We start from the raw sequence: 72,089 nt of genomic DNA, 5'->3' as shown, positions 1-72,089 counted from the left end.
AAAATAAAAGTGCTGATATATACAAATATCAATGTACAAAGAGATATTTACAAAGTTGTGTTATGTTCAACCAAAGGGATCATGATAATGCTTCAGCATACGACCATTTACAGGGCCTTCTTTAGCAGTGCTGCCCTCTACAGATTTGAGGAAATATGTGTTATTTCCCTGAACAACAGAAATAACAAATGGCCCTCTCCAAAGGAAATCGAATTTTTCATGTTTTCCCTTGTCTTCTCTTCGTGAGTCCCACCTTAGAACTTTGTTGCCAACACAGAAATTCTCAACCTTAGTCCTCTTATCAAACATCCTTTTCAGCTTTTCTTGTAACATTTGAGCTCTGTCATACACATGTTCTCTGGTTTGCTGAAGGTGAATGGTCTGATTGATCCTGCGTTGAATATCATTTGGTTCAGCTTGAACCTCCTGCAACAGCCTCATAATGGAAATGCCCAAAGAAGATGGGAATCTGGCTTCCATACCGTAAACAAGCTCATAAGGGCTCATCCCAATTGATTTTTTTGTCTAAAGCCTGTCTGCCCAAAGGGCATTCGTGAGCTTTTTATGCCAGTTATTCTTGCTTTCTTCCAAGGTATTCTTAATGATACTGATCAGGCTCTTATTAGATGACTCGGCTAAGCCATTACCTTGAGGGTAATAGGTTGTGGCATGGATTAAAGTATGGAATTTATGGCAAAAATTGATCGTCTTTTTGGATTTGAAAGCAGCGGAATTGTCAGTGATGATCTTCTCAGGGCAGCCAAATCTAGACAGGATATTGCACTCAAGGAATTGGATAATGGTGGTGCCCCTGCCTACATGGAATGGCTTCAATCCACTTGGTGAAATAGTCGGTGGCAGTTAGAATCCACTTATGCTGGCCTGAGAAAGAGGGATGGATTTCTCCAATGAAGTGAAGACCCCATTGTTGAAAAGGCTTTTCGGTTGAGATGGGCTTAAGAGGCAAGGGCAACAGCTTTCTTTTTCCCTCAAAGATTTGGAATTTGTGACATGAGATAGCAAACTTCTTTACATCTACAAACAAAGAGGGCCAATAGAAACCAACCCTTAAAATTTTATCAGCAGTGGACTTCCAATATAGATGTCCTCCACAGTCCCCTGCATGGAATTCTTTCATGACATTATTAGTTTCATTCATGGTCAAACAATTAAGCAATATGCCTTCATGATTCTTCCAAAATAAAGAACCATCTAAGACACAAAATTTCAAATCCCTCATTCTTAAAAATCTCTTCTTGGTCTTGGACAATCCTGGGGGAGCAAACAGGTTTAACAATACAAAGCATATATCAGCATACCATGGGGATTGCAGAAAGGTGTCACTGATCTGTGGAGTCGCCAGCTCCTATTCATTGTCTAGTTGGTTGATGTCTAAGGCTTGAAAGTTTGTTTCGGACATCAGTTTGGCTAAACCTTGTCCCTTTATTAGCTTGGTCGGTTTTATCTCTATGTCATACTCAAGAATTTTAGCAATCCACTTGCCTCTTTTGCCTTCTAACCCCTCCTGGGTTAATATGTCTTTTACAACAACATTTGGGACATAAGCAATCACATGTGAATATAAAATGTAAATTCTGAAGTCTTTGATTGCTTTAACAAGGGCATAGGCCTGCTTCTCCATGATTCGGTACTTCAAGGGTGCATCTCTTAAGGCTCAGCTGAAAAAAAGCAATTGGCTTTTCATTTCCTTGGTCATCCTTTTGCAATAGGACAGTAGCTATGGTATTATCAGATGCAAATGAAAATATGATAAAGTCCCTATCAAATTGAGGACTTGTGAGGACTAGGGCTTGAGTTAAGGCAACTTTGATACTTTCAAATGCTTGCTTGGTTTCAAGAGACCGTTTTACCTTGGCATCCTTCTTTAACATGTTGCTCAACAGTCTTATCAGCTCGGCTAGATTTGGGATAAATCTCCTTAGGAAATTGATCTTTCCTAGGAATGCTTACAGCTCTTTTATGTTTCTTGGATATGGGACTTGGAGAATGGCTTGGATCCTTTGCAGATCAATTCTAATCCCGTATTTTGAAATGATATGTCCAAGTAATTTGCCTTCTTCAAGGCCAAATAAGGACTTCTTGGGGTTCAAGGAAATGCCATATTTCCTACATGTTAGGAACACTTGTCTCAAATATCTTAGGTGCTCTTGATCAGATTTGGAGAAAGGGGTAAGATCATCAAGATAGACAACCAAGAAATCATGGATTTCCTTGGAAAATGCAATGTCCATGGCCCTTTGAAAGGTGGCACCTATGTTCTTTAGGCCGAAAGGAATTTTCACATATTTAAATGTTCCCCACGGTGTTGTAAAGGCTGTCTTGTCTTGATCATCTGGGTGAACCAGTATCTGATTAAAACCTGAAAATCCATCTAGCAAACAGAGTCTAGATGACCCCACTACTCTTTGTAGGATGTGGTCCATTTTGGGCAATGGGTAGTGGTCTTTAAGGGAGACTTGGTTTAAGTTTCTCAAATCTACACAAAGCCTAATCTCACCTGTTTTCTTTCTTGTGGGAACAAGATTGGATACCCATTCAGAAAATCTAATGGGTGCTATGATACCTGCTTCAAACATTCTTTGCACTTCTGTCTCAATCAAAGGGATAAGCACAAGATTGATTCTCCTCAATTTCTGTTTGAAGGGCTTTTGATTTGGCTTTAAGAGAATGGTATGTTGAATAATTGAGGTGTCATAGGACTTCAAGTCCTCATAACTCCAAGCAAATACATCTTGGAATTCTTTGAACAAGTCAACATATTTGGGCTTTTGATCGGGCGGCAAAGATTGAGATAGTTTGATCATTTTGGGCTTCTCTGTTGTCCCAATGTTGTATTCTTCTATGGCAGTGTTTATAGGCTGCATTTTTGGCTTTTTGGGCACATCATTTGGATCAAACATGTCTTCTAGTGGATTGAGCCCAACTTGGAGAAAATTGTCCTTTAGATCAATGATTTCGGCCTCTGTTTTGGCCATTTCCTCCAAATGCATCTGTTTCAGCTCTTCTATGTTTTCTTCATCAAAGATGGTTGGTTGTAGCATTTTTCTAGCTGTTTCAGCTGTTACAGTTTTTTGGATTTGGTTTATTTCTTGCAGTGGATCATCCATAGCATCCATATCAATGTTTAGGCCTGAAAACTCATGCTGTAAGGTAAGAAAATTGTTGATTTGAGCATCATCCTCAAACACTTGCCAATCTTTAACATTGTTAGGGATAGCAGGCCTATGCTTTATCTCAGTAGTAAAGTGGTGATTGGGCTCAAAAGGAAGCTTGCAAGTGCTAGAAAAAGTAGCTAGGCTGTGAGCATGCATGTTATTGTTTCTAGAAATCTTAGCAAGTTTGGATTCAGTGAAGGTATCAAGTATTGCAGTGGCAGCAGTCCTATAAGCTCTTAGACTTTCATCATTGGTAACGAAGTTGCCCTTCATTTGTTGTATGATTAAATCAGAGTCACCTAGAATGGACACCTTTGCAGCTCCTAGAGCTTTGAGCAGTTTAAGGCCTAAAAGGAGAGCTTCATACGCTGCCATGTTGTTGGTACATCTGAAGTTAAGTCTGTAAGCATGACCCTCTGCATGGCTATTATGTGTATTGTGAATCCATATTCCTGCCCCTGCTCCTAGCTTATTAATAGAACCATCAAACTCTAAATACCATGTGATTTCTTGCTTGTGGTTGACATTAAGAGTTTCAGTCATTTTAGGATTGGGCAGACCTAGGTTTTTTGCTTCATGTGGTTCTTCTTGTATGCTAGTTGCGCTGATTGTTTTGACAGTTTCTTGGGTATGAGCAACCGATTCTTGATTGATGCATGTTTCTTGTTCTAAAGGCAAAGGCCTCCGATTAGTTGGAGGACTTGTTTCATCATTAAACAAAATAAAAGAATCCATATCAGAATGGATTGAATAGATAGGGAAATTCTGGGGCTTTTCCTCACTACTTACCACATACTTCATCAGTGCTTCTCTATACAGTCTCTTTGGTTTCCCAAAGACTAAAATAGTGGCATAGGAGAGGTCTAACTGGAGATATCCATGGAGTTTTTCCCCCCAAGATCTTGACAACAGCATGCCATACTTTGGTGAAATGTCAGCAACCACCATGTCCATTAGGATTGTTTTGTTGGGAAATTGGACTAAGGAGACACATAAGTCTTTGATTAAGCCTAAACACTTGACCTGACTTGAGTCAAAGGAGAATAGATCTTTGTATGGTCTTGTTACACCAAGGTTTAGCTTCTCCATTACAGCTTTGGGCATAAGTTTGTGTGAGGCACCTGAGCCAAACATTGCATTATTTAAAACTTTATCATGTATGTGCAGACTGACATAAAAGGGTAGAACAACTCCATGTGCTGATTTGCCATCAACTTCAGGACCGAACATCAGCTCAGGGGTATCATCTAAAACATTTACATCATCCTTGACCTCTGGCATTTGAAGTGATATTTGAATTTGTTGCTTATACACATCATGTTTGGCAAGTTCTGAGAGGGGGATGGATATTTTAAGTTTTCCAATCTATGCCTCTAAATTAAATGGCTTTTCCAATGGAGTCTTGGTGTTGATGATGACAGCTTTTTCTTTTTCATTTGGATTATCAACAATTTGCTCTTGTATATCAACGTTATGGGAATTGATTGCTTGCGGTTTTTCAGTTTTAAGAGGGATTTTTGGAACGCTGTTCAAGTTCTCTTTCGAGGAAGAAGGTGGCAGAGGCTGATCAACAAAAGGTTGTATGTCTGTTATGTCCTCTACAGTCACTTGGTGCGGGTTTGGGACAATTATATCAGTTGTTTCTGTTATAATAGCCTTGCCTCTAATCTGGTTGGGATGTTTGCCCTCCTTTGGTTTAACTTTTTCGGGCACATCTATGGTTCTTGTCCTCAGCTTATACTGTTTGTGGACTTCATAAATAGCTAAATCATAACCTTGTTTAAAGTCAAAAGACTCACTAGAGTTAGTCTGAAATTGATTTATCTCATGGTCATCCTGGTCTTCTTGGGTTAGAAAAATTTGTTGCTCACCCTTCAAATCCATTAAGTTCATGTGAGTGTCTTCTATGGGTTCATTAGAAGTGGATGCCTCTGCGTAGTTTTCTTGAAAAGGAGGTCTTATATCATGGTCTGGGCTAGATCTACCAGCGTTTGAGTTCTAAGTTTTCCTGAAATTTGGGTTCCTTATGGTATTGGGTTGTTGCCCTTCCCATGATGATTTCCTCTCAACACTCTCTACTCTGTCTCCCAGCCTGTGCATTCCATTGATAATAGCATCTAGCTTTTGATCTAAGGCTGAGGGCTCTTCCTTGAAGGTGGTTCTTCTCTCAGTTCTAGCTCTGTTTCTTTTGGCAATTAAATTTTCCTCCACAGTGACAACCACGTTTTGCATGTCCGCAAGGCTGTTAGGGGCTCTTTCTTTTAATTGCTAGGCCATATCTGGGTCGAATCCATCAGGGAATTTATATAAGGCAAGGTCAGGTGGGGGCCTTAAGTTTTGTGGGATAGCATTATAAACTCTATTGAACCTTGCACAATAGTCCAAGATTGTTTCTTGTGGACCTCTTTTGATTGTATCGTATTCAGCTAGTATGTGCAAGGGATCTTTCTTTTTCTCCCATCTGTTGATAAATGACTGGTATAAGGCTTCTGGGTCTGCTATGGAATTGGCTGGGAGTGCTCTACACCAAGTCCTGACATCGCCTGTCAAACTTTGGACAAAAATATTGATTGTCACACCATCATCGTCAATCTCATAGCTTTCAAAGTAATCTTGCATTTTCTTTGTATGTTGAAGGGCTGTGTAGGCACTTGTGCCATCAAAATATGTGATTTTAGTTTGGTAATCCTGAGGCATAGCCCCGGGATTTGCAGGCAGCTGTAAAGGTGCATATCTATTCGCCATATTCACAGAGATAAGAGGGACAATAGGAACAACTGGGATAATAGGAGTAGTAGTGGTAGTATGTGTAGCGAATGGAGGTGTGGAAGGAGTGCTTTGAGAGGTGGATGAAGAACAAGGGGAACTAGGGGTTGAACAAAATAAAACTTTGACATGGGTTGGAACACAGCTTGGGTGAACTGCTTTAGGACTATTATCAGCAAAATCCTCTCTTCGCTCTAGCTTCCTGAGGTTCCTTGGGATTATATTGGGATTTTTAAAAGCTGTTGGGGGATTTGGGTCTGGATTTGACCTTGTATAATGTGAATTCTTTTTGGGAGCCAGCTTCTAGCTTGTTTTTTGGGGATTTTTCTAAGAATATAAGGGTTAGAAAGAAACTTTTGAAGGTTTGGTTCCTTCCCAGTGGAGCTTTCCACCTTGATCAGTGAACTTATCTGAGGATGTTCCCAGCGGAGTCGCCACTACGTTATCACTCAGGTTGTCCTTAAAGCTCCTTAAAGGATACGGCCGAGGTAACCACAAAATAATCTTTGGACTGCAGGTCCTAGCCTACCTGCAATCAGAGAGGGCTCTCTCTATATAATTTAGCTTTGTTTTGGGTTGATTTTAGGCTAGTTATGATTTTCTTGGGTTTTGTTTTGATTTTGTTGGGATGGAGGATTCTTTCAAACAGAGTTGGGATGCATAGTGTGAGAAGTTCAAACCATTGGGCATGGAGTCGTGGATTAGGCTTTCTGTTGTGTTTTCTTGGTCACAAGAGGAATACAGAGCAGGATAGCTACACATAAAATAATATCGAGCTGGAATAAAGAGGGAACGAAGGTCAGTGAATGAAAGGCAACTAAGTAGCTCTCATTATGCTAACAGAGGGAAGGTGAATGAACATTTATATAGGCGAAATCAAGGATTCCTAAACAACATTCATATATGAAGGAACTAGTGTAAATATGAGCAAATCAGTATTCATATTTAGGACTAATTCAGAGGAAAACATAGATAAATCACAGAAATTGAGAACAGAATACAACTAAGTGAGCTCTGAACAATTCTTTCTTTCTGTTATTTAGATAGTGAAACAATGATGGCATAAAACATATAAACTGTAAACATAGATAAGAAACACTTATTGGGATATGTAGAAGCGTTAGAATTCCATAGTCACTCTTCAGTCATTAAAACACAACAGTCAGTTCATCTCCCAAACATTCCAGCGATCTTTGATTATAGAGAATCTCAGAAAATACAATGCAAGTCTAGAGGAAGTTATCGACCAACCAACCCTTAAAACAGTGCAGAGGGTGGTTTAAATAGAAAAAATATCTACAAACAACAGATCTGGGATAGATCTCCTCAAATAAATGCCTTTAACCTAATTTATACAGAAGTAAATGGCATAAATATCTATCTAAGTGTTGCGCTGGGGCAGGTGCCTCAAAAACGGATCAACATCTGTCCTTATGGCTCTGTGCTGGCTCTTTTAGCCATAAGTGTGCTTTAAATTCATTCATCTGTGCTTGCAAGTGGTTCTGCTGCCTTAAGTGGCCAAAAATGTGAGTTGGTGAGCCTTTATGACTCAGAGCTACTTTATTGACTTTGTTGGGAGGCTCTTTAATGATTTCCTGCTTCGGGTTCAAAGTTTCCAATGAACACCTTCACTGATACACTTTGTCGCATCCTGATACACTTTAAACTGTCCCATTGCCCCCTTCTGCCTTTTAATGCACAATAACTACTGCAAATGCTTCCGTGGCCATTGGAATGCTATCGGCACTGGCCGATCAAAAATGGTACTAAAAATGATGAACAACTACTAACTGGTGGAAGACTGGATGCTGGAGGCACGTCGAGGCCAAAATCCTACAATTTGGAGCTATTTCAGGCATGGAGCGATCAAATATGGCCTAAATAATGCCATGTTTCTTTTGGAGGCAGGGCGGGCACGGGCGCCGAACTGTTTTAAAAGAAAATGGCCCTTTTCCCTTTTATAAGGCAAAAAAGCTTTAAACGTGAAAATCCTTCAAAATTGGGGCGGGAGCAATTACTGTTCATAAGATTGAATGTTGGCCATTGGATCCAGCGCGAGCCGATCCAACGGCTGGAGCTAAATCGCATCGGGGCGGACCATTGGTCCCAACACATAAAACCTCTGAAAAGCGATGAACCTGGTGGAAAGGGACTGGCTGTAAGCGGTTTTATCAGACCGCTTTTGGTACGGGCCCGGTTTGTGTCGGAAGCCGCCCGATACAACGAGAAATTGACACGCGCCACAGGCCCTACGTCACCCTCTGACACTTTTCGGGCGCTAAAGGACGACGATCGGGGGCGGTCCGAAATCGCCGAGGACCGTCGGATGGGAGGGCCCGGATCCGACGGATGACGGGATGCGGAGATGGCAGAGTGATACGGCGGGGCCCGTCTAATAAACAATTGTTATTTCTGGAAAATTGTGCTAGGACAAAACTTTGGATAAATGAAATTGTGGGTTTTCTGAGGTTTTCGGGGATAAATGGTAAACGATATATCCATTTATAAGGTGCGCTTAGGGTTATTAAATCAACCGGGTGTTGATTCAATTCCCAAAAATAAAGTATGAACAGATATTCCATGGGACTCCGACTTTCTCATACTTCCAAACTTTGGGATATATGGCTAGATTACCCAAGGGGGAAAACATATATATTTCTGGGATTTTTTCCACAATAATGCTATAATAATAGGGAATGGGAGAACTTAGGGAGCTATATAGTAAGTTTAGAAGTTAATATGAATTTTGAGATGTGGGAGAGAAACAGAGAGCTAAGTTTAAGGAGTAAACTTAGATTTAGAAGCAGATGAGGGTGAGGAATGATTTTACACAAGAAATGTGGCTTCTTTTCAGAGAAGAAGGTCACAATTTGTCATGAATTTTTCAAAGGAGAAATGCAAGGAGGACTATTTAGGGAGATCCTAAAGTCCTCAAGGGGATGTTAGAAAGAGAATCTCTGGGGAAAACAGGGGAAGTTAGACATGCTTTCATATTTTATCATTAAACTGCTGCATGGATACCTCTGCCAGTGCTAATATGTGCCTTCTTGATCAAGGCCAAAACTGAATAGAATCAGGCTTCTGCAACTTTTGGCTACCTACCCAGCTTAGTACCTAGCATTTTTTGTTACTTCAGGGAGGGTGCACTTAGACTTGCAAACCCTTAATTGCTCTTTTTCTTTTTCTTTTCTTTTCCTTTTGAGTTTCTATCTACAACTACCCTTATCACTTCCAAGGCCCCAGATTAAGCAGTTGGGAACCTTTATTCTCTACCTAATCTACTAATCTGCCAAGATTAGACAGTTTGGACAGATGTTTATTCTCTATATTCTAAAACAGGAAATTGAAATCTAGGGAGACCAAGATTAAGCTGTTTGGACCTCCCTTAGCTGAAAACTCATCAAAAATGGAACAAAGCAATGGAATTTAGACTAGCACACTCTCATAGATACTTCTCTGGCCATTTGTAGCAAATATGGAGCATTGCAGCAAGCAAAGTATGACATATTTGGCATGTAAAAATGTCGATCATGAAAGATGATTAACCTACTGTAGCAGGAGGCTAACAGCAGGGAAGAGATTTCACACTGAAATGGTAAAATTGCTTCCAGGACATACGCCAGCGGAAAGGGCGTAAACCCAGTTGCATTTCTCACTAATGTTCGGTATGCCCACAAGGCTGAGTATAGGATTAGGTTCCAACTCCGTTTATGGAGTCCAATCATAATTTTCAGCATGCGCTTCAGGACTTTGTTGATCGCCTCAACTTGCCTATTAGCTTGTGGATAATACAGAGTAGAGATGTCATGGGATAGTCCTAATTTGCCGCCAACTCAACCATCATGTGATTGTAGAAATGTGATCCATGATCTATGACTATAGCTTGTGGAACCCTGAATCTGGAGACTACATGATTGAAAAAGAAAAGAGCAGCCGTTTCGCCACTATTATTTAATGTAGGCATCGCCTCAGACCATTTCGTAAAATAGTCAACTGTGACTATGACTATGATATACCCATGCCCCCCAGCCGAGGTGGGGTTACATGTCATGAAATCTATGCCCCATTTGGAGAATGGCCCAATAGCAACTACTGGCTGTAGAGGTTCGGGTGGTATTCTGGTTTTGCGATCAAAGATTTGACAAGCATGGCAACTTCTGACTGCGGTTATGTAATCCTTGAACATTGTTGGCTAGAAGTATCCTGCTCGTAAAATCTTTTGTGCTGTAGCGTTACTAGATTGATGCCCCCCACATGCGCCTGAATGACAATTATTCAGGACTTTTTCAGCCTCCTCATTGGTTAGGCACCTTTGCAGAACTATATCGATACCATGAAAGTAAAGTGTATCATCGACGATCATGTAGTCTTTTGATTGGTATCGAGTATGTTGTTGTTCTAAGTGAGAGGTATTAGACCTATATGTTTGGGTCTGGAGATAGATGATTATATCTCCATACCACAGGTCGCTTGAAGATATCAGAAACAAAGATTCATCCACAATTGTTTCTTTGGATGTTGAATTGTTGGACGACGATGGGAAGTCACATAGTAACTCCGTGAAAACCAGGGCTTTCTTTCATTTGGATTTTACGAATTTTATATCAAACTCTTGCAAAATTGCTATCCATTTGGAATATTTTCCCCGAGTAACTATCACGACAAGATGTAAGTCATGGGGTTGAAATTTGACAAGATGGTAGTTTTCCGAAAGAGGACATAGTGTCAAAATCACTGTATTGCTTGAACAGTTGCCAGAGTGAGCTTTTCAACATAGGAGTACTTGCTTTTTGTATCATTTAAGTTTCGACTTTAATAATAAACAGGATGTTCAATTCCATTGCCTTCTTGAACTAAAACCATGGCGATGGCCGTATCCGCTACAACTAGATATAGGTTAAAGTCTTTTTGATAATTAAGAGCATACACTAATGATGTTTCTATTAGGGATTCCTTTAGAGCATCAAAGGAATCTTGTGCAACTTGGTCCCAGTTGAAGGGTACTTCTTTTTTCAATAGACGCGTATAACCTTTAGCAAGTTCGGTGTAATTTGGAATGAACCTCCTTAGAAAGTTTGCTTTCCCCTGGATTTTCTGAATCTGAAGAAAATTTGAAGGAGGAGGCAGATCGATGATTGCTTAAACCTTACACGGGTCGAGGCGAATCCCGTCTTTTGAGAATACAAAGCAAAGTAAATGACCAGAACTAACACAAAACACACACTTGTGTGGATTGAGTCGTATCTTGTACTGTCGGCAATGTAGAAATATTGCTCTCAAATGCCATGGATGATCAGTCCACTTTCGCGAATGAGCCGGAAGATCGTCGAGGCATAGTTGAACGATGTTCTTGATGTCATGGAAGGCATAAGTCATTGCCCTCTGAAAGGTTGCCCCTATGTTCTTTAAACCAAAAGGTAGTTTGCGGTACGCGAATGTGCCCCATGGAAAAATAAATGCAGTCTTTGACTGGTCCTGTGGGCGGATATTTATTTGATTATACCCAGAAAATCCATCGATAAACAAAAATATTTCGCATCCTCACATTCATCAATTATCTAGTCGATGAATGGTGTAGGGTAGTTGTCCTTTGGATAAGCTTGATTTACATCCCTATAATCGACGCACACTCTAATCATTCCTTGCTTTTTCATCACAGGAGCAATGTTCGATACCTAATCGGTTAGAGGAACCGGGTAAATGAAACCAGCATGGAGAAGTTTTTCAACTTTTTCCTTAATGGTAGCGGCTTTCTTCGGGTGCACCTACCAAAGCTGTTGTCATACTGGTTTGACATATGGATACATCTTAATTTCGTGTTCAACTATGCTTGAGTCAATGCCTGGGATTTCTTCATATGACCATGCAAAGACATCTCTGAACTTGCGAAAGAGAGCGTAATATATTTCCAGTTCTGAAGAAGAACAAGATTTTCCGACATGAATATTCTCTAAAACATCTGGTTTGGTCGAGATATTTATGGCGATAGTCTCTTCAATATTGGACAGGTTTCACTCAGAATCCACCGTATTTACAGTATTCGATAGAAAATAAAAAAAAGAAGGATGATTAAGGTCAATGGACCAATCTTCTTTGTAATCTGGAAGATGGGAATGATGGTGGTAATCTTCCCATGGTTCCCACTCTATCATCATTGACTGAAAAATTCCTTCGTCTGTAGAATGTACATGCGACCAAGGATTCGAGGAGGTACCATATTCCTTAGACCTATCTATCCACACGCTGGATGAGTGTTGATTTGGGTTTTCCTCCCATGCCGAAAACATTGATTGCTACAATATTTCTATTGGGCTTGGAGGTAATACCTGTTGATGATCCATGCTAATATTGTGTTCGGACATCTTTTGAATAGAAGATACCATATTGCAGGTTCCCACCATGGCCACTTTTTCTAGATTGTTTGGAGGCGGTAGGGAAAAAGTACCCATCAATGTAGGGTCTTTTAGTAGGCCTACCCCTGATATTTTGAAGCAACTGAGAGCTTCCGTGGATCATCGGAATGCTTCCCCTAACTTGTGAACTGTTGGGGAGAAACGTTTGTTGTTCGACAATTATAATTCCTCCTTGGAAAGGAAATTCAATCTTTCTGAAGTATGTTGACACAATGGCAGCCATAGCATAAATCCAGGGCCTTCCTAGTAGGATGTTGTAATCGAGGTTTCCATCAATAACTTCAACATCAATTTCTACTATTTTCCCCCCTAGTTCGACTTGCAAGTTACTTAAAATCCCGTATGGAGTGTATGTTCGTCCATCAAATGCTTTTAACATCATTGACGATCGCGACAAGGGTGGTGAGCCTAAAGTTTTCCAGAAACTCATTGACATAATACAAGTAGATGCCCCCTCATCAATAATTGTTCGATGAACAATTTTGTTGAGGGATTTCACTTGAATAAGGAAAGTGAGTTGAGCTAGTAACTTAAGGTCATATCCTTTATGATTAAAAGCCACAAGATTGGAATTCGATGGGTCAATCCCACCTATTGATGATAATAGAGCCTGCTTCTGGGAGGGAAATTTTGCAGTACCTCAAGTGTCGACATAGCAAACGGTGATTGGGCCAAGTCCTCTACTATATTATAACTCTGTGCTGCTCTGGCACAAGGATTAAATGTTGATTTGTGTACTACTCCCTTTGGCGGCTTTATCGTTAGCTCAAGAATGATGGGTGGCACAACTTTGGTCGAAGTTGTTGTCGAACTACTAGGTTGATTAGTAGCCTTGTTGTTTGACAATTGCGGATTCCCATAATATTTATTCCTTGTCAATATCAAAGCATAATTTTTCTGTTTCAAAATGGACAACATAAGCACTTGGGATGGGGAAGCATTGTCACTAGAAACTAGATTGGTTCCTAGGTTTGGAAACGGATTAGTCAATACTGCTGAGGTTTTTGAATTCTTAAAGAACTTCTTGAGCTCAGCTTTATGTGGACAATCTTTTGTCCAATGATTCTCATCCCATATAAAGCATGGATGACTTGGTTTCCTTTCTCCAGAAGGGTTTGTAGAAGATTTTTCAGGAGACGACTCATCCTGTTTCTTCTTTTTCCCTTTCTTTTTCTTCTTGCCTCCTGGTTGCTTTGGTTCTTTGCCTTTGTTGGTCGACACGGCATTAACCTCTGAGGCAAGAAGTTCCTCATTTTAATTTTGACTAGAAACCGTGCAGGCTTTCTTTGATGTAGCCTTTATGGTTTTTGTGCTAGTCGTACCTATCACACCATCAATGGCATGAGATTCTTTGTTTGATTTAGGAGGAGGAGGAACAGAAAATGCCAGTCTAGGAGCATCAAGGATTTTGTCGTAGAGTATGCCAGACTGAGTATAGATCAAGTCTAGATATTGTGCACGAGCAATGACTTGCTCTTCAGTGACGACCCCTCCCTTTACCACATCTTTTGTAATAGAAGGCAACAATGACTTAATAAACCATTCAGCCAGTAGCTGATCAGGAACATACATTTTTACCATTCTACGATGATGTCACCACTCAAGAATATAATCAGATATGTGAGTGGCCGTCGTTTGCTTGAAATTGGTAAGAAGCTCTGTTCCTGTTTCGTACCATATTGGTAACTGAAAATAGGTTAAAAAGGTTGTGGCAAGGGCACTGAAGTTATCAAATGAAGCTCTAGGCAATTCAATGTACCATTTTGTTGTCAGACCAGTTAACGTTCACTGAAAAAGGCGAAGCCTAATCGAATCATCATTGAGAGTGTTGGACGAACACTACAGATGAAAGGTCATCACATGATTTGACAGGTCTTCAACTGGATTTCCATTAAATTTAGGAATATCTAACGGAAGTTTATGAGGAATCGTCGACCACCAAGGGACATAAGAAATTGGATCATTTGTTAGCCGATTTAGATTTGGTAACTCTAAAGTCGCCACAAAGGGCAACTGTTGATTCAGGTTCGGCGAAGCATATCCAGGATAAGATGGGATCACCTGAGTAGTGGGTCTTTGCATACCAGCATAATGTATTTGATACTGATAACTTTGGTAACGTTGATGGGCATAACCATCATGATATGATTGATGTTGACCGTTTTGAATATACGGTTGCCCATTACCCGCAAAGCTTTGTTGCTCAGGTCCTCGGTAATCTTGTTGGAATTGCAGTTGTTGATAATGTACCAGCCATGGTTGCGAAGCCATTTGCTGTTGTCCAATACTGGCTATCTGACCAAGATGAGGGGTAATAGTACCTATTTGAACCTGGGTTGCTCCGGTTAAGGAGCCACTAATCGGTGATTGTGGTGGTGTCGTGGAGACAAGAGGCTATTGTATTACGACCTGAGAAACCTGAGGTTGGCATACAACAGGCAATGCTTGTACTTGCGACACCATCACAATAGTCAGTGTAGTGGGGATATTCGACACAAGTAGACTTCGTTGAATTGAGTATACAACTCTTGGTTGTTGAGGCAGTATTGGCACCCAACCACTGGATGTAATTCTAGCATGACCCAAATTCTATTGTGAACTCTCATATGGTTTTTTTCCCAGAGGGAACAATGAGAGGGCATATTGTCCCCGATATGGTGGTAATCCAGTGCTCAAAGGTAAAATTGGCCTCTGGAGAGTGGACCACCCAAATTGATATTGTTGTGAAGGATCAATTTTTTGAGACCCAACATAAGAGATTCTAGATATTATTCCGGACGAACAAACGGGAATAGACCATACTGTCGAAACAGTCCCTGGGTGGACTCCATCTAGCAGCTGAGAGCTAGTTGGGAAAGATGGTACACCAGTGAACATTGTTGGAGTAGAAGTAGGACGTTCTGCTATTGCTGCATCAGATGACACAATCCTGGATGTCGACGGTTGTTCAGACATATCTAATCTATCCAAAATATTTCCTAGCGATTCTACAGGAACTTGTGTTGAAGGGAGATTAACTTCTGATGAAGAAGGATATAGGGTGATCCCAGCTCCAAAATGCAATGGAGTACTGGTTGGAAGATCCTCCTCAATCTCCTCTATAGCAATCAATCTAGGTGGGAGAGGTAGACCGTCAGGTCCGTAAAATATTTCTGGTGCTGAAGAAGGTATAGACTTTGCAACGACAGATGTTGGAGGGATAACACCTTCCGAATCAGTTGTAGATGGAGCTGGTTCAGGAATAGAAGTGTTTACCATTACACTAGGATCAGTTCTAATGTCCTCTTGTGTGCGGAACGTCTTCTGTAAAGGCAGGGATACTAGAAATGGTTGGAGTAACTAGAGTCCCTAAGGATGTTGGAACATAAGTTTCAAGCAAACCAGGGGACTTTGATCCGGTTAAATGAGTTCGCGTGGTCCGGAATAGTTTTGTTTCTGGAGTCAAAGATGGTTGACTCGTTAGTCTCCGTGAACAATGGGCTTTCGATTGACTTTCTTCCACGATTGCAGATTACTTGATGAACTCAAAATAAAGGGGAAAAAGTGATTCCAAGTTAAATGAATTTTAGACGCTTTGACACAATTTGATTTTTCAATTTTTAAGAGTCAAGAAAAAGCTAAAGATGACTCTAGTCGCCTTCAATTTTTAATGAGCCTGAAGTGACAAGTGCTCAGATTGACCTTTTCCTTTACGGAGTCTGAAAATGAACGAAAGAGACTACTCTGAAAATCTAGATAGAGGGATTACCAAACCAATCGCAAAACTGTAGAACATTTTTTACGGTACAACAGTCAATCTTCCCGAATGTTGTGTTCGGTGCATTGCGATCGATAGGGAAATAGACACAGCTTCCTAAGGATAAAGGATATATCCTATTGTGGTCTCCCAATATATACTTGATGGTACATGGGAGCACAAGTCCGTACTGGCACTTGTCATCTCAAAGAGGAGGAATCACCCAACCTACGATGAAAGCGATAGTGACCAAGCTTTATGATGCCATAATACGTCTCTAGCCTAGACTTCTAAATGTTGTGCGTTAGGTTCCAAAGCGTTTTTATGTTCATTGAATTTATTTTACAGTTGATCTTTCTTAAGAAGTTTTCCTTTAAGTTTCACCGCATGATGTAGAAATACAATTCCTAAAATGCAACCTAAGATGATAAACAGTCGTTTATTCTTCTTTTTGCAATGAAAATCCTAGCTACTAAGGAAAGAGAAGCGAGATTCTTTCAACATAGAGCAGAGAGCACACACTAGATGCACTGTCCTAAATCAAAATCAACAAGCAGTCTAAATGCAAATGCACATGCATGTATTTGTTTTCTGCTTTCTTAATGTGTGAATGAAAAAAAGAATGCTAAGTACAAATCTGAATTATCTTTTCAAAGCGACAGTACTAACAATTTTCTCTTCAAAAGATGAAAGGAAGACAATGACGACACTTTGCGATTTTGAATTGAAAACTACTTTCGACACTTGAAATACTATTAATTCAAATCAAATACAAGAGTAATAGTGTAATCGACCATCAAGAAGAGTAGGATTCTTTTCTTTGACTGAAAACGATAGTTGCGACACTTCCAACTCAAAAGACAACAGTTCGATTAAGCTACTTCTTTGTAAAGCAGAACTATAAATGGCGAACAGTACATAAAAAAATTCACAATTCTTTGTACAGTGGAGGCTGAATAATGCAAAGGAAGGGAGTTTCCACAGTGGTATACTGATCATAGATAGCAAAACTCCTAAATAAAGCTGAAGACAGCGAAGAAAAAACCAACATCTGGAGGTAGAAAGAGTCTTATCTGACCATCACACCTGTAACACAGGGAAACATGGATGCATCTCACCTACTGCACATGGGAGGTGTGATGCATCTAGATTGTAAAGAGGAGAAGGTTTGATGGTCTAGGGATGAGGCTTTAACTTGGTTTTTGGTCATAGTTTGCAGCTTAGTTTAGGGATTTAGGCCGAGCTAATGTTAGTCAGTAAATACAAATCATAGGGGCTGATCTAATGAGGTTATTTGAGGCACCACCAGGGAAATTAGGATATTTTAAAATAAATTGTTTAGTTTATAAACAAAACCCGGAGATGGACTCAATTAGCATTGATCTACTTTGCAGTTGCATAGAAAAAGCAGTTCGAAGGCTAGTTGGCTTGACTTCAGGCTCCATCTGTAGTTTATAAACCAAACAAATATATACAAGAAAACAAGCTATTTGATCCCTAGCAGATTCGCCATTTTGTTATCTGGAAATCTAGTGTCCATTCAGAGCTGCTAGTCCCACTAAGATGGGTAGCTATATTAGAAACAAGCAAACTAAAGTCACTTGTGTTCTCCTTTATGAGAAGTAGATGAGAGAGAAGTAGAGAGTACCAACCTCAGTCTTTCGCTTGGCTCCTTTCTTGTTTCCTCTCCCCTCTAATAGATCTTTGCTGCTCCTTCCTTGCTTGTCCCACTTCAAAGAGAACCTGTAAATTCAAAGCAGCATAATACCATCAAAGCACAGAGATCTACAATCATAAACAATATAGGACCAGATATATATTGACCACACGAATGCATATATCAACTCAAACATACAAGAATTTGGAGGAAAACTCAAATAGCTTTATTGATAGAAAGAGTAGAAGAGAGGATTACAACCCATTGATCTGACCCAGCATCATCCTCCCAGCATGAAATCCCTTCTTCACCTCATAAAAAGCTTAGATCACCCAACACTATGATGTTCCACAAAGAAACCAACAACACTTCCTTACAAAATACAAGATTCCAGCCTTTGGATCTCTAAAATGAGGGATCCATAAATAAATGTTTGCAGGGGGGTGAGTCAGCTTCTGGAATTTTTATTAGTGTATTCTCTCTGATAGTTCTTGGTTTCACTTGGAGATTCATGATCTCTTACTCATCCCTGGGCGAATTCAGAGAGGCAAGTATCATAGGAGAAGTTTCTGGAAGATTCCATGATCATCCACCTTGCAAACTGTCTTTGCCATTTGTCTACTCTCCCCCATCGCACCCTATAGAAGGGCTTTTCAGTATGCGTCACACTCCTTGCATGTGGTAGGTGAGATGCATCACGCCATTAGCACTGAGCAGTCTGTATCGTCCAGTTCTGAGCAGTTTTCCATGGAGAACTTCTGGGAGATGATGTAATCAGCTGACCTTGTTCCTTTAGGGTGTGAAACAAAACTTTTAGGGACTCAGAAGCCCTTGGTTTATGGACATATATGATTGGGGTTGCAGTGCCCAAATATGTCTATAACAATGGCTGACCAGTTTTCTTTTGCCCAAAAGGGTTTTCAGAAGATATTTTAGGAGACAAATCACCTTGTTTCTTCTTTTTTTCTTTCTTTTTCTTCTTTCCCCTTGGCTACTTCGGTTCTTTGCCTTTTTCAGTTGACACAACATTAACCTTTGAGGCAAGAAGTTCTTCATTTGCATTTTGACCAGAAACTGTACGAGCTTTCTTAGATGTAGCCTTTGCGGTTTTCGTGCTGGTCGTACCTATCACGCCATCAGCAGCATGAGAGTCTTTGTTTGATTTAGGAGGAGGAGGAATGGAAAACTCTAGTCTAGGAGCATCAGGGATTTTGTCATAGAGCGTGCTAGACTGAGTGTAGATCAAGTCTAGATATTGTGCACGAGCAATGACTTTCTCTTCAGTGACAACCCCCCCCTTAGCCACATCTTCTGTAATAGAAGGTAACAATGACTTAATAAAACATTCAGCTAGCAGCTGATCACGAACATATGTTTTCACCATTCGATGATGATGTCGCTACTCATGAATATGATCATATATGTGAGTCGTTGTCATCTGCTTAAAATTGGTAAGAAGCTCCGTTCCTATTTCGTACTTTATGGGTAACTGAAAATGGGTAAAAAAGGTGGTGGCAAGGGTGTTGAAGTTATCAAATGAAGCTCTAGGAAATTCAATGTACCATTTTGCTGCTGGACCAGTTAATGTTCGCTGGAAAAGGTTAAGCCTAATTGAATCATCATTGAGAGTGTTGGACGAACACCACAGATGAAAGTTCATCACATGATTCAATGAATCTTCACCCAGATTTCCATTGAATTTAGGAATATCGGACGGAAGTTTATGTGGAATCGCCGGCCACTAAGGGGCATAAGAAATTGGATCATTTGCTAGCTGATTTAGATTTGGTAATTCTAAAGTCGCAACGAAAGGCAACTGTTGATTCAGGTTTGGTGAAGCATACCAAGGGTAAGATAGGATCACCTGAGCAGTGGGTCTTTGCATACCAGCATAATGTATTTGATGTTGATAACCTTGATAAGGTTGATGGGCATAACCATTATGATATGATTGATGGTGACCGTTTTGAATATATGGCTACCCATTACCCACAAAGCTTTGTTGCTTAGGTCCTTGGTAAGCTTGCTGGAATTGCGGTTGTTTATATTGCACTAGCCATGGTTGTGAAGCCATTTGTTGTTGCCTAATATTGGATGTTTGACCAAGATGAGGGGTGATAGTACCCATTTGAGCCTGAGTCACTCCAGTTAAGGAGCCAATAATTGGCGATTGTGGTTGTGTCGTGGAGACAAGAGGCTGTTGTATTACGACCTGAGAGACTTGAGGTTGACATACAACAGAAAACGCTTGTACTTGTGACACTATCACAATAGCTGGTGTAGTGGGGATATTCGACACAAATAGATTTGGTTGCATTGAATATACAACTCTTGGCTGTTGAGGTAGTATTGGCACCCAACCACTGGATGTGATTCCAGTTTGACCTGAATTCTGTTGTGAACTCTCATATGGTTGTTCTCCCGGAGGGAACAATTAAAGGGCATACTGCCACCCATATGGCGGCAATCCAGCGTTCAAAGGAAAGATTGGCCTCTGGAGACTAGATTGCCCAAATTGATATTGCTGCAAAGGATCAATTTGCTAAGACTCAACATAAGAAATTCCAGATATTATTCTGTACGAACAAATGGGAACAGACCATACTATCGAAACAGTCCCTAGGTGGACTTCATCTAGCGGTTGAGAGCTAGTTGGGGAAGATGGTATACCAAGGAACATTGTTGGAGTGGTGGTAGGAGGTTCTACTACTGTTGTATCGAATGACACAGTTCTACATGTCGATGGTTGCTAAGACATATCGAGTCTATCCAAAAGATTTACTAGTGATTCTACAGGAACTTACGATGAAGGATGACTAACTTCTGTAGTAGAAGGATATAGGTGGATCCCAGTTCCAAAATGCAATGGAGCACTAGATGGAAGATCCTCCACAATCTCTTCTATAGCAATCAGTCCAGGTGGAATAGGTAGACCTTCAGGTCCGTAAAATATTTCTGGCACCAAACAAAGTAAAGACTCTGTAGCAATAGATGTTGGAGGGGCGACACCTTCCGAATCAGCCCTAGATGGAGTTGGTTCAGGAATAGAAGTGTTTGCCATTACACTAGGATCAGTTCTAGTGTCCTCTTGTAACTGTGGAACTTCTTCTGTAGAGGCAGGAATACCAGAAATAGTTGGAGTAACTGTAGTCTTTGAGGATGTTGAAACACAAGTTTCAAACAAATGAGGAGACTTTGACCCAGTTAAACGAGATCACTTGGCCCAGAATGGTTTCATTTCTAGAGTCAAAGATGGTTGACTCATTAGTCTCCATGAACGACGAGGCTTTGATTGACTTTCTTCCACGATTGCAGATTACTTGATAAACTTAAAATTAGAAGGGGAAAATGTTATTCCGAATTAAATTAATTTTATGATGTTTTGACACAACTTGCTTTTTCAATTTTTAAGAGTCGAGAAAAAGCTAAAGATGACTCTAGTCCCCCTTTTTTTTTTAATGAGCCTGAAGTGACAAGTGCTCAGATGGACCTTTTCTTTTAAGGAGTCTAAAAATGAATAAAAGTGACCACTCTGGAAATCTAGACAGAGGGATTACCAAACCAATCACAAAACTGCAGAATAATTTTTACGGTACGGTATTTAATCTTCCCAAATGTTGTGTTTAGTGCATTGCGATCGATAGGGCGGCAGACACGGCTTCCTAAGGATAAAGGATATAACCTATTGTGGTCTCCCAATATATACTCGATGGTACGTGGGAGCACAAGTCTGTACTGGCACTTGTCATCTCAAAGAGGACGAATCACCCAACCTATGATGAAAGCGATAGTTATCAGGCTTTACGATGCCAGAATACGTCTCTAGCCTAGATTTCTAAATGTTGTGCGTTAGGTTCCAAACCATTTTTATGTTCGATGAAATTTATTTTACAGTTGATATTTCTTAAGAAGTTTTCCTTTAAGGTTCACCGTGTGTTATAGACATTTTTGTGCCTTACAGCGTGAAGCATGAAATTTCAATAATCTAAGGGATCCAAAGTCCCTAAACATGTTGTTCCTACCCCTAGAGGAACAAGGTCAGCAAACCACAGCACTAAATATCAGTTCTCCACCTGAAAACACTCAAAAACAAGCAAATTCCGGATCATGTCAACTGCTCCACTGAGCATCTACGCTGAATGTCAACTGCTCCACTCTGTACCTGCGCTGAATGTCAACTCTGATGAAGGCTACCTGAATTGGGTGAGATTGGCCAAGTGGCACAGTCATTCCTCAATGTGTCAAATGCCCAGGAAGCTTCCAAAATGACACTTGGATCAAGGAATTCACCTTGTGATGAGTAAGAGGGTCTAGATATCCAAGTGGAAGCAAGAACCTCCAAGTGGACTCAAGAACTGAAGAATAACTGAAGTGGGAGAGGACACTAGTCAGCTTCATGCCAGCCTCAAGCTAACTCATCCTTTCTCCAAAACTCCTATATATAGAGCTCTCTCATGAGGTCTAATGGGGGCTGGAATCTTGTGTATGTAAGGAAGTGCTCTTGGTTTGAGTATAGAACTATTGGGTGATTTGCTTGAAGGAGGTGAAGAGGAGATTTCTTTCTGCTGGGAGGTGTTGCTGGATTGGGCCTCTTGTGGTTGTAACACTCTCAGAACTTTACTTCTTCCATTAATAAAGCATTTGAGGTTCTTCTATATGCATGTGTCTCAATGGCATATTGATGCTCGTATATTTGATTTATTCTAATCCTTGAATCAATTATGGATGTATGCTTCTTGTAGTTTCTCTTTCTTGTGCTTTTACAGGATCTTTGTGTAGATGGGCCAGTGAAAGAGCAAGGAGCTGGGAGCAAGCAGCAAAGAGGGAATATTGGATCAATCATTAGCGGAAGATAACGGTTAGTGGATCTCTTCCTCCTCTCTCTTACATCTCATAAAGAAGTAATCTTGAATAGCTTTGCATTCAGTTGTTGCTGAGGTACTATCACCCTTAGAGTGGGATAGGGTCATTCCGTATTGGATACTTTTCCCAACAACAAATTGGCGACTCCACTGGGCATCGTATCTTGTTGGTTGTTTGTGTTTTTTGCTATTCATTTCATAAACAAAGGGAGTACCGAATCGAACTGCCTTCAAATCTTTCAAATGCAAAGTAGAGGGCAGCTACTCTAGCTCAGTTTCTGGGCAAGTTTATGATTTGAAGAGCTGATCCACAAGGACTCTAAATAGCTCTTAGTGATAGCTTTTCATCCTCCTTTTCATCCCTTAGTGTGTACTTGACTGATAGCTTTTGATTTGGCCAAAAACTGTGAATTTTTGAGCAATCTGTTACCCGGAAACCAAGAGAAAGGAAAGTTTCATTCTTCAGTGCAGGCTGTGTGAAGGCGGTCTGCATTTCAGCGCAGTTCCCAAAGGGGCTACCTGCGCTGAAGGTCAAACTGCCTGTGTACTACCTACGCTGGACCAGTTTTGCCTAGTGCTACTAGGGTTTCCTGCTGTTTCTTGCCCTGTTTTCACTCTTGTTTTTGCAGCCTGTTACCAGTCAATGTACCTATCTGAAACCAACTTTCCTTGCCACTATTCCACCTCGGTTGTATAAATAAACTGTGTTTGTTCTTTGTGTATTTCTTGTATCATTTACAGTTTCCCATAACGAAAGTGAACTAGTCTTGCTGTGGCCTCTTAGATCTAGACCTGTGATAAAGTGCCGTTTTGATCTTAAGAGTTAGTTTATTTGTTGTTCATAGCTGATTGAGCTTTTGCTTTCATCATATGGTTTGAATTTATATATTTCTAGTGTCAAAACAAGTAAATCTTAAGGTGTCTTTTGATTTTGGACAAGCTTGTTTGCTTTCACTTGAAATTGAATTCGAAATTATACAACAGCTTTCTTTTTGTGTCGCACAAACATTAAGAAAGAGAAAAGAAATACTTGCATTGTGCATGTGCATTATGACAGTTTGCATGTTGATTTAGGGAAAAAATGCATTAGTGTGTGCTCTATGATCTGTGTGAAAAGATGTTATCTTTCTTTTCCCTCAGTAGTTAAGATTTTCAAAGTTGAAAGATTGAAAAGCTTGCTTATCATCTTAGACTGCATTTAGGAGTGTTACTATACATCTCGTGGTGATCCATAAAGGCAAACTGCTAAACAAGATCAACCTTAAAATAAATTGAATTTACATAACAACGCATTGAAACATAATGCAAACACATAGAGGTCTAAGCTAGAGACGTGTTCCGGCGTCGTTAAACGTGATAATTTAGCGTTGAGTGGTTGGGTCATTCCTCCACGGTGAAGCGATAAGTATCAATACGGACTTGTGCTCCCACGTACCGTCGCGTATATATTGGGAGACCCCTATAGGATCAAAGCCTTTATCCATAGGAAACCGTGTCGGCCGCCCTACTGATCTCAATGCAGTGAACACAACATTCACGAAGATCGACCACTCGTACCGTAAAACGTATTCTGTGGTTTTGCGAAAAGTTTGGCACACCCTCTGCCTAGAACTCCAGAGCAGTTTCTTTTGGCCTTTTTCAAACTCTATAACTGAAAAAGTCCATCTAAGCATTTGTCACTTCGGGCTCGTTAAAACATCGAAGGAGACTAGAGTCATCTTTAGCTTTTTCTCGATTCTTAAAAAGTGAAAAAGCAAGTTGTGTCTAAAGCGTCGTTATAAAATTTATTTTAAACAGAACATAATCACCTCCTATTCCTGTGTTGATCTGTAGGTTGAGAACATGGAACGCCCCAACCAAGGAATTCCACATGATGGAAATCCTAGTCCTTTCTCCTCTTGGGGAGAAGTTGATGCGCCCCACATGGCCACATTGTCGCTTCCAGGACTGACAATTGGCCTGCCTATTTGGCTTTTCTCAACCAATGTAGTTCAGAACACCATGGTTCCTGAATAGTCGAGTCAACAGTTAGATGAGTCTAGAGCTGCCGACCAGCCTTCTACTTCCTATAACTCTTCCTCCAATCCTTCATCTTCGAAAGGTAGAGCCGGCAAAAGCCAAGCTCCCGTGGAGAAGAAGGAGAAGAAGAAGAAAGAGAAGAAGAAGAAGGAGGCTAAGGCGACTGGGGGCAAGCAAAAGACATCTGACAAAAATCCACACACAGCATAGACCGGGCCTAAATCACCATGTGTCATATGTAAAGGAGACCACCTCCATAGAGATTGTCCCTGTATTCCCCGGATACTAAAGGACTGGTCCCCTCGGTTGCACAATTCGCGAGCATCAACCTATGATAGCCATGTTGAATGCTTACCGTCAACCAGCGAAAGTGAAGGTTCAAGACAAAGAGGGGGATCAAGATCCCCCTGCAAACTGTGTGAAGGCAATCACGCCATCCATCGTTGTCCCTTCCTAGACGAAGCGAAGAGAGTTTTGGAAGATCGCCCGGTTTCACCGTTGAGACTTCCTCCTGGATACAAAAAACTCGTGCCAAGTCCTTCGTTGGTTGAAAATACAGCTGGCCCGCTCAAGTGGTCAGCTGAAGCGTCAGTCATTGAAAATGAACCTACTGAATCCAGACCAGAAGAAAGTCTAAAGGTCGATACGGCAGTTGACCCGGTTCTTCCTTCAGAGGTTTCATCCTCAAATGACACCGTCACTGAAGATTCATCTTCAAATGACACCCTCACTGAAGAGAATAAGGATGACACCATCCAGTTTCTTTTCATCAACACAGATTCTGATGAGCATCAGGGAAATGCGCCCATTCCTTTATCGCAGGAAGGAACATCGTCAGGGTCATATCCGGCCGTGTATTCGGTCCCACCACCAAGCAACCTAGTTGTGTCCTTTGATTGGAACCAACTAGGCAGACCCCAGTTGCCAGCCAGTATACCATTCAGAATCATAGTCCAAATTTATATAATGGTGATGGCTGGAACTATCATTGATGAAGGGGCATCTGTGAGTATCCTTTCCTCTATTGCTTGGAAAGCACTGGGTTCCCCGATGCTTTTGCCTGAGATAAGAAATCTGTCGGGTTTTGATAAAGGAACCAGTCGACCATTAGGGATCCTCCCCAATGTACCTGTTACATTGAAAGGGAAGACCGTTCAAATGAACGTGATGGTCATTCAAGGACCCTTGGATTATAACCTACTCCTTGGACGAGACTATATATATTGCATGGGAGCTATAGTCTCCTCACTCTTTAGAGTAATGTGTTTTCCACACGAAGGAAGAATGGTCAAACTCGTATACCAACTTTCATTTCCGAGATCACCCATCGCAAATAGTCAGATACCAACCCTGAATGGTCTATTCACTCAAGAAATGTCTCCACCCCCAGTCCTCCTTCCCGATGAGTGTGAGTGATTCAGAAAGATGGGACTGGAACCCAGGGGGCATGCATCCTGGTCTGCTTCGGGCAGAGGAAACCTTGGGTATAAGGTAGAATTTCCGCGAAAGAATATGACTAGTCCGTACCCCGTCTGTGGATGGAAGAGGGGTTGTTCTAGAACAGGATTCTTTTGATAAGGTTACTTGTTTGACAAGGGTCATTCACCATTGTCTACTTCGGTAGACAGTGCCGAGGAAATGTTTTCGTTTGATGGTGTTAACAAAACAATCTTTGGGTAACCAGGAAGAGGCAAGCCTCACCCTTTAAAACAAATGTTTTATCGGATAAGTAGGGGCAGCCTTGAAATTGTACTTTATACCTGGGGGCATGCAAACCTTTTGGAGTGCAAGCTAGGAGCGGTTATTTATCTGTTTTTGGGATTAGCCGTTTCCGAACTTGCATAAAGAAAGGATGAGAGGGAGCATAGCTTATGTGAGGCGCAAGCTCTATAAAAATTGGAGTCTTACAGGAGACATTTCTTATCTTATGACTGGTATATCGAGCAGTTTTACCGTGGAATTTATGCTCGTTAAAAAATAGAAAAGCGAGATCCGAGCAGTTTTATACATAGTTCATTCTCGTTAAAAAAATAAACATAAGTTCGAGCAGTTTTACCGTGGAATTTATGCTCGTTAAAAAATAGAAAAGCGTGAGCAAGAGTTTCCTCCAGAGTTTAAGCTCATTAAAAAATGAACCTATTCCGGTAAATAACCATTGTGATCGTAAATTTATTAGCCATAAAAAGCCTTGGTCGTGTTTGCACCTGCCACCTCCATTCCATTTGGCCGATCGTTCACCCCCATATGATTGTTTACCCATTTTGAGGAACAGCTGCGAAGATTTCACCTAGCCATCCTTGTGACACTGCCGTGATTGGAAAATTCCAACCTCTACTTGGAATCTGCTGCTATCCCTGTTTATCACTCGTTCCTCAAAAGACGAGTCTTCTTTGAGCTCTTTTCATCTGACTCGTAAAATATGAAAAGTTTGCCGAGTTTTAGCCTTCCAGCTCGTTAAAGTGACCGGAATAGCTATCCCTCCTCTAGATTTTAATCCTTTTGGACCTGAGGGATTATTACACAAAAAGGTCGAGCGCTTGTTTTATTCGGCTCGTTAAAGTTATCGAAAACTCATCCCTTCTGTATTGTTTTATACTTTTTCGGACTTAAGGGATTAGATGACGAAAAAGGAATTTTGGAGTTAACTTTCTGTACCTTTTCAGACTCTCTAAAAATGAAAAGGACCAAGTTTTCTTTGTCGTTAGACTCGCTAAAATGATTAAATAGCGACAAACTTGTCTTTAGACGAGAACGAGTTTCCCTATCGCTAAGCTCATTAAAACATAGCGATGGGCTTGCCCGAAGGGCAGGTTATAGAACAAGCATATGTTATCCTCCTCAAGCTTGACAAAAATAAAGAGGTACTGGTCAGAAATGACTAGGGAAAAATTGGGAGAACCTCAAAGCTTTAATGGTAGCAAGTCGCTCTTGAACATGACACTTTGTCCTCCGTATCACATCGGGTTGGGTTGTTTCATTCACCGGTCTCATCACCATGGTCTTCGCCAAACCATCCACATTTGGGGTAATGCTACCGATCCATCACATCAGTGTCGTTATATGTTCAAGAGATGTTGTTCAGAAAGAGTCAACCGTGTCCCATCCACTGCCATACATTATCCTTCATCCACCCATGATCGCCACCCTGAATCATATCTCACAGATTGTTTTCACCTCCACTAAAATCATTAGCTCCATTCCGTGTCACTGATGTGGGATTCATTAAGGCCCTCCTTTGACGGATCGCTTCTTGTCGACTTCAGCTCATTATCCAAGAAGTTTATCTAGGAACACCCCCCTCAGTACTTTGAAGCTTGCATGCCTCAATGGCAAGTTTCTCACTTCCGGTGACAGGTATACATCAATGACCTTCGACCAGAAGATTTTGCGTGGTGTTCGACGCCAAGTCCTATATTCACACCATGTGAATTGTACTGTAGTACCTTGAGGGTCATTTTCATTATCGGTGATTCCTCTCGCGCTTGTTAACGGTTTACATTATTGACCAGTAATCAAGTGATGTCTTTCCATGTTCGACTTCAGCGCAATTCTCACATGGATCAACTTGTACTTAGAGTGAATATCGAACGAGTTTTGAAGACCCCGGATCTAGTTTCATCCATCCGGGCTGCGATATATATTCAGGAAAAATAAAGACATTTGATATGTACATTATTGCAGCAGATGATCATCCTAATCAAAGGATGATAATTTCAGTAGAGAATTATCTGTCTACCATCAGACGGTCGTCTGTTATATGTACCAAAATGAATTTATAAAGTTGAGCATGGGAATGCCCGCCTCAGCTAGATCATGAAAGCAGAATGAAAAATAATGTATTGTATTGTATTTTATTACAGGGCGCCTCTCAACGATTGAATGAACTTCAGATCCTCCTGGTAAAGCATTTCACCCGATAAACGACCTCATACTTTAGGGGGCAACTGTTATAGACATTTTTGTGCCTTACATCGTGAAGCATGAAATGTCAATAATCTAAGGGATCCAAAGTCCCTAAACATGTTGTTCCTACCCCTAGAGGAACAAGGTCAGCAAACAATAGCACTAAATATCAGTTCTCCACCTGAAAACACTCAAAAACAAGCAAATTCTGGATCATGTCAACTGCTCCACTGAGCATTTGCGCTGAATGTCAACTGCTCCACTCTATACCTGCGCTGAATGTCAACTCTGATGAAGGCTACCTACGCTGGGCGAGATTGGCCAAGTGGCACAGTCATTCCTCAATGTGTCAAATTCCCAGGAAGCTTCCAAAATGACACTTGGATCAAGGAATTCGCCTTGTGATGAGTAAGAGGGTCTAGATCTCCAAGTGGAAGCAAGAACCTCCAAGTGGACTCAAGAACTGAAGAATAACTGAAGTGGGAGAGGACACTAGTCAGCTTCATGCCAGCCTCAAGCTGACTCATCCTTTCTCCAAAACTCCTATATATAGAGCTCTCTCATGAGGTCTAATGGGGGCTGGAATCTTGTGTATGTAAGGAAGTGCTCTTGGTTTGAGTATAGAACTATTGGGTGATTTGCTTGAAGGAGGTGAAGAGGAGATTTCTTTCTGCTGGGAGGTGTTGCTGGATTGGGCCTCTTGTGGTTGTAACACTCTCGAAACTTTACTTCTTCCATTAATAAAGCATTTGAGGTTCTTCTATATGCATGTCTCTCAATGGCGTATTGATGCTTGTATATTTGATTTGTTCTAATCCTTGAATCAATTATGGATGTATGCTTCTTGTAGTTTCTCTTTCTTGTGCTTTTACAGGATCTTTGTGTAGCTGGGCCAGTGAAAGAGCAAGGAGCTGGGAGCAAGCAGCAAAGAGGGAAGATTGGATCAATCATTAGCGGAAGATAAGGGTTAGTGGATCTCTTCCTCCTCTCTCTTACATCTCATAAAGAAGTAATCTTGAATAGCTTTGCATTTAGTTGTTGTTGAGGTACTATCACCCTTAGAGTGGGATAGGGTCATTCCGTATTGGATACTTTTCCCAACAACACCGTGTGATGTAGATATACAATTCCTAAATATGCAATCTAAGATGATAAACAGTGGTTTACTTTATTTTTGCAATGAAAATCCTAGCTACTAAGGAAAGAGAAGTAAAATCCTTTCAACATAGAGCAAAGAGCACACACTAAGATGCATTGTCTTAAATCAATTTCCACAATAAGTCTAAATGCAAATGCACATGCATGTATTTGTTTTTCGCTTTCTCAATGTGTGAATGACAAAAATAATGCTAAGTATAGATCTAAACTATTCTTCTTTCAAAGCGACAATACTAACAATTTTCTTTTCAAAAAAATGAAAGGAAGACTAAGAAGACACTTTGCGACTTCGAATTCAAAAATTTCTTTCAACACTTGAAATACTATTAATTCAAATCAAATACAATGGAAAAAGTATAATCGACTACCAAAAATAGGAAAACTCTTTTCTTTGAATGAAAACGACACTTGCGACACTTTCAAATCAAAAGACGACAGTCCGATTAAGCTATTATTTGCAAAGGAGAACTGTAAATGATGAAAAATACATAAAAAACATTCACAATTATTTATCAATGGAGGCTGAATAATGCAAAGGAAGAGAGTTTCAATAGTGATATACTGATCACAAATAGCAAAACTACTAAATAAAGCTAATGACAATGAAGAAAAAACCAAAATCTAGAAGCATAAACAGTCTCATCTGATCATCGCACCTGTAACAAAGGGAAACAAGGATGCATCTCACCTATAGCACACAGGAGGTGCGATGCATCTAGACTGCCAATTAGAGATAGTGCGATGGTCCTAGAATGAGACTGAGCTTGGTTTTTGCTCACAGTTTGCAGCTACGTTCAGGGGCTTAGGCTGAGCTAATGATAGGCAGTAAACAAAAAGTATAGGGGCTGATCTAATGAGATTATTTGAGCTAGTACTAGGGAACTTAGGATGTCTGCAAGTCAGTTGTTCCGTTTATAAACAAAACCCAGAGATAGACTGAAGTAGTGTTGATCTACTTTGCACTTGTAGAGCAAATGCAGTTCAAAGGCTAGTTGGTTTAACTTCAGGCTCCATCTGTAGTTTATAAAGCAAACAAATAGAAACAAGCAAACAAGCTATTCACTCCCCAGTGGAGTCGCCATTTTGTTATTGGGAAAACTAGTCTCCATTCAGAGCTGCTAGTCCCACTAAGACAGGTAGCTATCTTAGAAACAAACAAACTAAAGTTACTTGTGTTTTCCTTTATGAGATATAGATGAGAGAGAAGCAGAGAGTACGAACCTCAGTATTTCACTTGGCTCCTTACTTGTTCCCTCCCTCCTTTGACAGAGATTCACCACTCCTTCCTTACTTGTCCCACTTCAAAGAACACCTGTAGAGTCAAAGCAGCATAATACCATCAAAGCATAGAGATCTATAACCATAAACAATATAGGATCAAATGTATATTAACCATACCAATGCATATATCAATACAAGATTCAGAGATATACAAGAATATGGAGGAAAACTCAAATAGATTTATTGATAGAAGTCGTAGAAGAGAGGATTACAACCCATTGGTCTAACCCAGCGCCATCCTTCTAGCATGAAAGCCCTCTTTACCTCATGAAAGGCTTAGATCACCCAACAATACAATGTTGCAGAGAGAAACCAACAACACTTCCTTACAAAATACAAAATTCCAGCCTCTTGATCTCTAGGAGAGGGATCCATATATAGATATTTGCAGGTGGGTGAGTCAGCTTCTGGGATTTTTATTAGTGTCATCTCTTTGATAGTTCCTGGTTCCACTTGGAGATTTCATGATCTCTTACTCATCCCTGGGCGAATTCAGAGAGGCAAGTGTCAAATGAGCCGTTTCTAGAATATTCTCTGGGTTTCCACCTAGCCAACTGCCTCTATCATTTGTCTGCTCTTGCTCATCACACCCTACAAAAGGACTCTTCAGTATGCATCACACTTTTTGCATGTGGCAGGTGAGATGCATTGCACCCTTAGCACTGAGTAGTCTGTATGGTCCATTTTTGACCAATTCTGAGTAGTTTTTCAGGGAGAACTCTTAGGAGATGATGTAATCAGCTAACCTTGTTCCTTTAGGGTATGAAACGACACTTTTAGGGTCTTAGAAGCCCTTGGTTTAGGGACATATGAGATTGGGGTTGTAGTGCCCAAATATGCCTATAACACACGTACTGATTATAAATGTTAAATGAGTAAATAAGAATACTGGGCCCACAAAATTAAGTCAGATCTATAATAACAATATCGTAAGGGTAAAGGATCTAGGTAGCACCTCTTCGCGCTCTATACATAGCTACGCAAAGGTCATACAACTATGCAGAGCAGTGCAAGCACACAGGATCGATTCACAAACTTTCTAGACTTCATCAAGACATCCCTAGGGTGCAGAAACCTAGTTCCAAAACCCTCCCATACTACCTCAGGTGAGACCTCAGTCTGAGGTCCACGGGCTATTGTCAAAAGGGTCGATAGTTTCAGGATTTGTTTGGCTAAAAAACTTCTGAACCTGGGTCAGGACCCAACAAGCCAACGAAAAGACAACTTGTGTCACGCACGCATGCTTTTTGTGTAAGCTTCCTCTAATGCATGAGCAATGGGATCGTGTAGTTCGAGTGGAGGAAGTAAAATCTAAGTGTTATATTTTTCTTCAGTGCATATTGATGAGTCATGAGGAGCCTCAGGTGTTTGAACAATTTCCTGATCAGAAGTGATACCAACCTTAGGACAATGAGTGCTTGACATAAGCATTAGCTCGGGCTGAAGTGCCTCGATAGTCAGGGGGGTTTTGACTTCATTGATAGATAGATCATCGTAGACTAGTTTCTTATATATATTAACAACAGTTGAATCAATATCATGATCGTATGAATAAGTAGAGAGATCACGAAAATCAAGAACAAAAAATTTAGGATGTTTGTCAGCATCCTCATGGTTTGATGAATCACACAGAGGGGTAGATGAGAAGCGAGAATGTTCACCGTTTGTGTTTCCAGAAAAAAGTATATGAAAATTCAATTGGATTTTCAATGAATGATTGGTCCTCTTCGTTGTCAGATGATGGGTTGACATAAGGTGTGTCATGCGAATGATCAACAATGGGTGCATCCATGGATGAAGATACACATGAAAAATCAGGGATGGTAGGATCATAAAGGATGTTAGGAAAAAATGGAGGAGGTATGTATAGATAGAGATAGTCCTTTGCTTTTGGTGGATGTTCAATCTCCTAGTCATACTCTTCATGAATGATAGTGCATGTTGGTTGTGCAACACCAACTCTGTCAATGGATTGATCCTCGCTCAAAACAAGTGTAGAGTCTGGAATGGGAGAAGACAAGACCATGTCATCCAAAGGATCATCCGAGTATGAAGACAAAATTTGAGGTATTGATGAGCACCAGTATTGCAGCACGAATGCTGCAACTCCTGGGGCTACTAGCTTTACTTTAGAAACCCAGGGTTCATACAAACTTGGAGGTGACAGTGTTGTATACACAAGTAGATTCAATGGGTCTGCTCTTTGTCACTACTAATATGATGATATACCACTATGGTTTCTCAAACCAACCTTCTATTGATTCATAAGAAGCTTTATTACGAATTAGGGAAAAGGGAAATTTACACTAAATGAACTGGTCTATTGTAGTAAGAAAAAGACTGAAATCAATTTTTAAACACACCATTCATCTAACTAAATTCTAAGAGGCTTTGCTTCTAAAGAATGATAAGTTAACATGTGTGTAATCCTATTTTTCTAATTATGCAATTTGGAACATCCAAACATTCTACTGTTGTGCATGTAAATGAACAAAATAACTCTTTTTGCTTTTTGTCTTTTTGTGTGAAAATGTGAATACAAATTTCTCTTGGTGATGTGGTAGGTGGATTAACGATGATGGTGAATGGTCAGATGACTTGGAAGGTAAGTAGGGGTCTTCTCCTATATTTCTAGGTGATCTTTCCACAATTTTTCGTCAAAACAAGCCACTACAGGTCAACCTACAGGATGTCTTAATGCCTCCTACAAGATGTCCTAATGCTCCTACAAGATCCCCTATATTCCTACATGATACAACCGAGAGCAAGAGGAGGGATTTGGAAGGTGGTGTAGGGCTTAGGGAAGGTGAATGGTGGGTAAAATGAGGCAAGGGAGTATCTAGGATGCCTTCAGAGCTCAAAATAGAGCTTGGGAGATGGTTGGATTTGCTCAACAAGCTTGAAGAAGTATTCTTATGAAATGATGATTTTGGTGAAGGACTTAGTGGAAAAACTGATAATCATGGAGGGATGATGTTAGGATGGGGTTTTTGGTCATTAAATCTCTCTGTACTACTGAAACTTTTGCAGTGCATCAATCACTAACATTTATCCATGAATCATGTAAACAGGAAGGATTTTCAATGAATTAGAGAAAAACAAAATTTCATTATCTAGTTGCTTATTTCATGCATGGGAAAACTTGTAGAATAATGTGAAACCTTTGTGAGATCTAATGCAAGTCTGAAGATATCAAAAATGACACTTAAATCCTATTCTTTAAAACTAGTAAAATGCTGGCCTAAGTAACAGAAAACCCTAAATTCCATGAGAAAACATAATTCTGTCTTTTTGGGGTTGCATAGGAGTTATTTCCTCAAACCATTGTCCTTGAAGGGAGGAATGAGGCTAGGTATACCTACTAACATATTTTTTGATATTCTTTTATCTTCCTAAGCTACTGCTAAAGAAATGCACAAATGGAAGAAAACTAATCAAATCCACAACTACTTACAATGAAATAATGCTAAAGCCAATTCAACCATTAATCTATGAAATCAGCTAAGCATAAAAATATAAGAAGAGGAGCCTTTTTTGCTAGGGTTGGTCCCTAACCCAAGATCTTCAATACTCTAAGTCAACTCAGTGCTGGATCAAGGAAATTCTCATTCTCATCATCAAATTAGAAAATTACATAACAATGTCTCCCACAAGTCTTGAACTCGAAAAATGCTTAGTGTTTTTAATAGAAAATTTGAATCTTAATGAAGCTCTAGGCCTTATTATTTATGCAACTAAAGTCTCCAACAAATTCCTTAAATCTAGGGAGGCTCAGCTCCGAAAGTCAAGATGAACTGGCTCTTTAACTGTCACTAGTTTGGCTATGTTTTGATCTTCATGATTTAGCTGCTTGTAACTTCGAGCTAGTGTGATTTGATGGAGGAATATTCAAATGAGTGAGGAGTAAATGAGGACTATCTATCTCCTACAATCTCTACTCCTTGTCTCATTCGATATTTTTCCCTTATTTAGCCAAAATTGCCATGATTTTCTCTCAAAAACCTGCAATCAATGCACGTTAGTCCAATAGGCATAACATCTCACTTTTACTCATCTCATTAAGCAAAATCTAATCAAAATATGTAAGGAATTATTAGAAGAGTTGATTTAAATAAGCTTGGGGATGTATTAAGGTCCATATGGTTACCCAATGAGGAGGCTCATCATCAACCCCATACTAAAAGTGTTGCTCATCCTCTGAGCAACTCAATATATATCCTTGTCTTTCATTTCTTTAGTGGCCTCCCTAACATCCCATGCTTCTGCTGTAGTTTCCTCTTCCTGTGCATAGAATCCTGCCTTCCTCTCTATCTCCTCTCACTACTTTCTTTTTTTCTCTTCCTTCCTTCCTTCCAACATTCCTAAAAGTAGTGGTGGATTGAGTCTCAAGCCAATCCAATTGACTTTGAGTCTTTGGAGAGATTGCTTGTACATGGATGTTATGTTTAGTGCCTCTCTCATTCTTTGAGGAGAATGGTACTCTCTGATTTTCAAGATGTAGGGAAAAGTGTTCCATATCCTTTGGAAATCTTGCATGATGTCATCCCTTTAAAATCTGAACATGTCTTCAAAGTGTGTGACTGCTTGCTCTTGGGTAGCAAGGTACCTAGGTGCAAGTTTAGGGACATTTACAATCAGGTTGTGGGTGCTGATGATAGCCATTAGATTTGATTTCTCAGCTCTTATCATGAGGGGTTATGTCTCTTCCCTTTCCATTACTTTATTCATCTCTACAACTCTTGCCTTCTCATGATTCATCCATGATGCCAAAGCCATCAATTGCAAGTTCCCTAGTTTTGAATTAGGGTCCCACACATTTAGATCTGTCAAGGCAAAGTTGTGTAGGTAAAAGTTAGACATTTTAGCTCTATCCTCCAAGGAGCTTTGATCATAGTGATCAATGAATTGTCTATGATGTTGGAAGGGAATAGTTCCTCTCTATGCAAAAGTCTTAATTTGGAACTGCAACCATTGTTCCTGAAGATACAATGCATAAGACATTGCTGGCATCCTGTACTAGATTACCTCTAAAGATAAACTAGCCATGGATGCCAATTGAATTTCTCTCTCTTGTAACTGTGCCCTTAGCCATGCATTCTCTGCCTCCAACTGAGCTTTCATCATTGCCTCTCTGTCCCTTAGGTTACTTAGTTCTCTGCCCATCTTGTTTACTTTATCCTCCACGTGGCCTATATCCTCCACTCCTTTAGATTTGGTAATTTGCATCCACCTATGTGTTCTTGCCCTTTCTTTCTCAAGATCACAGAATAAGGGGATGGAAAAATTTTGTGGAATGAACCTAACCCATTCAATGAACCTATAGTAAGAGTCATGGTTGGGTTGAGGACTAGGTTCCCTCAGTTCTGGATCCTCCATCTTTGTTTCTTGCTGCATGATCCCTTCTTGGTCCATTTTCTGAGTTTCCTGTAGGTTTAGCAAAGTTTCTTGTAGGATGGATTCTAGTTCTTGTAGGTCCTTCTGTGTCTCCTGTAGGAGACCTTTACCTTTGGATGAGGTAGGCTTGGTGACAGGCCTCCTAACATAAGTGATGGGAGATTTTGGAGAGGCTTGTCCTGATGATCCTTCTCCTTGATTTTTCACAAGAGGAGCTATCGTTTCTTTCTCTTTTGGTGAGTCTTCAATGACAATAAGAACTTTGGTGGGTGTTTGAGGTTTTCCTTGTCTGATACTTGTAATTTTTCTTGTCCTAAATTACAATGGGGTTTGTCTTTGTCTCTTCCCTTTTTGCTTGATAGGGGTACTTAGGGTAGTGAGGGTAGCTGCTACTTCTTTCTTAGTGGGTTCTGGAGATACCCTTAGTGATTCCTTCCATTGTTTTCTTTAAGTTTTAGACCTTTGTTATTCCTTGCCTTTTGTGTCCTCTTTTCCATTCTCCTTCTCATCCTTGTCTTTCTCTTCTTCTTCTTCCTCCAGCTCCTCACTTTGTTCACCAGCTTCCTCTTTTGCATCTGCTTCTATGTCTTCATGAACTTCCTCCTCCTTTTCTTCCTCTTCATCCATCTATGTTTCCTCTTCATCCCTCTCACTAGCAATGGGGCTTTTGTCATATTCCATAGTTTTTATTTCTCCCTCTGTCTGCATGTCTTTGAAAGTTTTCCATGTAATAGGGAGTCTTAGGTTTTGGAGGTCATCTTCTAGGATAAGTTTAATTAACCCATGGTGGGCTAGTTGTTGATGCTTTCCTTCATGCACTTTGATTCTCATATTTATCACTAACTGAAGAAGAGAGTAGGGTATTCTTAGTCTATTTTGAGGAGGTGTTTCTGCTCCAAACCTCAGCTCTTGGAGAAGCTTGAAATGGTATCCATATACCACATTGTACCTACCTTCACATGATATATACTTAATGAAGTGGTGGCTAATTTCATCCCAAGGATATGACAGGATTTCTCTTCTGATCCAATTTTTGTCTTCCATTGCCTCCTCTCCTTCTAAAAATAATTTCTTATTTGCAATTTGGCTGTTACCCTTATGTTCCTTTCTCTAAGGCAACCCTAAAGGAAGTGTGGTGATTCTTCCTATGACTTCAGGTATGATTTCTACTGAGAGGCCTTTCACCACGACAGTGGCATGGGTCCTGTCAGTGGTATGAGTGAGAGAATAAAGACTCTGGCTACCTCATCATCATATCCCCTCATTTTTTCAAACAAACCCATCCAATTGTGTCTTGTGAAGATCTCTACTACAAGAGGGTGCTGATAAATTCTCACTATGTTGGTGGGTTCCCTCTTGTTAAATCCCCCTGTCATTTTTCCTCTGATGATTATGGAGGCATGTATAGGTTTAATTCGAAATTCTAATGGGTGAGAGATTTTAAATGACAATTTTTTATACAATTCCCCTAGACTGCAATCTCCTTAACACAATATAAGGTTTGTTTCCATATTTTTAACTTGGAAAATGTGGGAAGGTATAGCTCCTACCTCCTTGTCACTACTTGATGAAGCCAACCTTTGGTTTTTCCCTTCTAAAATACTCACTGCCAATCTTGTAGATGACTTTTCTATATCATGTAGGATCTCCTGTAGGATCCTGTAGGTTTTCCTGTAGGACCCTGTAGGTGCTCTTATGTTGTAAAACTGTTCACTGTCTTTCCTATAGACATTACTTCAAGGGCTGAGAGCAAGCTTGCTTCGATTTATCCTGAAGATTGCTAATGCCTCTTATGCATGGGAATCAATTTTTATTTCCTCATATAGGTGATTTGTGTGGGATGGTGTGCTGGTGACCGAAGTACGAGCACCCACTCTTGGACCGTTGCACCCACTACCACTTCATCATACTCCTTACCTTGTAATCATCTCCCACTTCGGTCATCCGTAACTTAACCACTTTTCGCCTCATCTCCTCTTTCTCCTCATTTCGCTGTTGCCATGTGTGTGCGGAACTAAATGTATTCTCCTCGTTGAATCATCGAAGGTGGCCAAGTTAACTGGCCACCTTTGCTTATAAAACCAACTCTTTCACAAATCTACATTTTTTTATCATGTTATGCTAACGAGAGAGTTTAAGCGAGATGACATACCTATGGTAAGATGCCTTGATGCTGCTTGTTGGAGAGTGATGTCCTTGTTGTGTATTTGCTGCATGTGTTTTTCTTTTTTCTTCTTTTATTGTCCTCCTTTGATGTTTTTTTCTTTGATGTGCAGGTACTGGATGGTGATGCTAGTGAGCTTGTTTTTACTTTTAAGCCCTAGAGGATCTTCTTTAACATCAGGATCTCCATGCTGAAGATGACTGGAACCCGTGGAATCTTGTTTTGTGGTACAGAATGCTATAGGATTTCCTATAGGAAACCTACAAGATGTCTTGTAGCTACCTCTCCCTTAAATTTTTAGTCATTCCTTCACTTCTGGAGAATAAGGATTGTTGTTAATGGTAGATAAGGGGTCTAGTGATATATAGGTGAGAGGTATGGCCTTCTTTCTTCTGAAAACTGTAATATTTTTGAAACTGACATTGCATGGATGCAGGGGTAATCATGGTGGAGAGAGGCATGGTGATTAGGTGGTGAAGTAAACATTTATTTCTGACACAAGTAGGTCATCCCCTTGCTTTAGGGTGTTGGCCCTCGTTTTCGGTCCAATTTTGCTTAAGAAAACACACTTAAGTTCTAAATTTTCCATCCATTTGTGATCACATACACCCAAGTTTGATGTATTTATGCATATTCAGTTATATAAATTTAATTTTTCATTTAGATGTTTTTATGAAAATTGAATTTCAAGTGCGTTTTTGGACAAAATCAGAAATTCTCGTAATGGCTACCAAGATGTCATATTTGCAGGACACTTGGGCACGAGCTAAACACATTTATGAAAATCTTGGTAATTAGTATGAAACTAATTCCTATTGGTTAGGTCAAACCAAGCTTAAACAGGCCTAGTAAAAGCTAGTTAAACAGGACTAGTCATTCAGGAAATCCCTAGGAAATAGGGAAGTTTTATGATTTCATGGGATTTTCCATATTTTTAGTGATAGGATGGACGAGTTCGACTTGGATAGGTGGGATATGGATAGATATAGTTTTTAGAGATATTCTAGATTATTTTGCTTCATATTCTTCTATTTAAGCCAAAACATTGAAGGTTTATGGTATGTAGAATTTATATAATTTTATATTGAGACTTCTGAATACTTTGAGTTAATTTGAGGAACCTGTTCTACCTTCATTTTGTTGTTCAATGGTGTGGATAATTTACTAAGATTTTAGTAGTTGATAATCTCTTCAAATGTGCAAGGCAAGGGTGGAGGGCCCCCAATCTAAGCTAGGTACACTTCATGGTTAATCTAGCTTGATTTTCATAAACTGGTTTTGCTTTAGATTTTTTTATTTGATTTGATGTGTGATGATTTATGTTTGATGATGAATCTTAGTTTTTTTATCATCTTTATGTGAAGGGACAACCTAGTGTTCAAGTTGAACCCTCCTTCTATTATATTAATAAATAAAAACTAAAATTCATCTTCCTTGCTTTCAGGTAATTTTCTGAGTTTTTAGTTTTCTAACAATGGCATTATAATTTTCATAAACTGGTTTTGCTTCAGATTTGTTTATTTGATTTGATGTGTGATGATTTATGTTTGATGATGAATCTTAGTTTTTTTATCATCTTTATGTGAAGGGACAACCTAGTGTTCAAGTTGAACCCTCCTTCTATTATATTAATAAATAAAAACTAAAATTCATCTTCCTTGCTTTCAGGTAATTTTCTGAGTTTTTAGTTTTCTAACAATGGCATTATGATTTTCATAAACTGGTTTTGCTTCAGATTTGTTTATTTGATTTGATGTGTGATGATTTATGTTTGATGATGAATCTTAGTTTTTTTATCATCTTTATGTGAAGGGACAACCTAGTGTTCAAGTTGAACCCTCCTTCTATTATATTAATAAATAAAAACTAAAATTCATCTTCCTTGCTTTCAGGTAATTTTCCGAGTTTTTAGTTTTCTAACAATGGCATTATGATGAATGAATTTGTGATGACGAATAGCAAGGACCTCCTTATTTAGGAGCCTATTTCATTATTTATTTATACATATTAAGCTATTGTCAATTATCGGTTTTCGATTTCTATTCATAAAGTAATATTTTGGAAGAAGGACACAACTGGTTCTCCTAAGTTAGGACCCACTTCATCTCACACATATTACCTAAGTGAATTATAAATTGTTTAATTAGATTTATATTTAAAATATGTATTTCCTCAACTCTTTATATTTCATCTTCTAACCTTGACTACATCTGATATCCATACATTTTGGACATGCTTCTATGTTCTACAAACCTGGATTGATAATGAAATACTTGTGTTAATTTATTCAATAAATTAGCCCAACATTTTGGTGCTGTTGCTGGGGAAGAATTCATCAACATTGTCAATTAGAAGATAAAAACAAAATCTAAAAAAAAAACAACAAACAAAAACAATACAAATTTAGTTATGTTATGCTTCTTTTAGTTATGTTTCTTTATGCCAAGAGATAGAGAGAAAGGTAGATTCATTAAGCAAACCCCCCCAAAAATTCAACCATCAGAACTAACTACATTGATTGCTGGTAAACCAACTCTAGAAGAACTAGAGGACAAAGATTAACTTTAATTTACACACAAACCTTGTTAGCCTTTGAATTAAAAAGAAAACAAATTCCAAAAGTAACACCAACATTAGAAAAACAAAAGGAAACAAGGGAAAATGTTAAACAACTAGATCAACCCAATTTTGAACCCATAAATCAACCTATTTTCTAAAATAGGCAACAACTTGAATCTCAAGTTTCTATAATAGTTGAAATTATGAGGGAAGAAGGGCAAGGATCCAGTATCCTCACTCCAGAACAAAGACTTCAATATGGAAAACAACAGAGAGAATGGAGAAGACAAAGAGAGGAAGATGCAAAAAGAGAATCTAATAGAAAGAGAGGAGAAGAAAGAAAAACAAGGTATGATAACAAAAGACTAAATGATAATGAACAAGAAAATATTGATGATCATGAAGCTACTTTTGGCTTTCCAATATTAGATACAAGTGCAATATTAGGAGAAGAAGTGAAAATGAAAAGCATTCCACCTTCTGTATTGCCTAACTTTTATGGACTATCAATAGAAGATCATAACTCATTTATGTTTGAATTCGATATCTTGTGTAGAACTTATGGATACACATATGACACACACAAGCTTCACCTCTTTCCTACTACTTTAAAAGCAACAACATTAAAATGGTTCATGGGTTTAGGAGAACGTACAATCACTTCTTGGGATGACATGAAGAAAATATTTCTTAAAAAATATCAAGCCTATTGTAGGCCTAGGGACTCAAAAAAGGATGTTTTTAGAATGACACAACAAGAAGATGAAAGTTTAGAAGAATATTTGGAAATATTTTCTTACAATCTTCAAAAATCTAAACAACACTCTCTGAACTCAGATACCATCCACACAATCTTTCTCAAATTTATAAGAGATGAATATCTTGACATTTTGAATGTAATGGGAAAGGGTGATATTTCAAACTTGCCATTTCATGAAATTGTAGATCTATTTTAAAAATATTCAAGAGGAAGATCAAAATTTAGAAGGAGAGATATTAGTTCAAAAGCTTCAAAATCAGTAGCAGGAGGGGTAACAAGAGCAGAGATAGGAAGCTTGCTGGAAAACTTCAAAAATGATCTTCTAAGAACATTAGAGACACAAGTATATGTTTTAAAAGCTAACAAAAAAAAAATAACAAGAGCAAATATTAGCAATCTTTTGTCCCAAATTTCAGAAGAAACACCCATTAAGAGAATGTCCTTTGGATAGTATTTAGGTATGTGACCTTTGCATAGAAAACCATTCAACAGAAAATTGTCTAAAGTTGAAAGAATTGCAAATGAATCCAATGGAAGAAGTACAAGGGCAGAAGGCTTTGACTATGTGGCACAAAGAAGGCCTTGGCAGCCAAGAATTCCTTAGCAATTTCCTCAACAAAACTATGAGTATCCTCCTCAAAATTCTTGGAATACCCCAATGTCGTGGCAAGCCTAGCCTCCACAACAATATTAAAACCAACCTACACAAGGTTGGAGAGGATATAGTTATGGAAACCAGCCACCTCAATAAGTGTATCCTCAACAATACCAACAAAAATACCAGCAACAATATCAACAACCATTTCCATACCAATAGTTTCAACAGTATCCACAATCCATGCCATTTCCACAACAAAATGTTGCACCATTACTAACTCAACCATAGCAGCTTTAGCTGCCTTCAAACCAACCTAGACCAACTCAACTACTAGCTAAGCAATTAGAAAATCCAAGTAACAAAACGGATAAACCTGCATACAATGTGGAAGAAACAACATATTTTCCAACATACTCCATTCTTCCCACAAATGATGTCCATTTAAGGTCTGGGAAAGTACTACATAAAAATTCTCCTCCAATCATGGAAGAGCTAGATGAACAAGGAGAACAACCATAAACATCACATTTATAAAATCAAAGTCAGAAAGGAAAAGTTGTAATTATTCAAACACCACCCTATCCAGAGAGGTTAGTAGAGCAGAACATTCAAATGTCTCTTCCTGAATTTGATATTTTGGTTCTATTGAAAAATGCATATGTCAAAATTCCTTTGTTACAGGCAATAAAAGAAATTCCAATTTATGATAAAACAATAAAGGAGTTATGCATCAAGAAAACTGGTAAAAAGAAAAAGGATCCTACTACAATCCAAGTCATTGGAAAACTAGCTAGCCTCATGTCTACAAAGACAACAGTCGAAAAATATATTGACCCTGGTATCCCTATGGTTACTATTTCAATTAATAATTTTTCAATTCCAAACACTTTAATAGATTTGGGAGAAGCTATAAACGTTATGACTATAGAGACCATGAAACATTTAAACTTAAACAATATTAGATCTACTACTTCCATTTTAGAGTCAGCAGATAGATCTAAGGTTGTACTAGAAGGAATATTAGAAGATATCATAGTCTCTCTAGATTCATGGGAGTATCGTGTAGACTTCTTCATTTTGCAGTCAAAAACAAACTTAGGAGGATATCCTCTACCCTTAGGCAGACTGTGGTTAGCCACTGTTGATGCCTTTATAGTATGTAGATCGGAAAGTATGATTATTGCACACGGGGATGAAGGAAAGCACATCACACTTTATTCTCCAACACAAGAACCTTCTTTATTATCATGGATTGAAGGACAAGAAAAACAAAAAACTAAATCAGTTCTTAGTATTAACCAAGTCTTTGACCTTAGAGAAGAAGAGGAGAATGAAGATCTATTAGATCTTTTCATCTCAGAACTGGATATTTCCGAGCAGCTTAGAGTAACCCAGTATGAAGCTGCAAGTAATATTTTGAATCACTGTTTTCAGGAAACCTGCACAATTCAATCATTGCAAGATTCATTCACAATATTTTTCCTGTTAACACAATTACCAATTCAAAAACTAAAAATATTGAGATTTATCCTAGAAAACATTTGAATATTGGTAATAACTTACAATCATCGCAAGAACAAGAGGTAATAACATTGTTAAAGAAATATTCAAAATCTTTTTCCTAGGATTACACAGACATGCAAGGGATTCATCCCAACACATGTATCCACCACATCTATACTAATGATCATATCAAACCAGTAAGGCAGCCTCAAAGGAGGATGAACCCCATGATGAAGGAAATAGTGAAAGAAGAATTACATAAATTGTTACAAGTTGGATTCATCTATCCTATTTTTGATAGCCAATGGGTTTCTCCATTAGTAATAGTGCCAAAGAAAAATGGGAAGTGGAGGATATTTGTAGATTACAGGGAATGGAACAAAGCTACATTAAAATATCATTTCCCGCTACCATTTATTGATCAGGTACTAGATTCATTAGCTAGGAAGAAATACTTTGCTTTTCTAGATGGATTTAGTGGGTATAACCAGATTATGATAGCATTGGCAGACCAGGAAAAAACAACGTTTACTTTCCCATCGAGAAATATGCATACAATTTTTTTCCTTTTGGGTTATGTAATCCACCTACTACTTTCCAAAGAGCAGTCTTTGCAATATTTGCTGGCCTGATCCATGAATGTGTAGAAGTCTATATGGACAATTTCGTTGTATATGGAAACACATTTGACGACTATTTGAAAAATCTTGAGAAAGTTTTGAAAAGATGCATAGATAAAATCTATCCCTGAGTAATGAAAAATGCTACATGATGTTAACAGAAGGGATAGTGTTGGGGCACCATGTTTCTTCATCAGGAATTAAGGTGGAACCAGTAAAAATACAAGTCATTGTGAATTTAATGCCACCTACAACACAAAAATTAGTAAGAATTTTCTTTGGTTATGTGATGCAAGGTTACCCCCACACATACCCACAGTAAGCATAAACATGCATAAGTACATCTGTCCCAGGTATTTGACTCACAAAAGAGTCAAATCTTCAACCATACATGGTTAAGGCCCTTTTAGCCATAGTTCCTTTTATATCAGAACCAATCACCCTGCTTAAACCTCCTATCGGGAGTTAAATTAATCCTCAAGCCTTCATTTATCCATTTATTAAAGTCTTCTGTTATATCCTTCTTATTAGGACTCTATCACCCCATAGAAACCTTCGTTAAAACTTTATAAACCCCTACACCCCACATATATAACCTTTCCCTTTCAAAACCTTGGTTCATATATGTTATATCGCATGAAATGCTCTATCGGCACTATTTTCCTTCTAAACCCTTTTATAAAGGAATTATGTGCATAACACACCTTTTTCTGCCTTTCGTACGACTTCTGCACAGATCCTGAGACACCACCTTTATCTTTGATGGCAATCTGTTGCTTCGCGTGCACACCATATATATATCTATATATATATATATATATATATATATATATATATATATATATATATATATATATATATATATATATATATATATATATATATCTATCTATATATATATATATCATCACCTCTCCGACTCTGATATGCGACTATCAGAATCCTTAACGCCACTTTTGCATTAAGAGACTCGGCCATGCACTTTATATAATACAAAGGAATTACATTAAAACTCCACTCCGTCGCCCATAAGCGGATCTAAAAAACAATACACCTGCGACTATAGTTATCGTCGGGTCCACCTCCATTGAGCCTTTCCACTTCAACTTCCAATACTTTCCTTCTCTGATTGCCGATTTACCTGATCAACAAAAGTCAATGACGACCCTCTGCCATCGATCTTCATCCTTTAAATCTAACGGTTGCTATTTACTTTTAGTAGATGATGAGCATGGGATTTAACCACCCGATACATGATTTTCTCCCACATCCTTGTGCTACGTGTCCTCCGATTAATGGAATTGGAGCCAAGCGGATGAATACCGCTTATGGTTTCTTTGTTGCCCGAAATCCACTTTCTTACATAAACGCCGCCTTCCTTCATTAAACTTTGCCGATGAGATCTTGCCTCACGGACTTGATAAGGTCTAGGGTCCTGTATATAAAATTTTAATTTTGGATTTCAAATCCGACTATGTTTTGCACTCATTTTCAATGTAAGTTGGGATTTTTGCTTGCAGCCCAAAACTATATAATATAACTCCAGTAATGCGATATTCCACTTGCTACTCAACAACATCATCTCGACCATTGATCCTCCAGATCCAACTGTTGCTGAGTAATGATACTTCCCTTCTTGCTCTTCCTTTTTACTTAGTTTTTTACGCTAAGTCTTCAAATATTCCATGGTTTAGCTCCTCTTCAAAGGTTCGACTCCTTCACCGTTTCTGCTGCGACTTCCTCCTAAGCTTGATTTCTGTGATTTCTGTCACTGCCTATGGACTTTACTTGATCTTTTGAATGGATTGAAAGATCCATTACGAATATCTTGGCTCGTGCTTCTCCTCTATACTCCGCCTCGACTTTGTCTGCAACCTCTGTTACAAAACCTACGAGTTCACACAGTAATCAATCATAAAGCACTCGATTAATACATTTGCACACTTAGAATTGAATTCCTCTGTATATAAACATATAAACAGTTGATTACATTCGAGACTTCTCTATCTTGCATAGACCTATTCTTCAATATTGTGGCCTCCTTTTTTTACTCTGCCTGTAGGCTTACATATATGCCAATGAGTTCTGTTGAACTCATCCTGGTTTAACTCCTAAATCTATTGAAATGAATCCTAAATCCTTTGTCCACTTCTACTTCAATTAATTCCTAAAATCTCTCCTTAGTTCCTCAAATCATGGAATGCTTTAAGATCCCTAATTGACTTTAGACTCTTTTGTCATTATTGCCCACTCATGTCCCTCTTATTCGAGAGTATTTACAAGATATCTCACACGTCTAATTTATTCCTATTCTATTCACTCAAAAGCCTAATATCACATTTATTCATCACTTAGGAATCCAACTTCCTAAAAATGCATGACCCCCTATGTCTACTTAATTACAATGATTTTCTCTTGGGTTGAATGCTCCTGCATTAGACTCCCAAAGTAGAAAATATTCATGATCTCCTGATCATGTTCTTCTGATCTTTGTCTTTCTCGATCTCATATTTGTTCTGTAACTACCCAAATATCTTGTTCCTTTGCTTTTGTTGTACTTCTATTGTCTTCTACTCCATTTTCTTCTCTTTGTCAATTAGATTCAAACTCTAATTGATCATACCTCTTGTTGCTACCATTTTCCTCCATTTGGAATGCTTCATCATTAGTTGCCACATTTCTTCAATCTCTGTCTCGAGTACATCTTTGGACTGGTCCATATTCTGCTTCTTACTTCTTCCTCTTTCTCTTTGCTTCAGGTTGTTGCTATTGTCTACTAATTCTTCAAATTGCTGCTGGTTACTTCCACTTTATAGCTACTGGTTTACTTTTTCTTCTTCTTTTGTTCTGCTTTCTCCAACTTTTTCTTTTCTTGCTATGATGACTTCTATGATGACTACCTCCCTATCATCCTTACCCTATTTCATGATTATCTCTTCTTGTATTGAATCATGATTGTCCAGCATTCTCTCCAGCAATTGAGCATCTCTGTTCCATGGACTGAATTCTTCCACAAAATCTTCTTCTCTCATCTTTATTTTGTTGTTCATCTGTGCCAAATCTCCTCCAGCATCTGCAACTAAACCTACACTCACAAAACACTTATTAAAATCAAAGACATAAGGCTTTTGTGCCTTATCTTCCTTTGGCAACAATTTAGTTTGCTACTCTGTTTCTTCCTCCTTTGTCAGCGCATCAGTATGATGATTTCAATTCTCAAAGGAATTCATGAGATTGCCCATTACTCTCTCTTCCACATCATCTTCTATAATGATGTCTTCCTTCTGTTGTTAACTGTAGTGAACTTCTTCTTCTGTATTCACACTGTCATACTCTAAATTTCTCAGCAAATATTCCAGAAATGCAATTTCTTTGTGACACTCCATAAGTATTTCGTCATTACTTATGTTTCCAGCATTTATACACAAATTATTAGTTTGTAAATCATAAGGTTCAACAGTTTCAACTATTGTTTTACATGTTAGCTACTCAAACTGAACTTCATCTCCTTCTTCCACAAGAACTTGTTCCTGTGTTGTCACAGTTTCACACATCCATGCATTGTTAAATTATTTCTACTGCAATATATCACTTATTCTCTCATCTAAGAGACATTCTCCATCTTCTTTTACTTTAGAGTTTTTATCTCCTGAAAGATACTTCTCCATACTTCTGACAACTTCAAAATATTGTTTATCTTATGAATAACACTCCTTTGTTAGTGTTCCTTCTCCTGAGGTTAAATCCTTTGCATAGGGTTCTTCCTTCTTAACATCTTTTAATAGATGTCCTTCTTCTTCACCGACTGTTTCAACAGCCTCCATGGCTATTTCCATTGTGCCTATCATCATGGTGAATTGATGATCCTTTACTATGTTTTCAGCTAACATAGTCTCTTCTTCAAGTTTGCCTTCAGTCTCTTGTTGTTTATCTTCTCTAAGAGCTATCCTTGTCTCACCATATGCATTAACATTCTCTTGAATTTGTTTTGCATACGTAGACAAACTATCAGTCTTAAAAACATAAGACCCTATGGTCCCACTTGATGTTTCAACCATCATATCTCCTTGCTGTTCTAAATCCTTCATATGATTTAGAAATTCTTTGATGGTCTCTTCTTCAATCTCCTCAATCCCTTCACTTGGTTGCTTGATATTTTTCCCCAACTGCATATGAGACCTATCTATATCATCTTCTTCCAAAACATAATTTAGATTATGTTTGTCTTCTTTCTCCTTTATGACAATATCAATAAATTGTCTTTCATTACATGTTTCACCTACAAACACACACAAATTGTCAGATTTAAAACCATGTGACCCTTTGCCCTCACTTGAAGTTTCAATCTTCAAGTCTTCATCTTCACTCTCTCCCAGAAATTCTCCTTATTCTATTTCACAAATGGACTCTTCCATCTCCAACTCAGCGTCTTTGAGTTTTTCCATCAGCCACCTTACTTGCCTCTGTTGTAGCCTCGTTGTCAACTTATGCCAACTTACTAGTTTCTTCCTCAAGACCCAACCTAGTCTCTGGTTTTCCTATAGTATTATTCTTAATGCATCGAGTTGTTCTTTTAACTCTGAAATCTCTTTGTCAATTTGCTCTTAACTCATCCTCTTGCCATTTTCCTTGGCATCCTCTTTCTTCATCTTTCTTCTACTGTGGCTTCTCTCTGAACCTCTATTATGGCTATCAGTAGTCATCTTCTTCTCGTTTTCCTTCATGAGCTCCTCACTCATCTGCAATAAGCCTCTGCAATAGCTAGTCCTCCTCGCTACAATCTTACCTCACTAAGCTCTCCTCACTCAGTCTTTTGGTAAGCATGGGTCCTCTGTCTGGAACCTCCTCTTGGGAAACACCTTTTCTCCTTCTAGGCTTCTACAATCTCTCACTCTCTCTTGAGAACACTTCAGCTGTCCTCTCTGTCCAATCTCTTGTTGGATTCTTCAAGTTCACTGCCACTTCTCTATCATAGTTTTTTCCTTACTCTCCCTTCAAGGACACATCTTGTTCTCCTCTCACAGCTTCTCTTGTTGTCACCTATGCATTAGTGTACAAACACGCATTCTCAATTTAAAACAGAACATATTACCTCACCTTCAACATCTCAACTCGATATTGTTTCATCATTATACCTGTACTTTGAATGGATTGTCCTCCGTCTCTTGCATCTACAAGTTCTGCTACACATCCCTTGTACGTGCCTTCTTCTGTTAGATTAGAATCTAATCCTTCCTCTCGCCTGCATAAACACTTTAACACATATTCTGTTCTCAATTCTTTCAAAGAAATGTTTCACACAAAGCTTCTTTATTTGGCTCTGATACCACAAATGATGCAGGGTTACCCTCGCACATACCCACAGTAAGCATAAACATGCATAAATACATATGTCCCAGGTATTTGACTTACAAAGGAGTCAAATCTTCAATTATACATGGTGAAGGCCCTTTTAGCCATAGTTCCTATTATATCATAACCAATCACCTTGCTTGAACCTCCTGTCGGGAGTTAAATTAATCCTCAAACCTTCATTTATCCATTTATTAAAGTCTTATGTTATATCCTTCTCCTCGGGACTCTATCACCCTGTAGAAACCTTCATTAAAACTTTATAAACCCTTAAACCACACATATATAACCTTTCCCTTTCAAAACCTTGGTTCATATATGTTATATCGCATGAAATTCTCTATTTGTTGACATTATGGCATGAGATTGGAGCTATGGCACAGGTGTTGTCCTTCATGGCAACTCTCTTTGGTAACAGATCTAAGTTCAGGCTTTCAGAATGAAGGAAAAGACATATACACAGTTTCATCTAGATGAAGATGCATATACACGCGGGTTAGACGTTTCAAAGGTGCGTATGCGCATACATGCACTTTCATGCAAGGAAAAGCATGTATATGTGGAGAACTTACCTTTGGTCCGTGGTAGTTAGTCCTTGGTATTTGAACCTATGGCTTTGGACCATGGTACCTCGTCAGAAGTGTTGATCCCAGGTATTGGATCAATGGTATTGGTTTATTATGGTTTTGGACCGTGGTATTGTGGAAGGCCTAAAACTATAAAAGATGAAGGAGATCATGTGGAAAAGTATCATCTGAATTATTGTTGAATATCTGATAAAGTGCTAAATCTAGAATACTGGTAATTTGGTTATGGTGCAGATCTAGATCTGAATGAAGGAGGAACCTTAGCGCAAAGAGAAGGATAAGTTCTCTTGATGGATCATAATCTTTAAGTTTGAATGATAGTATCTCTGTATGATTTTGATCTGTTACATGTGGCGCTTGCTTGATCTATAAGTCTGACAGTCTGGGTTAATTAGTGTTTGAATATCTGAAAGAGCGGATTATCTTTTATAGATCTGTGCGCAGGTTCAGTAAAGAGAAGGCATGTATACATGCTGGTTCAGTGAAGTGAAGGAGTGTATACGCAGGTTGTTCTAACAACAAAAGTGTATGTACACAGGTTTCAGGTTATTAAAGTAGCGTATATATTTTGAGTTGTGATCTAGCTGCTTCTGTTGATTGCTGCAGTGTTCTGGGTTCAGTTTTGGTGTGTGGTTACTGTCACTGTGATCTGGGTATAGTCGTAAGAAAAGTGTTTATTTTGATTCAGTTTTGATTGGTGAAAAGTTGATTGGTTGATGCAGAAATTCTTGATGCTTGATTGATGTTATTTGTGGATCCAGTCTGAAAATTTATGAAACATGGTCCCTGAAAGAAAGACAAGGTTGTAGCCCTCTGTAGGCCAGCAGCTGCGTACTAGTATCTTGGCTAGTGCAAGAGCTAAGGGGGTTGTAGCTCCCTTCTAGGAGAAGCTGGAAAATGAGAGAGGGTTGTAGCTCTCTGCAGGTTGCAACCTGCGTACTGGTAAAGGACTGGACCAATACTATTGTAAAAGAAGTTTCTAATTCAAAGAAGATAGAGACAAATTGCAGTAGGTGGTTTTCACCCACATTGGGTTTCCACCTTATATCTTGTGTTCTTGCGTGTGATTTTCTTTTGCTCTGTTTTTACTGTTCCTGGTTACTGGTTAATTGATTCTGATACACAAATTAACAATCAACATTTGACAGATAAAGTAAATTATAAGTTTGCATTGTATACGCGGTTTTATTTCGACATAGCTGCGTATATACGCGGGTTTAATTAACTGAAGTAGCGTATATCATCTGAATTAGGAAAAGGGAATATTTGGCTTGATAATACTGATTCACCCCGCCCCCTCTTAGTATTATTTCCAACAATTGGTATTAGAGCAGGTCCTTCAGAAGAAGCTTGATCACTTGAAGGAAGATCATTCATCATGAGCAACTACGAGAGGGAAGCATCAACCAGGCCACCGATTTTTCATGGGACAAACTTCGTATATTGGAAGGTAAGAGTTATTGCCTATCTTAAATCTCTTGGTACAGAAGTCTGGGATATCATAGAAATAGGGTATACTTTTCCATCAGCAACTCCTACAGATACGCCTGAGAAGAAGAAATATGAAAGAAATGAAAAGGCGGTCAATACTCTATTAGGATGCCTATCTCAATCAGAATTTGTCAAGGTTATGTAGTTTAAATCTGCAAAAGAAATATGGGACAAGATTGTACTGAGCTATGAAGGATATGATCAGGTAAAATGAGCAAAACTTCAAACCCTCGGAATTCAGTATGAAGATATCAGAATGTACAATGATGAAAGTGTGGCTAACTATTTTCTTCTTGTAGATGAGATTGTTAATTGTATGAAAAACTTGGGTGAAGAAATAAAAGAGGTTGTTGTGGTTGAAAAAGTTCTAAGATCTTTGTCACCTAGGTTTGAATCTAAAGTTTCTGCAATAGAAGAAAAGGAGAATCTACAAAACCTTAAAATGTCACAGCTGCATGGACTTTTAACTTCTTATGAAATGAGAAAAGGAGGTCCATCAGACAGGAGAGAAGTTGCCTTCAAGGCTTTCAGCAAAGGAGATTACTATGAGTCAGGACACGGGTCAGAAGAAGAAGAAGAATCAAATTTTGTCAAAAATCTTCAACGGGGTGCTGGACGATTCCGAGGTAAGTTACCTTTCAAATTCTTTTCTTGTGGAAGAGTCGGTCACTATGCTGCCAAATGTCCTCATAAGGATAAGATTGGCAAGGGGAAGGAACCTATTAGATGGAACAAGACACAAAATGCAAATAAGAAAAGCTATTACACTCATGAAGATAGTGATGGACTTTCAAATAGTGACGAATATGAACGAGGTAATGATTATAAACTTTTAATGGCTTTTGAAGATGATGATTACATGGATGCTATAGATGAAGAAGGTTTTTATGAAGAGATTTCTAATCTCAAAATTTTCTTAGAAGAGAAAAATGTGATTATTGATTCTCTGCAATGTCAACTGGCTGAAAGGGAAAAACGTCTTGAAAAATTGGAATGTGAAATTGTTGGTCTTAGAAAAGAGAGTGAGAAAACAAAAACTCTTAATCTTAAATTTGTTAAAGGATCTGAAACTCTGGATGAGATTATCAATGTGCAGCGTTCTCCACTAATCAAGACAGGTCTGGGATATAATGGAGAAGCATCTCAAGCATCCACCTCCAAAATTTATCTTGATGCAGCAAGGAGGAGCGAGCAAAGGCATAATAGAAATCATAAGGTAAATCAGGGACAGTTTACCTCAAGAACGAACAAAGACTATCAAGAAAATCGGGGGCAAACTACCTTAAGGACAAACAAAAGCTACAACCAGCCACAGGTAAAATCTTCCCAATTTGCCTCAAGAATGGATGTTGGTAGAAACTACAATCAGTTGGATGATAGATTTGATAATCGCAGAAGTTTCTTCAATGGGCAATGTTTCTCTTGCCTTAACTTTGGTCACAAAGCAGCTCAATGTGTTGCCTATAAGACAATCATGACTAGAGAAGCTCAAAAACAAAGAAGTATGTCTAGAATCACGAAGAGGACCTATAACAATTTTTCCGCCCTTGAAAGTGAAGTTGAATGTTCTATTTGTAATAACTTCGTTCATGAAGAGTCTGAATGCAGGAGCAGGGTTCGGAAGACAACTCAGAAGGAACAAACCCCAAATAACAGAACATGGAGAATGAAGGAACCACAACCAGAAAGATGTGGGATAGCTTTTTATGCAGAAGGATAGGAAAATCTATGGTACATCAACAGTGGATGTTCGAAGCATATGACAAGTGATAAAGAAAAACTTGAATCATATAGTGTTTTAGAAAAGGGAAAGAAAGTCTCTTTTGGAAATGATACCCCTGCAGTCATAAAAGGAAAAGGCGCTGCTCATTTGAAAGAAAAGGTCAAAGCTGGAAATGTTTTGTATGTTGATGGCTTGAAGCATAATCTTCTAAGTGTCAGTCAGATGTGCAATCAAGGAACCGAGGTAATATTTCTATCAAATGGATGTAGTGTTCGTGATCTTGATACAGGAAAAACAGCGATCAAAGTAGAAGAACTCTAAATAATTTATACATATTTGAAGAAGGATAATAACAATGCTATTTGAGCAAGGATTATGAACACTGGTTATGGAACTGGAGGTTAGGGCATCTAAGCTTTTCACAAATAAGGAAAGCATGCAAATATCAGGAAGTTCGTGGTCTTCCAGGTATCAAAATTCCAGACAACAACATATACAAATCATGTCCGTTTGGTAAGAAAACCAGAACTAAATTCCCTGAGAAGGAAGGATCAGCCAGCAGGCCTCTTGAACTAGTCCATACAGATGTCTGTGGTCCATTTAGGACAAGGTCACCTCAAGGAGAAGAATACTTTATATTATTCATTGACGACTTCTCCAGGATGGTTTGGTTGGGACTTATGAAAGACAAGGACGAAGCATTCGAAAAATTCAAATCTTTCAAAGCCTTGGCTGAAAATGAATCAAATCACAAAATTAAGTGCCTCAGGTTCGATAGAGGTGGGGAGTTTACCTCAAATGAATTTTTTGATTTCCGTGAAGAACTTGGAATAAGAAGGGAATTCTCTACAGCTAGGACTCCTCAGCAAAATGGAGTGGTGGAAAGGATGAATAGAATGGTCCAACAAATGGCTCATGCTATGCTTGATGAGTCTGGGACTCCCGCAACCTTATGGGGTGAATCTGCATTTGCTGCGGTTGTTATTCTCAACAAAACAAATGTCCGAGTGAACAACACTCAAAGTCCTCATGAGCTCTGATATGGTGAGACTCCTTCGATAAAGCATTTCAAAATTTTTGGGAGCAAATGCTATATCAAGAACACTGATGAACAGCTTGGCAAACTTGTACCTAGAGCAGATGAAGGCATTCTCCTTGGTTATTCTCCCCATAGCAAAGCATATAAGTGTTACAATAAAAGACTTGGAAGAATTGTTGACAACATTGATGTAGTGGTTGATGAAAAAGGATACATCCCTAGGCAAGTAAATCATGAAAATATTGAAGAGGATGAAGACTACTCTCCAAATCATACAAATGATGAAGAAGAACCTCAAGAGGCACTTGAGGAACAAGTAAGGATAGAAGAGAAGACTCCATCTAGGTACGTTCAGAAGAATCACCCAGAATCTCAGATTTTGGGGCAGAAAGAAGTAGGTGTACAAACAAGAAGAACAATTGCAGAAGCCTCAAGCTATTTGGCATTTCTCTCCTCCACTGAACCACAAAATGTAAGAGAGGCATGCAAAGATGAATGTTGGGTCAAGGCAATGGATGAAGAACTTGAGCAGATCGAAAAGAACAACACTTGGGAGTTGGTTCCTAGACCAAAAGATAAGAATGTCATAGGGACAAAATGGATCTCCAAAATAAGTTGAATGAAAATGGGGAAGTAATTAGAAACAAGGCCAGACTTGTGTGTAAAGGGTATGCTCAACAAGAAAGAATAGACTTTGAAGAAACTGTTGCTCCCGTTGCTAGACTTGAGGTGATCTGAATGTTCCTTGCTCTCTCAAGCTTTCAGAAGCTCAAAGTTTTTCAAATGGACGTGAAATCAGCCTTTCTGAATGGGGACTTAGAAGAAGAAGTGTACATTGAACAACCAGATGGTTTTATCCTTGGGAATGATCTAAATCTTGTATGTAGACTGAAAAAGGCTCTCTATGGTCTTAAACAAGTTCCAAGGGCTTGGTACTACCGTTTGGACAAATATCTTCATCAACAAGGTTTTTCAAAGGGATCAGCAAATAGCAATCTTTACATAAAAATTGAAAATGACAAATTGCTAATACTTTTTGTGTATGTAGATGATATTATCTTTGGCAGAAATGAAGAAGCTATGAGTTAAAGCTTTGCCTTGGTGATGCAGAAAGAATTCGAAATTTCTTTGCTTGGAGAACTAACATATTTTCTTGGATTGAAAATCCATCAAAATGAAGGCGATATCTTCTTTTCTCAAACCAAGTATCTCAAGCAGATTTTGAAGAAATATGGCATGGAAGATGCAAAACTAGTATGTACCCCCATGGTCACAGGATGCAGTCTCAATGCAAATGATGAATCAGCAACAGTACATCAACCAACCTATAGATCTATGATTGGAAGTCTACTTTATTTGACAGTTACCCGACTAGACATCATGCATGCAGTGGGAATAGTTGGAAGATTTCAGGCAAATCCAAAGGAAACTCATCTTCAGGCAGTGAAGAGAATTTTCAGATATCTTCAAGGAACTCAAAACTATGGCTTATGGTATCCTAGAGATACAGATCTCACTCTTCATGCTTATACAGATCCAGATTGGGCTGGAAGTATGGATGACAGGAAGAGCACAAGTGGTGGTGCATTCTTTATGGGTTCCAGATTAGTTTCTTGGTTCAGCAAGAAACAAAGTTCGATTGCTTTATCTACAGCTGAAGTGGAATATGTGGTTGCTGCATCTTGTTGCACTCAACCTCTTTGGATGATGCAAACCTTGCAGGACTTTCAAATCACTTGTACACTAACTATCTCCATCTTATGTGATAATACAAGTGCAATCAGCATTTCAAAGAACCCAGTCATGCATTCAAAAACCAAGCACATACCGATCAAGTATCACTTTCTCCGAGAACAAGTGTTGGAACAAAAGGTCAAATTGGAGTATGTTCCTTCTAAGGAACAAGTTGCCGATATTCTCACCAAACCACTGCCTAGGGAAACATTTGAATACCTCAAACAAAAGCTGGGAGTAGTTGATGCATCATCTTGCTATTAAATCTTGTCTGTTTCAGAGAAAAATAGGTGTATGCAAGTTGCATGAGGAATATCCGCGTACATACACTGGTTTGTGTAGAGACAGTCGTGTATATGAAGGTTTGATGGATATTAGTACAAACAGGTTCTGGTTGAAGATTTTCTGATATGGGTCTGGCAGAGACCATCCGACACAGGTTCAGGGGGAGCAGATAATCTTCTAATGATGTATTGTTGGCATAATCGTAGAAGATTTTGGTTCTAGTTCTCAGCTATTGTTGGGTACAGGTGGAACAAAGGCAGAGGGAGAACAAAAGGAATTCTTGGTTGCTGATCTGAATGGTGATTGACAGATGCTACCGCTATTAGTTATTGGTGACTTTCATAAGTCTTGTTCTAGATATTTCGTCTCTATATCATGTATCTCTTTTATGGTGTTAAGGTCATGTAACGGCCTATTTTGGTTTCCCCACTATGCCTGGGATGAACATGTAATGAACTTGATTGGCATATGTAAATTTCTGATGTATCCCCACTTGGTTGGGTGATGGATGTATGTATTGAGTCTCTTAGTGATAGGAAGGTCTTTTATGATGTATAAGTCATGGTTCTTCTTGAAGAACACCTTCTTGTAGGTCTTGCCTATAGTCAGGGGGAGCATGGTCAGCACAGCAGGGCAGTGATTTCAGCATGTACTCAGGGGGAGCACAACCCTTTGCCCTTGATGACAAAGGGGGAGAATGACTTTGAGGATTGTGGGGTTGCCATCAAGTCCAAAGGGGGAGATTGTTGGCATTATGGCATAGGATTGGATCTATGGCACAGGTGTTGTCCTTGATGGCAACTCTCTTTGGTAACAGATCTCAGTTCAGGATTTCAAAGTGAAGGAAAAGACATATACACAGTTTCATCTAGACGAAGACGCGTATACACGTGGGTTAGACGTTTCAAAGGCGTGTATGCGTATATATGTACTTTCATGCAAGGAAAAGCGCGTATATGTTGGAGAACTTACCTTTGGTCTGTGGTAGTTAGTCCTTGGTATTTGAACCTATGGCTTTGGACCATGGTACCTCATCAAAAGCGTTGATCCCAGGTATTGGGTCCGTGGTATTGGTTTATTATGGTTTTGGACCGTGGTATTGTGGAAGGCCTAAAACTATAAAAGAGGAAGGATATCATGTGGCAAAGTATCATCTGAATTATTGTTGAATATCTAATAAAGTGCTAGATCTGGAATACTGGTAATTGGGTTATGGTGCAGATCTAGATCTGAATGAAGGAGGAACCTTAGCGCAAAGAGAAGGATAAGTTCTCTTGATGGATCATAATCTTTAAGTTTGAATGATAGTATCTCTATATGATTTTAATCTGTTACATGTGGTGCTTGCTTGATCTATAAGTCTGACAGTCTGGGTTAATTAGTGTTTGAATATCTGAAAGAGTGGATTATCTTTTATAGATCTGTACGCAGGTTCAGTAAAGCGAAGGTGTGTATACACACTGGTTCAGTGAAGTGAAGGAGCGTATATGCAGGTTGTTCTAACAACAGAAGCGTATGTACGCAGGTTGCAGGTTATTAAAGCAGCGTATATATTTTGAGTTGTGATCTAGCTTCTTCTGTTCATTACTGCAGTGTTCTGGGTTCAATTTTGGTGTGTGGTTACTGTCACTATGATCTAGGTACAGTCGTGAGAAAAGTGTTTATGTTGATTCAAGTTTTTATTGGTGAAAAGGTGATTGGTTGATGCAGAAATTCTTGATGCTTGATTGATGTTATTTGTGGATCCAGTCTGAAAATTTATGAAACGTGGTCCCTGAAAGAAAGAGAAGGTTGTAGCCTTCTATAGGCCAGCAACTATGTACTAGTATCTTGGTTAGTGCAAGAGCTAAGGGGGTTGTAGCTCCCTTCCAGGAGAAGATGGAAAACGAGAGAGGGTTGTAGCTCTCTGCAGGTTGCAGCCTGCGTACTGGTAAAGGACTGCACCAGTACTATTGTAAAAGAAGGTTCTAATTAAAAGAAGATAGAGATGAATTTCAGTAGGTGGTTTTCACCCACATTGGGTTTCCACCTTATATCTTGTGTTCTTGTGTGTAATTGTCTTCTACTTTGTTTTTACTGTTCCTAGTTACTGGTTAATTGATTCTGATACACAGATTAACAATCAACATCTAACAGATAAAGTAAATTATAAGTTTTCATTGTATACACAATTTTATTTCGACATAGTTGCATATATACGCGGGTTTAATTAACTGAAGTAGCGTATATCATCTGAATTAGGAAAAGGGAATATTTGGCTTGATAAGACTGATTCACCCCCCCCTCTCACTATTATTTCCAACACTATTGGCACTATTTTCCTTCTAAAACCTTTTATAAAGGAATTACGTGCATAACACACCTTTTTCAGCCTTTCGTATGACTTTTGCACAGATCTCGAGACACCACCTTTATCGCTAATCGCAATCATCTCCTTCATGTGCACACCAGATATATATATCATCACCTCTTCGACTCCGATATGCGACTATCAGAATCATTAACGCCACTTTTGCATTAAGAGACTCAACCATGCACTTTATATAATACAAAGGAATTACATTACAACTCCAACTATAGTTATCATCAGGTCCACCTCCTTTGAGCCTTTCCACTTCAACTTCTGATATTTGCCTTCTCTGATTGCCGATTTACCCGATCAACAAAACACAATGATGACCATTTGTCATTGATCTTCCTTCAAATCTGATGGTTAATATTTATTTCAGGTAGATGATGAGCATGGGATTTAACTGCCCGATACGCGGTTTTCTCCCACATCCTTGTGCTATGTGTCCTCTGATTAATGGAATTGGAGCCAAGCAGAAGAATACCGCTTATGGTTTCTTCACTGCTCAAAATCCGCTTTCTTACATAAAGCCTGCCTTCCTTCGTTAAACTTCACCGATGCGATCTTGCCTCACAGATCCGATAAGGTATAAGGTCCCATCTATAAACTTTTAAGTCCATATTTCAAATCTGACTATGTTTTGCACTCGTTTTCAATGTAAGTTGGGATTTTCACTTGCAGCCCAAAACTATATAAATAACTTCGCTGATGCAATATTCCGCTTGCTACTCAGTGACATCATCTGGACCATTGATCCTCTAGATCCAACTGCTGACGAGCATTGATACTTCCCTTCTCGCTCCTCCTTTTTACTTAGTTTTTACACTAAGTCTTCAAATCTTCCATGGTTTAGCTCCTCTTCAAAGGTTTGACTCCTTCATCATTTCTGCTGTGACTTCCTCCTAAGCTTGATTTCTGTGATTTTTATCACTGACTATGGACTTTACTTTATCTTTTGAATGGATTCAAAGATCCATTATGAATCTCTTGGCTCATTATTCTCCTCTATACTCCACCTTGACTCTGCTTACAACCTCTGTTACAGAACCTACGAGTTCACACAGTAATCAACCATAAAGCACTTGATTCACACATTTTCACACTCAGAATTGAATTCCTTTGTATATAAACATATAAACAATTGATTACATTTGATACTTCTCTATCTCGCATAGGCCTATTCTTCAATATCGTGGCCTCCTATTTTGACTCTACCCATAGGCTTACATATATGCCAGTGAGTTCTATTGAACTCATCTTGGTTCGATTCCTAAATATATTGAACTGACTCCTAAATCGTTTTTCCACTTCTACTTCAATTAATTCCTAAAAGCTCTCCTTAGTTCATCAATCATGGAATGCTTTAAGAGTCCTAATTGACTTTAGACTCTTTTGTCATTATTTCCCACTCATGTCCCTCTTATTCAAGAGTATTTACAAGATATCTCACATATCTAATTTATTCCTATTCTATGAACTCAAAAGCCTAATATTACATTTATTCATCACTTAGGAATCCAACTTCCTAAAAGTGAATGACCCCCTATGTCTACTTAATTACAATGATTTTCTCTTTGGTTGAATGCTCCTGCATCATTATGTAGGCTACTATAGGAGATTTATTGAAAATTTTAGTAAAATAGCTCTACCTCTATTCAGGTTACTTGCAAAGGATTTTAAGTTCCAATGGACAAATCATTGTCAAAATGCATTTCAATTATTGAAAGAAAAACTATCAGTTGCCCCCATTATTCGAGGACCAAATTGGTCTTTTCCATTTCATATCTCCACAAATGCATCTGATGCAGCTATAGGTGCATCACTCGGATAGAAAGAAAACCAGTTCAATTATGCTATATATTTCATAAGTAAAAACTTAACACCAGTAGAATTTAACTACACAGTGACAGAAAAAGCGATGTTAGCTGTAGTACATGTACTAAACAAATTTACGCATGACATAATAAGCTATGAAGTATTCATTCACACAAACCATTCAACCATCAAATAATTAATGAATGAAGCAATCACAAATGGCAGAATTACAAGATGGCTATTGTTAATGCAGGAATTTAACATTACAATTCAATATCAACCAGGCAAGCGAACAACTTACAAGGTGCTGAAACTTGGCTACTATTGGCCAACAATCTTTAAGGATTCCAAATAGTATGTCAAAGGGTGTGATAGTTGCCAAAGATTAGGAAGGCCAATAACATCAGACGAAATGCCACTTAAGCTTGAGCTACTCATAGAGCCATTTGAGCAATGGGTTCTAGACTTTGTGGGACCAATAAATCCACCTTCAAATGGGAAGAGGTACATCTTGGTATGTACTGACTATATTACTAAGTGGGTTGAGGTAAAGGCAGTAGAAAGAGAAATAGAAGACACATTAGTCACATTCCTCTTCGAGGAAATCTTTATCAGATTAGGAGTACTGAGACAAATTGTAACTAACCAAGGCACACAATTCAATTCCAAACTTGTTCACGATCTTACGGAGAAGTACAAGATCAAACATAGAAAATCAACTTCGTATCATCCTCAAGCAAATGGACAAGTAGAGTTAACAAACAAAGTCTTAGAGAATATCATGATGAAGACTGTACAAATGAATAGAAAGGACTGTTTAGAGAAATTAAGAGATGCACTATGGGTATATAGGATACCTTGAAAGAACACAACTAGGTTCAGTCCATATCAATTAGTATATGAAAAAGAAGTCTTGTTACCCATAGAATTTCAAATACACACATTCAAGTTAGCAGCAAAGTTGGGAATGGAATTATATGAAGCACAACAACAACGAGTAATGGAATTAAATCAACTGGATGAAATAATACAACAGGTGGTGGAGCACACATCTCTTGTGCGACAACAAAGGATAAAATGGCATGATCGATTCATTAAGAACAAAACATTTAATAATTTGAAGGAGACTAGGAATTCTTGTTTGACTCCAAATTTATAGATTTCAAAGAAAATTTTACAACTCATTGGCTAGGGCCATATGAGATAGAAGACACCTTTGATAATGGAGCTGTCAAAATAGAAACAATTGATCAAGATTCTATTTCATTTGTAGTTAACAGACATAGGCTTAAAGTCTACAATAAGCCTATCAATAAAGAAGACTTTATGAAACAAATTTTAATAGATACTTCTATGGAAATAATGGAACAACATAGTAATATGCCTTCCATTATTCCAGAAGAAGAAAAAAAATGTTTGTGAAAACCCAGGAAACTGGCACAAAGAAAACTTGAATTCATAGAGGAAAACCAACTAGTTTGGCCTGTATGAATTCTCTTGTTTTATTCTTACATTAGTTTGATTTTGTAGAATTAACCCTCCAAAACAATACAAGACTTGAGGACAAGTCTTCACATAAGCAAGGGGGAAGTTGCAAAAGGAACTCAGTTTGAGCAGCTAAATTGAAGAAGGAACTTGAATTGCATGATAGAAGGGACCTAAAACATCATTGAAAATATTGTGCAGAAGGGACCTGAAATGTCAGAAGAAACATGTATTATATGAAAAATGATACATACAAAAATACATGTCAGAAGGGACCTGAATCATCAAGTACAAAATTGTAGAAGGGACTTGAACAACAACAACATTCAAAGATCTTGAATCAATGATGGATTCAAAAACATTGTTAGTGTTAATATCTGCATACTTCCATCAGGGATCAGAATTTTCTCTTTGAATTTTCATTTTTAGGGGTCCCATACTGAAATTTTTACATCATTTCATTAGGTCACGTTGAACTGATCCACTGATGGTTGTCTTCTCTTCAAAAAATATAATTTCTCCCTCATAAAGTATACTTGCTGATCCTTCTTCAGGTTGTTTTCAGTTATGGTTTCATGGTCAATTTGTAATCATGCTTTCATTCGGTGTTACACTAAAATTTGTCACCATGAATATTTTCAGTTAGTATGGCTTGATCAGCAACCATACTGTCCTCCTTGGCAAATCTTATACCTCTGCTCCTCATGTCAAACTTCAAAAAAGAGAGAAAGCCCTTAAAAATCAATATAACTCTGGCTACGCAGTTTCTCTTACTCTTACCTGTGTGTACGCACCTCAAGTACATAATACCTGCATACTTGTATGCTCTGTCTGTAAAGGGGTGGGTGCGTACTCCTGGAAAAGTCAAAAGGCGCAAGTTTGACTCCAAAAAACTTACTTGTGGTCGCTTCTAGAGCATTCTAGAAGATGGCTTGACGTGGATTGAGCGCCTCCAGATGGTTCATGCATCCCAATGAAAGAGGAACTTATCCCATGAAGAGGGGAGCTATACCTTTGAAAGAGGGGCTTATCCCATTGATGGTGGACCTGTTTAACTTCTTCCAAAGAATTATAAATACAGGCATTGGCCTAGAGGGAGGGGAGGTTGAAAGCTGAACATTCCTAAGGGTAGATGCTGCTGAAATTAGGACTCCCTTTTAGAGCTTGAGAGGAGAGATTCCAATCCTTTCTTAGCTTCATTTGGAAGTGGGTGAGCTAATCAAAGTAAAGGAGAACTCTTGCTGGACCCTGGGAGGGACCTGCACAACACCAAGGCACTGGTTGTAATGGTTTCTTTTGTTTCCAAATAATACAATTAAGTTCATTTTTCTCAACAAGTTGTTATATATAATTTGTTTCATAAACTCCTTGGTATTTATGATGAATATGTTTTATTATATGAGTTATTCAGGTGCTATGTAATCGTTTGCTTGTTAGTGAATGCAGGCTTCAAGGAGAAGGAGCTCATCTGGATCGAAGAGGCTTGGCTACTACAAACAGTGTTGGACTAGAGGTAAGCCTTAAACACCTGGTTGCTTTTATTTTAAATGCATATTTAGGGAAAGATAGTGCTTGATTGTTTTGTTTGTCACTAGAAAAGCCTTGTTTTCTAGGGAGGTTGGTTTTGTCTGCAAAATTGACTCTTTCCGCATGACAAAATGGCAACTCCACTGGGGAATCCATGGATTTGATTGATTTCTCTTTTGATTGATACTTTGATTTGAGAAACGTTGATTTCTTTCTAGTTTTTGACTGATTGACTGTGAATTTGGGTGGAATAGCTTAGGATTGAGTTAGTTTTTATTTTTCTTGTTTTTGAGAGCAGTACGCACCCTCTGCGTTAAGAAAAGTGTGTACCTATACGCACTTCTGCTTTGTACACAGAGCGTGGCCGCACCTGTGAAAACAGGTTGCCTGCGTACCCTATCAAAAGTTTAGAAAAATTCCATTTTTTCCTTTTTACCTTTTAGATTTTGCTTCCCAGATCCACTGGTTACCTGTCAAAAGTTTTCATCTAAGCTTGTTTCATTAGCATCAAGGGTTTTAGTGAAGTTCATCTAAGTTCTAGCCCTAGGTTTGATTTTTGCATTGGTCTTGTAGTGACTTTGGCTTTAGAAGTTCTAAAAACCTTGGATATCCCTAGTTTTTTCAGTTTTCTTAGGAGTTTGACCTTTCGTAAAATCCACCTTTGTTTGAGAAACCTACCGTTGTGTTGTCTCTTTGTGGAATTTCGAGAAGGCTTGTTTGTTAAGCTGTGAATTTCATTCTTAAGAAAAAGAACAAGAGTTTTTTATTTTTGTTTTTGACTGATTTATGATTCTGCATGAATTAGTCCTTGGTTGGATTATAACTGAGTAAAACAACCTGGAATTATATTTTGTAGGCTTTTACCTCATTAGATTTGCTTTTAGGTAAATTTCTCTTAGATTTTCTTTTAGATATATTTCTCTTAGATTTTCATAGATTTTAAAATTGATTTTTGTTGAGTAGTTTTACATGCTTTGTTAAAATAGGAAAAAATACAAAATCTCTTTCGAGGAAAGTTTGTTTTAGTAGCGTTTGAAGTCTTTGAAAAGAGAAAGGAAGTTTTCGTGAAATAATTAGTGGTCTTGTGTTGTGTGCTTTGGAAAAGATAAAGAGATTGTTTCTTTGATTTTCATTGCCAAGAAAGTTGTCTTTATAAATTTTGCATTCTCCAACTCTCTTAGCTAGGGAATTCATTGGAAAGAAAAGATTGTTTTGTTTCATCCTAGGTGCATCTTTTTAGTGGATTTGAGTCGAGTCTACACACCATTAGTTTCATCTCCGCTACCTTTTGTCCTAAAGAAAAGCCATAAAAATTAACGCTTAAAGTAAAATTAACTTATTAACTTTTTATTTACTAGGGCTCTGATACACCAACATAGATCAGGCTAGTGTCTTGGAGTAGGAGAGTAATTAACTCTCCAAGGTAGTAAAAACAAACAAGTAACTCATCTTGCGGTAGGATAAATCCAACTGTTACATTTATGCTCTGGGAAAGCTCCTCTTAAAGGAGAAGCACGAGATCATGTCCAAACCAGTGAGGGAATCAATCCTCCTTCATTGGGAACGACGCCAGATATGCATGTACTACAAACGGTAACCTCAGATTAACCATTGTCAAGGAGCGTGGGGTCACTTGTCGGTAAACCTTGGATTATTGTCAAGGAGCCGGCAAGGGGATTGAGCTTGTTACTCTGCCCTTGCGTGTGTATCAGATCGTAGACTATTCCCCCAGGTATATTTGTTGTTGTTGGTGACCTTAGTGACTATTATCTTTAGGATTCTTCCTAAGGTGACGGTGGAGGGAAGATCCCACTGTACTTGGAGCAGACGTTGGCTAGACTCACTTGGATTTTCTGGGGGGTTCACTTCACTCGAGACGGTTAAAGTGGAGGAACTTGGTCCAGTCTATTCATTAAGCAGGTTGCCGGGGTAACTGTTCCACCCGCCACTTCTGTACTGAATTCTGCGATGTTGGATTTCATCACCAACTAGTGTTTTATGTCCGGAAGGTTACTGTTTGTGTGTGGTTTGACGCCCTAGATTATTTAGGCGTGTGATTAGAATTTGTTTGGTTATTTAGAGACTTTAGGTAGTTTTCTTTGAGATTTTACTTTGTTTGCGTGTGCATTAGTTAAAAGTTTTTAGCTGTGGCTGAATTACCAAGATAGTCCCGTAGACTTCGGGGCCAGTCTCTTGAGGTTGTAACCGTGGCTGATTTGTTGAGGAAGTCCCGTAGACTTTGGGGCCAACCTCCTGAAGAAGTCCCAGGTCATTACGAAGGTTTGAAAGTCCTTGTAACTCCTAGTGGCAGTAAAGTAGGGTCACCTGAAGAAGGAGAGTCTTCGTTGGTTGTTCATCCTGTTGAGGGCCCTGAAATCGGGTCAACAACAAGGCGGATACCCACTCGGTCGGGAACCTGGTTGGCGGCTCCGTGCCCGTTTGGTGTAGCGGGTCCGACTGGGGATAACGGGACCAACTTCACGATCTAAGGGGTGTGTGTGTGTAGAATATGATAATGAAAATCTGGAATTATTTCTAAGCTAATTTAATTCTAAACTCTGATACTGAATTTTATACTACTTTAATCTATCAAGAACAACACATATAATCTACGCTAACCCGGGATAGAACTTTTTCCATTATGCGATCTAGAAAGATTTCACACAATAACTGGTAATGAAGATTATTCAGCTATTATGAGAATATAAATAAATTAAGATGAACCATCCTGCATAAAAAGTTAAGCAAAACGGTTGTGAACAGCATATCGCATAATCCGTTATTCATGTATCAAGCACAAATCAATGACTCCACCGTACCAAAGTGCCAAATGGTAGTCCACTCATTCATACATTAACATATAAACAACATATGCTGTATATTACTCTAAGAATGTGAGCAGAAATTCGTCAAGAGATAAAAGTACCATTTATGACTGATTTTTTACTGACAGACCTTAAGCAATAACGATCTATTTCTACTTACTTCTAATGCCTACTAAGAGTACAGAAGTGCAACATCAGTAGCAGGTATTAAAATGCAAACAGAAATAAATCTCGATCCGTCCATTCATCAAAAACCCCCTCCGAGGGTGCAAAAGTGCATGTTCTGAGGACAAGTTTTTTGACAAATTTCCGGACCCTTCTCCAATGCAACGAGAAGGGTTAAATACTACTAACCGGATAATTTTAATTACACAAATTTAGGGAACGACTTCAAATGACCGCCCTTTTACTAAAACAAATTTATTTCTAAAAACTAAATCTAATTTCTAACCATTTCTGCATCTGCTCCTTAGTGCTGTAAGTGATGCGCTGTTTGCCGTGAAAGAGTCGGCTGCTTGTCCTTTCCTTTTGTTCAAGCTTGAAAATTAGAAATAACAAGAGCTGGCACCTCTTTCTAACGAACTAGAAGATATTTTTGAAAGTGTTCTTCTAGAGGAGTGTCTTCACGGCGTGTATACTTAGTACAACTCAGATTTCTTTCAAACTGATTGTGCTGTTGCTATTTCGGTTTCCGGCCGTGCGAATGACTCAATGAGCTGGGGATTTTTTCGCCTCAACGGTTTTCTCAATTGAAACTTGTTTCCATTCTTTGTTCCAGGCTTTTCTAAGACGTCTTTCCCCTTAAGCGTTTTTCTCTTTGCTTTACCCAATTTGGGACTCAGGATCTTTCGTAAACGCTTTGCTTTTGTGTGCCTTTGACTCTGAGTCCTAGATAGCCTATTCCCATAAGCATTTGTTGAGTGATACTCTGGAATCCGCGGCCCTGTTGTATGTGGTATCCATCTACGAAGTCATCTCCTCTCTGTTCTTCTAGCTCTGGCGCTTTTCCTTAGATGTTTCCTGCATATAGATTTATATCATTTGCTGACTTATAGTTCACGTAAATGAAAAGAGACAGAAGAAAAGATTGACATGAAAGCAATTAAGTTCTAATGAATGCATAATCATGTCACCCATTATTACTTGACTCTTTGAAAAACGCAACATATACATCTTTGGATACATAGGCGTACAATCATTAATTTCCCGTAAGGTGCGCGCCTTATATTGGGCTCACAGATCATGCCGAGGAATGCCTGCGATGAATGGCTTCTACGATTTGCATCGCAGCGTCAAAGATTGCGATGTAAATAAGTGGTATCGCAGCAATTGATGATCTCATTCGTCGCAAACCATAGATCCCAGGTCGCAGCTTTGCATGGTCGCAAATCGCATATCGCACGGTTTTTGCTCTGTCACTTTATGCTGCTTATGCGATATTGTGACGTGCGATGTTGCATATCGGCCGTCGGTGGTTCTTTAGGTTTTCCCTTTTTTAGCGCTTTTAATGCATGCGGTGCGATGAGTTCTCGTGTCACTCCCTTTCAGTGCATTTATGCGCTTTGGGTGAGCGCCCCTTTTCCTTTGCGACGCAATATAGCTCTTAGGAAGTTAATACAAAAGATTTTTCAAAAAAATTATTTTTTGGATTTTTGGTTAAGGGTCCCCCTTTGCTTGATGTTATTACTAATATCAAACAAAGAGGGGGGTTGTTGGTGACCACAACAATGGCGATTCACTGTGAAGAACCAGTTATCTCTGCATTTCTATTGACCGTTCACTTCCGAAACAACAAAATTTTTATATGTCTAAATTTTGTTATGGACAGATAGAGTAGATTACCCCTCACCTTGTCGACGATATTTTTGTCTCAACCCTTTTATATCGCAATTGCTTGCTTCCTCAGGTTTTTCCTTGCATTCGCATCAGACATTACTTGGTCTTGATAAAAGATAAAATAAGGTCTTCTCTGCGTACTGGCTTAAAAGTATGCTCATTTGTCGTAGGTAGAGCCTCTGCTGCCCGCAAGTGTCCATAGCCTCGACAGGGTTACCATGTTATCCAACAATGATCCTTTTTCCTGTTTGAAGTTACTCGCAACATTCCAGAGAAAAATCCTTTTTGACACACTTTTCCTTTTTTAATTCTCTAAAGAACAATGTCTTGGTTTGGTGGCCAAATTATGACACAGTCATTCACTTGATTTACACTTTTGCTGAACAAGCCGGCTCGTGATGAGACCTCTTGTCTTTTGATTGCAACAATCTTAAGTCATTGCCCTGTTTTGATAGACAGTATTGGCAAAGTCAGCAAGTTATAATATCTGTGATCATGATAAGCCGGCTCGTGATGAGACCTCTTATTCTTTGAGATATAGTGTTTTCCTTGGATTGTTTCTCTGAATGCTCTAATTTCATTTTAGCAGGGAGGAAGTAACTGTTTTTCCTTAAGAAAGATCTGGACGAAAATAATAGAGTTTTTGAAAACAACATCTTTTCAGAGAATGCTTATTTTATTATTGATGATACCTTTCATGGTGCTGATAAAAAACAATTCTTTTACCAAAGGTTTCTTTCGTCAAAGTTTTTTAGAGGTTGAAACAAGTATCGTAATCAAAGTGAAGTTAACTCTATTTGTCAATAATAAAATTCAGATTTTCAAAAAATTTTCTATTTGTACAAGTGAAATCAAAATCTGATAGAGAATTGGCGTGCTATTTCATGAATCCTTTTTAAATGATCATTTACAATGGGTTTTATTCATAAAAAGAGAAAAACAAAACAAAATAAAAACTAAAAACTAAATCTATCCTACAAAAATTAGAAGAATTCTCTTCTATGGAAAGTATAATTTAAGAATCAGTCCATTGACAGGTAAAGAATCTCTCTTACCTGCCAGATCCTGCAACATGAATGTAGACGGGCCTACGACTTCTACAATCTGAAAAGGGCCAAGCCACAACTTTTGAAATTTCGTATGTTTGCCCTTTTCTTCATGATCCTTATCCAATTTCAAAACTAAATCACCCATCTGAAAGTTTTTTCTGGTTATGATGCTTGAGTCAAAAGAAGATTTTATTAGCGCTTGGTGATGAGCATGGGTTTTCCTAGCTTGTTCTCTTTGTTCTTCTAGTTTGATTATTTCCATTTGTCTTAATTGTAAAGAGGAAGTAGATACTTCATCGATATATTGCACTAAAGACAAAGAGGGAATGACTAGGTGAGTCGGAAGAACCACTTCTCTCCCATAAACTAAATTAAAGGGAGAAGTGCCGATTGAAGCTTTCTTTGTGATTATATCAGCCCATAAATCATTTACCAGCGCTTTGTGCCAATTCTTTTGGTTTTGGTCGACTGTTCTTTTGATAATTCTGATTAGGTTCTTGTTTGTTGACTCAACCAATCCATTACCTTGCAGATAGTAATTGGCAGAATATTTCAGTTTGAACCCTCTTTTAAGCGCAAACTCAGTCATAGTATTTCCAGAAAATATGAAGCGTTATCAAACATTAATGCTGTTGGCAATCCAAACCTAGTGATGATAAATTGATCTATGAATTCAATAATATTTTCAGAATGAACTGTCTTGAGAGGAACTGCTTCTACCCATTTGGTAAAATAATCAGTTGTCGTAAGGATATACTTATGCTGCTTAGAAGAGTGAGGAACGATCTCACCTATTATGTCCAAGCCCCATTGACTGAATGGTTGGTCGATGATGACTGGTTGTAGAGGCATGGACGATTTCCTTTGTTTTCCTGCAGCAGTCTGGCAGACTTGGCATTTCCTTACGTGATTGTATGAGTCTTTGAACAGCATGGGCCAATAATATACTGCACGCAAGATTTTATGTGCAGTCGCATCTCCGGCATAGTGTCCACCCGCTGGTCCATCGTGGAGTTCCTGCAAAACCTTTTCGGCTTCAGTTTTCTCAAGACACCTAAGAAGCACAGAATCGTAATTCCTTTTAAACAAGACGTCATTTATGAGCTGGTATTGTTTAGCTTTTAATCTCAGAGCTCTTTTCTTGGTATGATCCAGACGCGATGGAGCATACCCGTTCTTAAGAAAATAAATGGTGTCAGCATATGATGATTCTGCATCATTTAGGCTTACCTCATACACTTGTACCTCTTCAGATGAGTTCTCCGGGATTTGCGATGCTCCGGCTAACATCTTGCAGAAGCCTTGACCTCTTACGATGTTTGCTGGTTTGATCTCAAGATCATATTCTTGTAAAGCGGTAATCCAATTAGCTCTCTTTTCGCCCACGTCTTTCTGCACCAAAAGGTTTCTTACCGCCGGAAACGGTACTACGACTTTAGTGTGGGCTTTAAGCAAGAAAGGTCTGAAATATTTGATCGCTTTGAAAACAGCATATGCTTGTTTCTCTACATCTGAGTAATTAATTTCAGCACCTTGTAAGTTCGAGCTAAAGAATGCGATTGGAGCTTCCGCTTTCTCTTGATTTGCTTGGGTCGAAATCGTGGCATAGGATTTCTCTGAGGCAAAAGTGTACAAGATAAAAGATTTCGAAAAATTTGGGGTGGCCAAAGATGGAGCATTGATGATAGCTTGTTTGATTAAGTTGAACGTTTCGTGCTCATCTAGACCCCATTTGAAATTTGAATTCTTTTTTATCATATTTTGTAAGGGAGAAATAATACGTGAAAAATCTGGGACAAATCTTTTGACAAAATTGATCTGTCCAAGGAAGGATTGCATGGCTTTCTTGTTATGGGGTATGGATATTTCGGAAATTTCCTTGATTATGTCGGGTTCTATGTGAATACCAGATTTCGACACTATGAATCCGAGCAATTTCCCTTCGCTTAATGCAAAGAAATATTTCTTTGGGTTGAGCGAAATCCCATACCTCAAGCATCTTTGAAATATTTGCTTCAAATCTTTGAGATGGTTATTTCGTTTTTTGGAGTACACTGTTATATCATCTAGGTAAATCACTACTGATCTATTGACTAACCCTTTAAACGCGATGTCCATGGCTCTCTGAAAGGTAGCTCCGGCATTGATCAGACCAAATGGCATCTTCCGATATGCATAAGTGCCCCATTTGGTCCGGAACGTAGTTTTTAACTGATCATCGGGATGCACCAGTACTTGATTGTATCCTGAAAATCCATCCAGGAATGACATTAATTCTGAGCCTGCTACTTCCTGCAATATTTGCTCCATAGGTGGGAGGGGAAAGTTATCTTTCTGACAGGCTTTGTTGAGATTTCGGAAATCGATACAGATTCTAATGTCTCCATTTTTCTTCCTAACGGGCACCATATTGGATACCCAT

This window comes from Pinus tabuliformis, chromosome 3_1 (assembly GCF_031772625.1).
Source record: "Pinus tabuliformis cultivar Carrire ecotype Pingquan chromosome 3_1, CPIR1, whole genome shotgun sequence".
Taxonomy (NCBI): domain Eukaryota; kingdom Viridiplantae; phylum Streptophyta; class Pinopsida; order Pinales; family Pinaceae; genus Pinus; species Pinus tabuliformis.
The sequence above is the reverse complement of the archived record's forward strand: the minus strand, read 5'-3'. Positions refer to the sequence as shown.